General features: G+C 35.5%; 3 protein-coding genes and 1 pseudogene across 3 annotated transcripts; all 4 read right to left on the reverse strand.

The window, feature by feature from the left end:
• Window positions 1–8,201: 8,201 nt before the first annotated feature.
• Window positions 8,202–14,055, reverse strand: LOC125652920 (perlucin-like protein). Its single transcript, XM_048882406.2, has 4 exons — window positions 13,973–14,055; window positions 13,757–13,842; window positions 10,783–10,876; window positions 8,202–8,450 (listed from the first exon to the last, which is right to left on the reverse strand). Exons 1-4 carry the CDS (start codon window positions 14,022–14,024, stop codon window positions 8,218–8,220), a joined length of 465 nt encoding a protein of 154 aa, XP_048738363.1. The 5' UTR covers window positions 14,025–14,055; the 3' UTR covers window positions 8,202–8,217.
• A 10,580-nt stretch (window positions 14,056–24,635) lies between these two features.
• Window positions 24,636–29,634, reverse strand: LOC125651976 (perlucin-like protein). The gene is made up of 4 exons (XM_048880836.2): window positions 29,555–29,634; window positions 29,133–29,218; window positions 25,253–25,346; window positions 24,636–24,881 (listed from the first exon to the last, which is right to left on the reverse strand). The coding sequence occupies exons 1-4, from the start codon at window positions 29,598–29,600 to the stop codon at window positions 24,649–24,651; spliced, it is 459 nt and encodes a 152-aa protein (XP_048736793.2). The 5' UTR covers window positions 29,601–29,634; the 3' UTR covers window positions 24,636–24,648.
• Window positions 29,635–36,739: 7,105 nt separating this feature from the next.
• LOC125651973 (uncharacterized) lies at window positions 36,740–43,651 on the reverse strand (annotated as a pseudogene).
• A 6,660-nt stretch (window positions 43,652–50,311) lies between these two features.
• Window positions 50,312–55,838, reverse strand: LOC125651977 (type-2 ice-structuring protein-like). The gene is made up of 4 exons (XM_056165381.1): window positions 55,756–55,838; window positions 55,552–55,637; window positions 50,964–51,057; window positions 50,312–50,558 (listed from the first exon to the last, which is right to left on the reverse strand). Exons 1-4 carry the CDS (start codon window positions 55,805–55,807, stop codon window positions 50,326–50,328), a joined length of 465 nt encoding a protein of 154 aa, XP_056021356.1. The 5' UTR covers window positions 55,808–55,838; the 3' UTR covers window positions 50,312–50,325.
• Between the last annotated feature and the right edge of the window lie 7,847 nt (window positions 55,839–63,685).

A 63,685-nucleotide genomic window follows, 5' to 3' on the forward strand; every position in this document is an offset into this window, starting at 1 on the left:
TCCAAAACTTATGCAGCACATTAATATAACAAATTTTGATAGACTGTCAGTGTTTTCTTTTTTCTATCAAAGTTATAAAATGCCATTATGAATAGATATGATGTTTACAAATGACAACATATAGTTATATAACTTGAATTAAATCAAATCAAATATGCTACTCATTAAAATTGTTAATTTTTGTGGTGTCATTAGATAAATTGGACCTAACATGAACCGAATCGAAAATAACCGAACCGTGCTGTTCTGAATCGAAACCGAACCGAATCGAGCTAACCCTGAATCGTCCCAGCCCTACTGTCCGTGTGGCATTTTCTAAATGTTTAATGGTTGTACCTGTAAAAATACTTACAATCATTATTCTACTTACACATTTAAATAATTTAGATAAACAATCAACAGTTTGTTAGAGGTCATCTAGATCTTCCTCTGAAAAAAAAAATGATATAATTTCTTCTATGATTGGGCATTTCCTTCACTGAAAATAAGAACTTTTGAATTATTTGTACATGTAAATATAAAAACTAAGGAAATAATAATTAAAATGTGCTTCTATTTGATATAATAAAAAAGAGCACATTGGATGTCCCTTAGTTATTCTTCATTGGGATACTATTAAGTACCTTTGATATACTCACCATGATATAATTAAGGTGTACTCCCATGGCTCACAATCAATGCTGAATATAGCTGATAATCATCAAGATGTGTTCTGAGATGTACATCTAATCAACATATTCATTTTCTGAAAGTATACTAAGACTAAATTTAATAAATTCCAACACTTACTTTATGTCAAATTTATTTAAATTTTCAAAATTTGAAATGTAGGAATTTCAACAAAAAATTGGGGCTTTTTTTTTAGGATTCTAAAGCTCGAATAAGGAAAATAAGGGCTGTTGTAGAAAAATAAGGAAAATAAGAAAAATAAAAGCCCGCTTGAAAGCCTGGTAATTGTGTGAAAAAAATCTTAGTGTGTTCGCTTCCTAATGTGAACCATCGAGTTTTTCTAACACTCAGAAAGATTTGCACAGTAAGACATGATCAGTTATGACGGGAGGAGGGGGGGGGTATTCAATAATTATAGTTTTAAAATATGCTATTTCAGTTCATGTCACCTAATGCGATTTTTTTCTTTTAATGGTGTTTTACATTCTTTGATCATTGAGAATTTTTTCCGATCGATACAAAACATGATCAGGGGTTATATGCAACGCCAAACTGCAGATTGTTTCACTTTTTCGAGACGATAACTAGATAATGAAAACGGCAGACCTGCTCCCTCGATTACTTCTCATATAAATTTAATTGTTCTCAAATTTTGAAGAATTTAACAATACCTGTGCCACTTAATTCTTTTTGGAATTTTGTCACCCTGATCCAGTTCCTATGCACATTACGTCACGTGGCGTTGGAACACCTATTCTGGGATCCAAAATTTTATCGTATGAATGATATCCAGTGGATAATGGGGGTAAATATGTGGAAAAAAGACATTGCCGAGTCTTCAACCTATGATTCGTACTTAAATATTTTATTGAACAGAGATATCAACGACAAACTAACAACTCAAATTCATGACCAACCGGATGATATCAGCTTTTCCATCGCAAACTTTCCTATTTAATGTTGCAATATTCCATTATCACCTGCATATGTTTTATGCATCTCAATTGATTGGATACGCAACTGTTTGTTCTGCGTATGATAAGTTTTTGAGTCGGCTCGCGAAGCGAGATGCTCCTTGCTATCAACGGCGTGAGGATTCATCGCGTATCACAAACTCTCTGTTTATTCTTACACCGACAGCAAATAAATTCCGCACACAAAGATCTTCAAAAAATGTTCTTTTGCTTTTTGAACAGCTTTATTAAGTTTTGAAGACATATCATACATGTATGTTGACATTCTTATAACAATGTAATTTAAATGAGTCCCCTCAATACGTTTAAAGAAACTAAACATAGTGCGCATGAATATATAATGTAAGCAACAGGCGATTGTACGTGTGTATAAATATATCAACTACAAAAATAGATTCGTAAACATGAAACAAATAACTTATAAGTAAATATTTCTTAGTGAAGAAAGTAATATCTCTCTTTCTTAGGTTGGAAAAGCATAGTAAATATTTGAAAATGTACCACCGATCATACTCCCCGTCGAGGCCTCTTCGAAAGTGTGTCAAAGCCTGAACCATGTGACTATTTCTGCGGGAATCTACCGGGGTGAGACGAGGAACGCACGTCCAGTTTGTTATGTTTTCGTTCTACAGTCAGATATAGATAATCACATTTACGGTGATGTACCGTATTTGCCGAATATATTTTAATACGCATCCCCTTTTGTCAAGTTTTGGGGCCTGTAAATTGTGGAAATACCTTTGTTCGTGTGTACAATCGCATTTAGCGTCACGAGAAATCTTTGTAGAAATAATGCAGGTTCTCAAAAAAAGCATGCAATTGAATTTGTATGCAGTGCAACAAATTTGTTTTTTAAGAAAACGACAATCTTGTCCTTATACACACTACATAGCAGTATTTTCGGGGAAATAATGTTAATTTCAGAAAAGCACGAGAGTTCGTAGCAATACAGTTTTAACAGACTCGATATTTTCTTTGTTTAAAGTTCACACACACACACACACACACACACACACACACACACATATATATATATATATATATATATATATCAATTAAATAGCCGATGCGAGCGTTCAATGTTTTGTAATCAAAACATCACCCAAGCTTCGAAAATGACGTACCAAGGTGCGATATAACGACCCCCCTCGGTAATTATAAACATATCAATAATCAAAGCCAGTAATTTGATTAGCACTAAATGAAGAATTCAAACATAACCCTCTAAAATTTCGCCGCATTTAGATGGGTAAGTACATCAGTCGTTTACTGCAAAAGGAAAGTTAAAACTCAGAAGTAATCGCATATTCCCAGATCCATGAAAAACGTGCTACATGCAGAAATCTGACAAAATCAGGTGACAAAGGACGTGTACACAAAACATGTGCTAGTCACGGTATCATAATATCATGGCAGTTTTAAAAATTGTACGATGATAAATTTTAATTGGCTGTTTGAAGTGTTTCATAATGATTAGTTACAGGGTGTAAGATAATTTAAAAAAAACAACAATTTTACGCTTTTAGATAAGTAAACAACGCGGCGAAAAATTAGAAGTGCACATTGCATTGACTAAAACAAAATGAGTCAAAAACCTTTAGTGGTATGTATGATGTGTCCCTTCACATAATTTTTTTTTCAAAAGTGCGTATTATATTTGGTTAAATACGAGTGTAAATTAATCAGCATATTCCAATTGTAGTTTTCTCTAGAACTATGGAAGCCCATTAATGTCAATGTGATAGTCAGTATTTACGTTTTTCCGAAGTACGGAAACCCATTTCAGCCATATTTCTAAATTCATGTGACTATATATATGAGATTCTGTAAACAATTACTTATGCCCCCTTTCAAAGAAAAACAGGAGGGGGGATTGCTTTGCACTTGTCGGTCGGCAGACAACATGTTCGCTTAATATCTTGGGAAACATTCACTTGATCGTTATGATATTTCAAATGTTGGTTGGTTATGAGCAGAAGAGGACCCCTATTGATTTTTAGGTCAAAAGGTGAAAAGTCAGTCCACTCTGGACATAGGAATATACTGTCCATTCAATATCTTGAACACCCTTTGCTTGACAGACATCAAACTTGGTACACTGGTACATCCTAAGCTAAAGAGTAGATGACCCCCTATTGATTTTGAGGTCAAATGGTTAAAGATCAAGGGTCAAACTGGACATAGTAATATATTGTCTCGTATATTTCAAGAATCAGTAGCTTGATTGACACCAAACTTGGTACACTGGTACATCCTATGGAATAGATGACTCCTATATAGTTTAGGTCACATAGTCAAAGGCCAAGGGTCAGTCCATTCTGGACATAGGAAGATATTGTCCACTCAACATCTTGACTTGCATTGGTTTGGTACTATTATCAATTAAATGATGCATGTGTATAACCGTGTACAATTCTGCACCACTTTGGGAGTGGGGGCATTGTTGTATGTTTGTATTGTTTGACAAACGTTTCTTGTTTTCTTTATTGTTTTGATGGTAGCATTTTATGACTAGTTGATGAATAAACTCTCAAAATATGCACGGAGAGTCAGTACAGTAAAAACAGCGATGTTTCTTACAGATCTCAACTGCATAGTCATTGTTATATTGACTAAAGTTTAAGCTCAAGGAATTGATTTGCTAAACTTTTTTGTTGGATGGTATCTTCTTACAACCACTGTGGTGCTTATTTGAGGGTTTTCTGTTGTGATATAAAGTACTATATGACTACATAATGATTTTCCTCCAATTCTTAGCATTTGTACATCATGGATTGTTTAGCACAATCATAAGTTAGCAATGACTCTTTACATCCATGTTGGATATGTACATGTAATTTAAATGGTAGTGGTCATGACTTAGTCAAATTTAGTCACCATACACAGTTATGATGCATTAAAGTATAAATCCTGCTAAAAGAAGCGTGCATATGCAAATTCACACACACGATGTTCGTCATCCTTGATTACTACTATCTTGCTCCTTCAAGATTACCTATTCCAGTTGACAATGAAGAGCGAGTCGACTCTCAGGCCTTTAGGCCTTTGATTATATCGAAGCAGGCTACTGACACACATGTTTATGTACAAGGGTTTCAACAGACTCGTATAAAGTAAGCATTTCGCAAATTCTCTGGTTGTTATAGCGATCTAGTTTACCATTACTAACCATCATTGGGTCAAATGCTGTCTGATAATATCATATGTTTCATACCAATTGTTAGTCAGTTTTTTACGCACTGATTTTAACTACGGATTACTTCATCTATCTTATCAAGATATAGGGCTCACGGCAGGTGTGACCGGTCGACAGGGGATGTTTACTCCTCATATGTACCTGATCCCACCACTGGTATATCCAGGGGTTCGTGTTTGCCCAACTCTCTATTTTGTATTGCTTTGACTCCACTGTTTTGGCACACTGTTTTCCCCTATAATAGCTCTAAAACGTCATTGTTATTTCGGATTTCAAACATTTGGGTTGAGCATCACTGAAGAGACATTATTTGTCGAAATGCGCATCTGGTGCATCAAAATTGGTACCGTATAAGTTTTACATTATGACCCCTGGGTCGAGGCCTCCGCTGGTGGACTGTTAGTCCCCGAGGGTCTCTACAGCCCAGTAGCTAAGTACTTCGTTACTAGCTTGAAAATACGGATGTATATTTAATTGCTGTTATAAAATTTAGAAATTCATTTCAAAATTAAGGATTATCTCCCTCATGCATAGCTCTTATCCTTGGACGAATTTGGCTCCACTTTTTTGGCACGCTGTTTTTAGCTATATTTAGCTCTAAAACTTCATAGTTATTTCGGATTTCAAACATTTCGGTTGAGCATCACTGAAGAGACATTATTTGTCGAAATGCGCATCTGGTGCATCAAAATTGGTACCGTATAAGTTTTACATAAAGGATATCCTTACAGTTTACAATCCCACACGATCACTAAAATCCGAATCTCTGCATCTTCTCCAGGTACCTCGGACACGTACGAAAACATATGAGGATCGACGTTTGGATAAGGCCGCATTGAGTCTCTGGAACTCTCTACCTTTTTAACTCAGACAATGTACTTCACTGTCTAGTCTTAAAGCGGACCTCAAAAGGCATCGTTTTAGATTAACTTTTATTTTGTGATTTTTTAACATACTTAGTGCTTTTACATTACAGCTCTTACAGTGCTGTTACATTTTTATTTATTACAAAAACACCTTCAGTTGCTATTTGAACTGTAGTTTGTTATTATACTTATGTCCTTCCTATGTATTTGATTATTCCTAAGGGTTGTTTTAAATTGGTTTATATGTTATTAAGGTAATTATATCTTTACTCTAGGCACTATATATTAATAATGTATATCATGCATTTTATTTTTGACGCTATGAATATTCTATTCACATGTATGTGCACATCGATTTTATAGTATCTTTTCTCTCACATTTGTAAAGCGCTTTAGAGAACTAGTGTTGACAAGGCGCTATATAAATCTTTCAATTACAATTACGGTTGAAGTATAAGTACGATTACCAAAAGTGGAATTAATGCCAAGTTCGTTTAAAATACAGTTGTAATACTGAACCTTACAAACAAAGACAATGTTGTTACAAAATTTGTCAGCTGGAATCAAAACATATTCCTCATGTAACCTATTTAATTTAATTCTTTTATCACTTCTGGTTTACTAAACACTGAAGGATAGATGGTACGTACTTTTGTTTTAATATGTCCAATGCGGGATTTTAATATTCCTCTTATACTTTTAATCCATTCTGACAATGTATCAAGTTCTTCTTTTTGCTTTTAACAGTTGTAAAAAGGTTAAGAAAACTCGTAGTTTAAAGAGCGACCAATTTCTAAAAGAGTTCATCTGGGACAATAATCTCTTTCAATATGATTCAAAACCTCTTTGTTTTGAAAGATGGATAAAAATTAAAAAGCGGTATTCTTCATATCAAAGATATATTTCATGACGATGGAAACTTGTATAACATAGAATATTTTTATAACATCCACTGTATTGATAAAAAACAACCCAACATACTATGTGAATATATCATGCAGAAAAAGCACTTCACCATCAAAATGTGTATTTTAAGTGATTTACTATTTCAATGACAGAAACAAATTAGGTTCCTAAACTTTTGTTATTAATATTTGTGTTAGAAAACATATCCAGAGGCGCTGAATGAAGTAAAATTACATCTACATGAAAGGTGAAGATAACGAACAGTGATCAATTTCATAACTCCTATAAGCAATACAAAAGAGATAGTTGGGCAAACACGGACCCCTGGGCACACCAGAGGTAGGATCAGATAAGGTGCCTAGGAGGATTAACGTATTTAATGTCTTCTCGTACAAAAATTGATTTCTATATAATGCTATGTATTCAATAGATCCCAAAATCTTTATTTTGATAAAATCGCAATTCTTTTTTAATTTTATCAATGACTATGGTTAAAGTTACATATAAAACTGTCATAAAAGGATATTTTTACAACAAAATAAAATTTTCAGATTTAGAGCTAATATTATTTTCAATTTATGTCAAATAACTGTATCCCATTTCCATTCTCAATGACCATGTAGTGTGTATATGACTTGCCTATATGGTCGAGCGGTCTAGAGTGTTGGTCACAATTTGCTACAAAGCACTAAATTGAACAACGACACGAACAAGTCAATTTTTCGGGCTGACCTGTCCCTTCTTAAGGACAAACGAAAAAAATTACATAATGTGGCCAATATTAACAAAGAATAACAACAAAAACTACATATAATCACAGCCAATTATATCGCATGGCATCGAATTTACTATTAAAGAGTAATAGCAATATTACTCTTTAATAGTAAATTCGAACCCAGACGATATAATTCCTGTGCATATAAATACACCTAGCACTACAACTACACTAAATCTACAAACGTATTTACACCGCATACTGCATGTTTTTGGTTTTTAGGCTTGGCAAACAATGTTAAGGTGGCTCACTACATCCTGAAATAGTTTCTCAAATTAGTACGAATTGATTTAATCATAAAATATATGATGATATATAATAAGTATATATGCCAAGGCAGAAAATATGCAAATTTTTATAAAAACATGATTTTCAAAAAAAAAAAAAAAATTCAACACACATGAACAAAAGACTCTGGTGGATTTGAACTCGAGATCTGCAGTTGACCAGCTCAATGCTTTAACCACTAAGCTACGATGATAGACAAACGATTCGATCGATACAAATATTTTCCCAAATTCAAATCGCCATCTTGTGACGTAGTATCATAAAGAGTATAAGCTTTAGTGTAGTGAGCTACCTTAAGAGCGGAGCGAATTATGCCATGTCCTGTTCGTCCAAAGAGCTGATATACAATGCACGAAGTAGTAATGATATACTTTATTAATCTCAGGTGGAACGAGTTAACCATATTACGTTAATAGATAGTAAATATAGTTTTTAGATATCACTGTCTTGCATGACATGATTGAATAAAGATCAGTGCATTAACCTGCAGATCTTTATTCTTTGGACAAACCTGGCCACAATATAGCTAAAATTCAAAGATCTTTATTTTTCACATATGTATCGCGCAACAGAGGTACATCCAACGTCTACAAATTGATATTGATATTTAGCGTATAACCACAGACAGAGCTGTGGAGATTCTTTGGTACCTCCTGGTTCTCCTGGCCCAAATGCAAAGTAAGACATCTTAGAATTTCGACTGGCATTGACCCATCTCCAACCTCCACCATTCACCTGGCGATTAAAATCTCGTCCTCCGATGGAATAATGCTGGCCTTTAAAAGGAGAAGTATCATCAACGGATTTTTAACTGGTGCAAATTATCAAATATACAATGTATATTATAAGACAAAGGTATGCTATAAAGATCTAACATTTTCCATGCTTTCAAACAATGAGGACACGGAAGGAAAATTGCGGGACTTATTTATTACGAATTAGGAATAGAGAACATTGTAGAGTTCGGGAATGTTCACCGCTTTGGGCGCTTTGTAAGTGGGAAAGATCGACTGATAGTGGCACGGCTCCTCTATCATTGAGATTCGGTGAACGTCAAGGAAAGTGATTACAAACTGAAAGGTAAACCTTATGGAGTGCATGAGCAATACCCATCTGATATTGAGGATAAACAACGTGATCTGTACCCAATTCAGAAACAATTCAAACAATCAGGACACAGAACTAAGATGGCTAGGGATCTACCGGGGAAGGAACGACGTGGCAATGGACGACGCACTCAGTGTTCAGTCAGGTAGGGCATTCAGTAAAAAGTCATCCACGCCACAAACGCGTACCAGTGAACTCGTAGATTCACGCAGGGAGATAGTACACAAGTTGCGTGCCGATTAACATGTTGACTCTTGTTCATATCACAGTCGCGTAACTACCGATAGACGGCATCCACCATCCGATGTATAGGGTCACACGGAGAGTGACATTTCCATCATTTCATGGAGCCTTTGTAGGTCACTTGGTGACAAACTTAGTAACAATGAATTTGTTTCTTTTATATGTACATATGATGTAATATTTATGCTTCCCGAAAATATCTATCCGTCCGAGCTCATATCTCCTAAAATTTTCATCTTTTGGAAAGGTCAAGGTCACTTAGAACATATAAAAGTTCCTTATTTCAACAGGTTTTTTTTTTATAGAAAAGTACCCATCTCATAAACCTTTCATCAGATATTGATCAAAACTGATCACAAATATTCCTTGAGACAGGGACTTTTGGACCAAGGTCATTGTAGAAAGGTCAAGATCACAAAGAACATGCACCTTATATCAATAAAATGTTCTTTATTTCAAAAGGTATTGATCATACATTTACACAAATAACTAATAGGCAAATGACTCAGACAAATATCACTCAAGGTCATTTTGGTCAAGGTCACTCAGAACGTATATCTTTTACATAGAAAGAATGCTTTATTTTAACAGTATTTCAGCAAGTTCTTTTGTATTTTCTCTGACCATTTACCTGTATGTTTTGAAATAATTGTGCACTACGAGTCGACCGTGCGTGAAGATCGAAACCCTACAGGTAGAACACCTTGTAAATTAGTTAAATGGATCGAAGGAAATACTCAGATTATTTATGATGAGTTAAGAGATAACATTGATCAAATTCACGATTACCTTGATATTTCCTTGACCAGTGTTTGTGATGTCAGTATACGTATTGATAATTTTTGTGCAGTTATAAACAAATGTGTTTTCTCCCACTGTAGAATAAACGCGTATCACACAATATAGATAAGAGAACCTTGCCCAGAAAATGATAAGCCATGGTTTAATGAAAGTCATAAAAATGATTTGATGAATATAAAGATAGACTATTTCTTTTAATAAGTGGAAATCTATAGCAAATAGTCAGAAATTATGTCAAGCAGAGAGTGCATACAAGAAAACAGAATTAAAGTTAAGACGGCAGTACAAAGGATTTCAAGTCACTATGTTAAATTACGTACAAAAACATAATCCAAAACACTTCCGTAAATTGTTTAAATCAACAAAGACGAAAAATATACAGATCAGCTTAAGTAATATCGATCTTTACCTGCATTTTGAAAGTTTAGTTAAAACAAAACGAACAGGAATTAGTTGAAAATGTAATATCAATACAACTGCAACCTATGAGGAATTAGAGCTATTTCTATTGTAGAAAGTAAAACGGCTGTGGTTAAATTTAAATTGAATAAAAGCTGCAGCAAGAATTACATTTTGAATGAAGTTTTTATCAAATGTGGCGATATATTATTACCGATATTGCAAATGCTGTTTAATGATATATTTGTATTTTCATACAAGGGTTTATATTTTGTACAAAACCCAGTGTTTTCAAACTGATTAAATCACTTATTGTCAAAAATACTAAAGAATTGATACATTTTAAAAAATTTCTACAATATGCAACAAATCTACGAAATTCTCATGGTGTAATACTATTTGTTTAATTTCAATTGCACATCGTTATGATATTGTTGTCTACTCACTATACATAATGTCATTTTTGTTTGTATATATATATTAGCAATTGCATTTATGTATATATGTATATCCAATGAGCCTGTGGCTCACGGAATTAAATAATCAATCACAAATTACCATTTTTCATTCCTGCAAGCTTGTATCGCATAGTTAGGTATTCGTCTAGAGTTTCCAGGTTCGCCAAGTATCCGCCTTTATGAATACAATTTACCTGTATCAAGTATAGATTCTAATTAGTAAAACATGCTGCTATATTAAGGCTCAGCAACACATTGCGAATAAAATAGGATCAGGTCAATCTGTTACCAAAAAGTGATTGTTTGAATCACGACCTCGATGAACGTACCGTAAAGGTCGGCTGCTGTCAATACAATGTATTAATTGGATGCCATTTCAGAAGTTTTACGATTATTTTAACAACTTCAAAACAAAGCTTCACAGAGGATGTCCCCAGATCGATTGTCGTCTATATACAGGTTGTCCAAGTTCTATTTTTAACCGAAATATGATAAATCATTTGTAGCAAAGTCGGTTAATGAACATTTACTTCTGTCCACCATAAAAAATTGGAAAAACGTTGCGATGTTTATGAGGTCCAACATCGCTCCAATTATCCGTGGAATGAAGCCAATTTTTACGGATACATGTAACATAAATCGGGGCTCGAACCGCACAGAAATGTTTAGACACAAACGGCTCCCGTGTAGCAATGTTGAACAAGATTGCTATGCGTAGTCTTATGTCCCTCAAAATTTCAAAATAAATTGAAGCGCTAAATTCCAAAAAGTCCTGTAAAATTTGTAGAATCAAACTCGCGATGTAATATGATCAACTACATACATGTACATGTATTATGGCTAACAATCCTGCAAAATTTGAACAAAATTCGGACAGCGGTGTCCTGTCCGAGGAGTTGCATTCACAATGCGTTCCTATAGTGTAGCATGCACAAATTCAACAAATACTCATAACCCCTGTACAATTTGTTGAATCAAAATGGCGACGCAATATAATCAACTACACATGGTGACTAATAATCCTACAAAATTTGAACAAAATCCGCTCAGCAGTTTGGAGGATCTGCGTCCGTAAAGTGTTCCTATAGTGCAACATGTACAAATTCAACAAAGTCCCATAACTCCTGTAAAATTTGTTGAATCAAAATGGCGGCACAATATCATCAACTACATATGGTGAATAACAATCCTACAAAATTTAAACAAAATCCGTTAAGCGGTTTCCGAGGAGTTGCATCTACAAAGTCGAGTGTGACGGACAGACGGACATCGGTATTTCTATGTTTCCTTCCGCGTGAAAAACACGGTTTATTTACAAGTCAGGGGCAACCACAATACTAAAGTTTGATCCAAGTGACCACTCATTTGACTCATGACCTTGTGACTTGAAAAACAGTTAGTCATCCATTCTTTATGGTGTACCAGTGTACAATGTTTCACACCTCGAACAAAAGAGTTTTGCCTATACCAAATCACTTGGTACACCTCAAGTCCAATCTTCATGGTTCCGCCAATGTATTTATAATCATGAAACCAATCTGTATCTGTATTGGTACGTTGAATCACCACTTCTGGCATATGATCAACGGAAATGAGAGAGCGCAAGTAGATCTTATTCGCGCTGAAGGCTTGATTTAAAGCCTTCGACAGTCTTTGAACACACTTGATGGTCACTCAGTTCATTCCAGTGAATGAATGTGCGTACAAAGAATGAGTTTCTTCTTATAGGTGTGTTACACGATGGTATATTGAAACAACGGCTATTGTTGATACTATGGATGATGTTCCGTGTTTCAAAGTCAGTAAATTTCTTGGCCTTGATTCGCCACTTGTTAATGGCTGTTACCTAGTAAGTATCAGGCGGTATCGCTGGTGCTAGCCCCTCAACCACCTTGAACAGGAACGTTAGGCGTAATTCTTTCCTTCGTTCTTGTAAAGATGGAAGATCTAAGGTCTTAAGCATGTTGGTAATGCTCCCTGGTGTCCGGTTCTTATAGTCTCCAGTAATAAAACGAGCTGCTTTCCTTTGTATCTTCTCCATCTTAATGATGTCTGATTGAAGGAAGGGATCCCATATAACGGCCCCGTACTCTAGTGTAGCCGATAACCAATAGTTATTAAAGATTGGTAGTAATCAAAGACAGAGTGACATGCTCTCTGAACATGATATTTCTACTTATAAAGTAAGCATTGAATATCAAAAATAAAAACCACACATACATTAGTAAATGTTTGGGTGGTCTGGGCAATCATCAAAAACAGGAGATAAAATAATTATACTGATCGAGTAATGTACATCCATACTCGAAGTGGGATATTTATTCTCTCTCTCAGTCTCTGTTATGCCCCATCAGTAACATTTCATCGAAATAGCATAAAATGAGTACTCATCATCTTGTTTTCGAGCTTCACAAACCATTACTTCCAGAAATCTAACTCGTCATTACCGGTGAGAGACAGAGACAGTTTTATAGCGCATGTTTCTGTTGGTTGTTGTGGTCAAACTAACAGACCATTTTCAGAAATATTACCTAGAAAATACTTGTCATTTCTATCATGCCCGAAAATAAATCCTTACTAATGCCTAAAACTTTACTACTCGTAAGTTTTCAATATTCATACACAGTACAGTGTTGAAAAATGAGTTAATATTTTGAATGTTTAGAGAAAACCTAACTCTGCTTGAATACTACTCACCGTAGACCATCAATTGGCTGTTGAATATGGGTAAACTTCCTCCAGGGTACAAAATTGCACCAATCAAGATAAATTCTGATGATTTTGATTATAGGGAAAAATACAGAAGGGTTATGATAAGTTAAACAGAGACTACAAAAAGTTTAAATATTCGTGTGAAACATGTACTAAGTATGTTAAACTTTTCTCTCTCTCTACTTAATTCGATCCCTCGCTTTGCAAAACACCACATTTCTTGGTACTCGAGAAAAGTTTACCAACATACACTTACAACACCTTTCTATACACTGAATATTGAACGTTTCTTCCAGATTTTTACCTAGGTCACATGCATTAATAACAAGTATAATTACACAACAGTTAAGACCTGTTCTTACGTAAGCTTCGTCCCACGATGCTGTGTCAGTACTGAAATAGTAACACCTGGAGCCCAGCGCTGTGTATGGGTAGCTGCAACGTTTTGCTGATCATGAAAGAGTTTTACAGATACATTATATATTACATTAAAATTATCATTTAGAATTTCAAAAGTGATATTGATCTAAAAGGAAACAGGAATGAAAAGAAATGAAGCAGCATCCTATACACATTACCTGAGACAACAAAACAAAGGTACATAAAAATGGCTGCTTTCTCCATTCTCATGTTAGAGTTTCAGGGCTTTTGAATTCAATGGAATGATTCATTGTCGTTTTGGTCTTTATATGCACAATTTTTTTAAAATCAAACTATCAGCATATATGAATATGCTAACAGCTGGCTAATTCTCGAAGGGTTTACATGTCAAATTTATTTCTTTTTATGCATTTTTAACCAAAAGGCAACAGCTTGCTACGGATTTTCAATTAAGGATATTTGCTACATCAGAGAAATTTGATATGAATGAAAAGTTGAGGATATGTACAGCAATATTTTGAAATTAAAAACTTTCACTTTATTTAATCAAAAATGTGGTTTTAGTAGAAAGCAATCTAAGTAAATTGATAACCCCTCCTGGATTCGAACCCGCGATCTACAGTTCAGAGGTCGACGTGTTTACCTACTGAGCTACTCAGATATGCGATGATGTTTTAACTGAATAGGCAAATATTGGTGATAGTTATATTTCCACCCATGCTTTAAAAGGAAGTCATCCATTATGACGATACAGAGTACTTCGGTGTTTTTTTTGTTTTTGTCATTTGAGTTAGTACTCATCGAAACACAATAGTTGTAAATATGAATAACGAACCTTAATTTTTTTTATGCTTTTGCAAGTTGGTTTACAAGTGTATTTTTTGTAGTTTGAATTTAACGTCCATACATCAAGTTGAAAAATTGGACTTTTACATCTGGTGATTGGATTGGACTTAACGGCCGATTTGTGACAGGTTATATTCTTGTGTGTGAATTTAGCCCGGCGGGAATCCTGCATCGGACAGTGTTTTGGTGAACTTTAATTAGAGGTACTGTAAGTTAGTTATTTTTTATTACTGTTTTTCTGTAGATAATTGTAAACAAATTGTTAAATCTTTGAATTGTTTGTGATTGATTTCTGCTGGTCACGGGTTATTTTAACCCATAACATTGTGTATCCTAAATATACAAAGCTAAAATTAATATTTTTCTTTCAAAATAATACTTGGCTAAACAAAAATTCTAAATCCCAACATCAGTTTCTGATGCATGTAATATGGGATCATTGTTAGGGCAGTCACTTAAATGGGACCATTGCTAATGCAGTCACTTAAATGGGATCATTGTTAGGGCAGTCACTTAGATGGGATCATTGTTGGGCAGTCACTTAGATATTTTTCGAGTATCGGATTTCAATTTCATCATTCAGAATGTAAGTTTTGCAAGGACCGCTGTGTATTGTTAAAAATGTGCGACATGAGCATAGAAAATGCGGTTTTTTCTCTTCTTTTTAAACCTTTGCGATTAATATAGATATGTTCAAGTTTTTCAGTATCTTTGGACTGAAGTCAAAGACTTCCATGTATGACCCGGTCTGATTATAGGCTGCTACAAGGCATAATGTTCATCTACAAATACTTACATATCCAATCTTTTACTTTCGATATCTTTATCGATTAAAATGATAGCATCGTGAATGTGAGCAACGTACATATGAATCTTGATATATATATATATATATATATATATATATATATATATATATATATATATATATTGGTAGATAGGAAACACAATAATCTATTTTTTAGAAAAGAAAATTTATGCGAGCCGTGTGGTGCTAAAAAGTGTACTTTATGTCAATATGTCATTAAAAGCAATCAATTTGAGGACTGCAATGGTAACAAATATCATATCAAAAATTATATCAATTGTAAATCCAGCAATGTAGTTCATGGAGTGTTTTGCAAACAAATGCAACAAAATTGTATATGTGGGAGAAACTGGGGTAACTTTATACCAAAGGCATGCTTTGAATTTGTCATTTATTAGACGAGAAACTGATGACTCTGTTGCTATTCATTTCTATACGGATTCTCATAGTATTGACGATTATTCTATAATAGGAATTGAAAAACTTTACAAAGATGACATTTATCGTCGCTTTAGAGAAAATTTATGGAAGAAAAAATTAAATACTTATGTACCACACGAAATAAACAAAAGGGAACATTTTTGTCTTTAATAATTTAAAATGTCTTGTAAGACTTGTATGCAAAGAGTTGTTATAATAACTATCATAACAATATTGATGTATGCAAGGTGAAGATAACGAACAGTGATCAATCTCATAACTCCTACAAGCAATACAAAATAGATAGTTGGGCAAACACGGACCCCTGGACACACCAGAGGTGGGACCAGGTGCCCAGGAGGAGTAAGCATCCCCTGTCGACCGGTCACACCCGCCGTGAGCCCCATATCCCGATCAGGTAAACGGAGCCATCCGCAGTCAAATCAGTGCGCCAAGAACGGCCTAACAATCGGTATGAAACACGTCAGACAGCATTTGACCCAATGATAGGTTGTATTGACGAACTAGATCGTTATAACGACCATAGAATTTGCGAAATGCTGACTTCAATCGAGACTGTTGAAATCCTTGTACCATCAACTTGTATATATATATCGATCGATACAAACATCCTCTTAGTTATCAGTTTATGTACACATGAAAGGCGAAGAAAACAAACAGTGATAAATTTCATAACTCCTATAAGCAATAGTCGGGCAAACACGGCCCCTGGACACACCAGAGGTGGGATCAGGTGCCTAGAAGGAGTAAACATCCTTCACATCGCCGGTTATCTGTTATATTTGCGTGTCTACTCCATATCTTTACAGTCATGCAGAATTTGGTCTTTTACGTGCACATTTACTGATAACAAATTGAGTAGTATAGTTACATATGTCCTCTGAACATCATACCATGAGGCTCAATAGTTCGATTATCACAAGTTTTACCTTGTATGACTGATTACAATGCTTTGTTCTTTATTGATAAAAAACGTATTTATATGCAATAAGACTTGTGGGGAAATAAAAAGTGACGGCGACATAATATCATGTCGTATGCACCGAAAACCAATCGGTCAATTCAATAGGAGGGGATAACAGCTTCATGAATCGCCGTAGGATGTATGTATTGGAGATTTAAAAGAATATGTCTGCTTTCAGTTTGATCCAATATTGGGCGGACATTTAGTGCAGGCGGACATATTGTGCAGGCGGAAATATTGTGCAGGCGGACATATAAGGACTTAACAGTTCCCTACCGACGAAGTTGAAGGGGACTTTAGTATTGCGCTCCATCCGTCTGTCTGCCCGTCTGTCTGTCTATCCGTCAGTCCTGCAAGTCAGTTTTCCGGATTTTTTTAAGTGCTTGTTTGAAAGCTAGCTTTTCTAGTGATGTGCTAGAGGGTCACACCAGAGGTAGAATCAGGTGCCTAGGAGGAGTAAGCATCCCCTGTCCACCGGTCACACCCGCCGTGAGCCCTATATCCTAATCAGGTAAACGGAGTTATCCGTAGTCAAAATCAGTGTGCCAAGAGCGGCTTAACAATCGCTATGAAACACGTCAGGCAGCATTTGATCCAATGATAGGTTATATTGGCAAACTAAAAACGAACTTAATCGTTATAACAACCATAGAATTTGGGAAACATACGTTATTATTGTTAATAGACAAAACGTCGTTGATATATGTAAATGTCGAATTGACGGCCGCAGCAAGAGATTTTTTGTTCTCCTATTAGAAATTTTTTAATAAATTCTGCTTCATATGAATATAGAAACAGGTCAGCTTATAAAGGAGCACAATTCGTACCCATGGGAATTCCAAGAAACTGTTGGAAGACCTGATCACCAAAGACCACGAAGATATTGTCAATGAGGAACTCTAACATGATGATGAATGCTTTGCTATAGCAAGTTACAGATCGATTTTGAAGTTTTCCTGATCTTTGTACCTGAATAGTACCTGGTCTAGTCTTTGTACCTGAGTAGTACTTGATTTCTAACCACTCCTATCCTGGTTTCCCAATCTTCCCTTTACCATAACCTTAGTCTCATGTGGGGATCCGGGTTAGAATAGGTCCTCAGTGCCCCTTACTTGTCGTAATAGGCGACTAAATTGGGCGGTCCTTCGGATGAGACCGTAAAAACCGAGGCCCCATGCCACAGCAGGTGTGACACGATAAAGATCCCCCCCCCCCTGCTCAAAGGTAGTAAGCACCGAACAGAGGCCTAAATTTTGCAGCGATTCACCGGCAGTGGTGACGTCTCCGTATGAGTGAAATTTTCTCGAGAGGGACGTTAAACAATATACAATCAATCAATCATAATGAAGTTTGAATATTCTTGCTGTCCAATAATTTTTGCCTCCGGCAGGGAACTATGTATTCCTTATGCAATCCTGTCAGAATACGTGTTAAATTTCAATTTCAATCGTACAACTATTTAATGATACTCTCTGTGTCCAGTGTTGAGAACATTTTATATATACACTGTGATCATGATCTATTTATAAACTGTGACCTTGATCTCTGTGCGTAGTGATGGGAACATTTGATTATAGACTGTGACCTTGATCTCTGTATATAGTGATGGTAACATTTGATTATAGACTGTGACCTTGATCTCTGTCTGTAGTGATGGGAACATTTGATTATAGACTGTGACCTTGATCTCTGTATGTAGTGATGGGAACATTTGATTATAGACTGTGACCTTGATCTCTGTGCGTAGTGATGGGAACATTTGATTATAGACTGTGACCTTGATCTCTGTATATAGTGATGATAACATTTGATTATAGACTGTGACCTTGATCTCTGTGTAGTGATGGGAACATTTCATTATAGATTATGACCTTGATCTCTGTATGTAGTGATGGAAACATTTGATTGATTTAATTGATGTTGTTCAACGTCCCTCTTGAAGATATTTCACTCATATGGAGACGTCACCAATGCCGGTGAAGGGCTGCATAATGTAGGCCTATGCTCAACGCTTATGGCCATTGAGCAGGGAGGGATCTTTATTGTGCCACACCTGCTGTGACACGCGACCTTGGGTTTTTGCGGTCTCGTCTGAAGGACCGCTCCATTTATTCGCCTCTTACGACAAGCAAGGGGGTACTGAGGATCTATTCTAACCCGGATCCCCACGGGATTATAGACTGTGACCTTGATCTCTGTATGTAGTGATTAGAACATTTTATTATAGACTGTGGCCTTGATCTGTGTATGTAGTGATGCGAACATTTGATTATAGATGAAGACCTTGACCTATGTATATAATGATGAGAACATTTGATTATAGACCGTGACTTTGATCTCTGTGCGTAGTAAGGGGAACATTTGATTATATTTTATGACCTTGATCTCTGTATGTAGTCATGATAATATTTGATTATAGACTGTGACCTTGATCTGTGTATATAGTGATAGGAACATTTAATCATAGATTATGACCTTGATCTCTGTATGTAGTGATGGGAACAATTGATTATAGACTGTGACCTTGATCTCTGTATGTAGTGATGGGAACATTTGATTTTACATTATGACCTTGATCTCTGTATTTAGTGATGAGAACATTTTATTATAGACTGTGACCTTGATCTCTGTATGTAGTGATGGTAACATTGGACTATAGATTATGACTTTGATCTCTGTGTGTAGTGACGGGAACTTTTCATTATAGATTATGACCTTCTTGACTGTATGTAGTGATGGGAACATTTGATTATAGATTATGACCTTGATCTCTGTGGATAGTGATAGGAACATTTGATTATAGATTATGACATTGATCTCTGTATGTAGTGATGAGAATATTTTATTATAGACTGTACCTTGATCTGTGTATGTAGTGATGGGAACATTTAATTATAGATTACATGTATGACCTTGATATCTGTATGTAGTCATGAGAATATTTGATTATAGACTGTGACCTTGATATGTGTATGTAGTGATCGGAACATTTGATTATAGATTATGACCTTGATATCTGTATATAGTGATGAGAACATTTGAAGATAGACTGTGACCTTGATCTTTGTGCGTAGTAAGGGGAACATTTGATTATAGATTATGACCTTGATCTCTGTATGTAGTGATGAGTACATTTGATTATAGACTGTGACCTAAATCTCTGTATGTAGTCCTGGGAATATTTGATTATAGACTGTGACCTTGATCTCTGTGGATAGTGAAGGGAACATTTGATTATAGACTGTGACCTTGATCTCTGTATGTAGTGATGGGAACATTTGATTATTAACTGACCTTGATCTTTGTGTGTAGTGATGGAAACATTTATTATAGACTGTGACCTTGATCTCTGTGCGTAGTGATGGGGACATTTGAGTATAGACTGTGACCTTGATCTATGTATGTAGTGATGGGAACATTTGATTATAGATTATGACCTTGATCTCTTTATGTAGTGATTATAACATTTGATTATAGACTGTGACCTTGATCTTTGTATGTAGTGATGGTAAAATTTGATTATAGATTATGACCTTGATCTCTGTATGTAGTGATGGTAACATTTGATTATAGATTATGACCTTGATCTCTGTATGTAGTGATGGGAACATTTGATTATAGATTATGACCTTGATCTCTGTATATAGTGATGAGAACATTTGATTATAGACTCTGACCTTGATCTCTGTGCGCAGTGATGGGAACATTTCATTATAGATTATGACCTTGATCTCTGTATGTAGTGATGAAAACATTTGATTATAGACTCTGACCTTGATCTCTGTGTATGTAGTGATGGGAACATTTGATTATAGACTGTGATCTTGATCTCTGTGTATGTAGTGATGGGAACATTTGATTATACATTATGACCTTGATCTCTGTATGTATTGATGACAAAATTTGATTATAGACTGTGACCTTGATCTCTGTATGTAGTGATGGGAACATTTGATTATAGACTGTGACCTTGATCTATGTGCGTAGTGATGAGAACATTTGATTATACATTATGACCTTGATCTCTGTATGTAGTGATGACAAAATTTGATTATAGACTGTGACCTTGATCTCTGTATGTAATGATGGGAACATTTGATTATAGATTATGACCTTGATCTCTGTATGTAGTGATAAGAACATCTGATTATAGAGTGTGACCTTGATCTCTGTATGTAGTTATGGGAATATTTGATTATTAACTGTGACCTTGATATCTGTATTTAGTGATGATAATATTTGATTATTGACAGTGACCTTGATCTCTGTATGTAGTAATGGGAACATTTGATTATAGATTATGACCTTGATCTCTGTATGTAGTGATGAGAACATTTGATTATAGACTCTGACCTTGATCTCTGTATGTAGTTATGGGAATATTTGATTATTAACTGTGACCTTGATATCTGTATTTAGTGATGATAATATTTGATTATTGACAGTGACCTTGATCTCTGTATGTAGTGATGAGAACATTTGATTATAGACTCTGACCTTGATCTCTGTATGTAGTTATGGGAATATTTGATTATTAACTGTGACCTTGATATCTGTATTTAGTGATGATAATATTTGATTATTGACAGTGACCTTGATCTCTGTATGTAGTGATGAGAGCATTTGATTATAGATTGTGACCGTGATATCTGTGTCCAGTGATGAGAACATTTGATGATAGACTGACAAGTTGATGGTACAGAGGTTCCAACACTCTCGTTTAAAGTCAGCATTTCGCAAATTCTATCGTCGTTATAGCAATTTAGTTTGCCAATACAACCTATCATTGGGTCAAAAGCTGTCTGACGTGTTTCATACCGATTGTTAGATCATTATTGGCACACTGATTTTGACTATGGATAACTCCGTTTACCTAATCAAAATATAGGGATCACGGCGGGTGTGAGCAGTTGACAGGGAATGCTTACTCCTCCTAGGCACCTGATCCCACATCTGGTGTGTCCAGGGGTCCGTGTTTGCCTAAATATCTATTTTGTATTGCTTGTAGGGGTTATGAGATTGATCACGGTTTGTTATCTTGACCTTTTACAATTTTTGTCAGAATAACCATTGCGTGTGGGAATAAACAGTGTAGATAACAATAAAAGTATGAAATTGAGAATAAAAAAATGGGAATGCCAAGTGAAACAAATTACAAGGGTATTGGGTTAGGCAATTTTTACGGAACATGTATTGCTAAGGTTATATGTGCTTTTGTATATAACATAGCTTGAAAATACGGATGTATATTTAATTGCTGTTATAAAATTTAGAAATTCATTTCAAAATTAAGGATTATCTCCCTCATGCACAGCTCTTATCCTTGGACGAATTTGGCTCCACCTTTTTGGCACGCTGTTTTTGGCTATATTTAGCTCTAAAACTTCATAGTTATTTCGGATTTCAAACATTTCGGTTGAGCATCGCTGAAGAGACATTATTTGTCGAAATGCGCAACTGGTGCATCAAAATTGGTACCGTATAAGTTTTACATTATGACCCATGGGTCGAGGCCTCTGCTGGTGGACTGTTAGTCCCCGAAGGTCTCTACAGCCCAGTAGCTAAGTACTTCGTTACTAGCTTGAAAATACGGATGTATATTTAATTGCTGTTATAAAATTTAGAAATTCATTTCAAAATTAAGGATTATCTCCCTCATGCATAGCTCTTATCCTTGGACGAATTTGGCTCCACTTTTTTGGCACGCTGTTTTTGGCTATATTTAGCACTAAAACTTCATAGTTCGGATTTCAAATATTTCGGTTGAGCATCACTGAAGATATATCATTTGTCGAAATGCGCATCTGGTGCATCAAAATTGGTACCGTATAAGTTTTACATGTAACACGTGCGCTTATTTTGCAGGATTTTAATGTTTCTTCAATAAACGCTGTTTTCAACACACCTTGCGAAAATAGAGCGGGTAGACTCATAGTGAGAATATGTGTTACTATAGAGACGATGGTAAAAGATGTCATTGTTTTGTAAGACAAACCGACGTTCTTGACAAAATGAATTGAATTTTCCTGCGATTTCACCACAGGAATCGGCAATTATATCAATAAAAGAGTAAATAGAAGCCAAATTTCCCGACAATGAAATTCGCGAGCAACTAGTTATTTGTATTCTTTAAACTATTGATAAAATCATATTGACAAAAACGGAAATATTCATATTTAGTGATCAGTCATTCAAAAACTTACTTTGTTAAACACCACTCTGATTCCACACACAAGTACTCTGAAGTTGAAATAAAAAATATGCTAGAGTTCCTCATTGACAATATCTTCGTGGTCTTTGGTGATCAGGTCTTCCAACAGTCTGTTGGAATTCCCATGGGCACGAATTGTGCTCCTTTGTTAGCTGACCTGTTTCTATATTCATATGAAGCAGAATTTATTCAAAAACTTCTACGCGAAAAGAAAAAATCTCTCGCTGTGGCCTTCAATTCGACATTTAGATATATCGATGACGTTTGTCTATTAACAATAATAACTTTCATTCATATGTCGATTTGATATATCTCTGTTAGCTCGAAATAAAGGACACCACAGAGTCGTCCACTTCTGCTTCATACTTAGATATTTTATTGAAAGTAGACATTAACGGCAAACTGACAACTCAACTGTATGACAAACGGGATGATTTCAGTTTCTCCATCGTCAAATTCCCATATTTAAGTAGCAATATTCCATTATTATCTGCATATGGTGTTTATATATCTCAACTGATTCGATATGCAAGAGCTTGTTCTGCATATAGTCAGTTTTTAAATCGAGGTAAGCTACTGACAAACAAGTTGATGGTACAGGGGTTTCAACAGTCTCAATTGAAGTCAGCATTTCGCAAATTCTATGGTCGTTATAACGATCTAGTTCGTCAATACAACCTCGCATTGGGTCAAATGCTGTCTGGCGTGTTTCATACCGATTGTTAAGCCGTTCTTGGCACACTGATTTTGACTGTGGATAACTCCGTTTACCTGATCAGGATATAGGGCTCACGGCGGGTTGACCGGTCAACAGGGGATGCTTACTCTTCCTAGGCACCTGATCCCACCTCTGGTGTGTCCAGGGGTTCGTGTTTGCCCAACTATCTATTTTGTATTGCTTATAAGAGTTATGAGATTGATCACTGTTCGCTATCTTCACCTTGCATTGAATATATCTGATACGCGTTGAAAATGCGCTTTCCTCATATGAGCTCATATGACGGATATTTCTTATGTATTTACATTTTCAATGTTTTTGCCTTTTGTATTTTTATCACTTGCGATAGCCATATCCTTATTAATGTATTGCAGATGTGAACAATTCAATGTGCGTAAGAATCATGATCAATATAGTATGACATCTTAACGAAATACATATATGTGTAAAAGCAGAACAAATAATAAAAAGTAAATTTTGTTTGAAATGCATGAGGGCATGAACTGCAACGCTGTATGCTGGCAGGCAACGCCACAATTCATGCGCAAATGTATTTTCATAAATGAAATTCATTCGTTGTATAATTAATTGATTTTAAACACTATTTGATGAATCAGTTTATATTTATACATCTTCATACATTAAATAATTCTGCAATGAAAGAAATCTTTCATTCAATTGTTGCTTGATAATTCAATTGAAGATATTTTTAATTATTTGAGTGTACATATTTATTAATTTGCAATTCCGTGGTACATGTTAAATGCATAATTTTGCTATAGTGTTTAGAGATCAATGATTTAAAAATTAAATCTCTGCAGATGGTTTTTGTTCCTTGAGCAGACCTGACAACAATACACCTAAATCTGAGCTGCTCTTCAAATTTTATTCTTCACATATGTATCTCGCAACGGAGGTGCAATCAACGTCTATGAATTGATATTTATAACCCGCGTATAACCACATACAGAGCTGTGGATATCGTTTTCTACTTCCTGGTTCAGTTGGCCCAAATGCAAAGTAAGACATCTTAGAATTTCCACTGGCTTTGACCCATCTCCAGTTTCCTTCCTTCACCTGGCGATTAAAATCTCGTCCTCCGATGGAATAATGCTGGCCTTTAAAATAAAAAAGTGTGGAAATTATTATATCTACAATATACGCACTAGTATTATAGGACACACTTATAATATTTGCAAAATATTTTCTATACATGCAGATAGTTGTGATCACCATAAATGACGCGTCACTAATCCACTGCAGGTTCGTGTTGAGAGAAAAACAAAAGCATCACGGAAGAAAACCTACCAGAGATTTTATCAAAGAATATACGAGTATATCTAGAATTAACAGATGAGAAACATGTTTCTAGTACTTTTTGTAATACCATGAAGAAATGAATCAACTAAAACTAATATACGCTATCTTACCGACTCAAACTATTGAACAATTCACGCATCCTTTAGAAAACAAAACAAAGCAAAATTACCATTTTTCATTCCTGCAAGCTTGTATCGAATAATTAGGTATTCGTCGAGAGTTTCCAGGTTCGCTAAATATCCGCCTTTATGAATACAATTTACCTATATCAAGTACAAATTCTAATTAGTAAAACATGCTGCTATATAAAGGCTCAGCAACACACTGCGAATAAAATACGATCAGGTCAATCTGTTACCAAGACGTGGTTGTTTGAATAAAGGTCGGCTGCTATCAATATTAATCGAATTTCATTTTAAAAGTTTTACTATTATAAGATTCATGACAATTTTGTCTCCAACCCGCATAAAAATTAGCTTACAGTTAAATTCAAATTAACGCTAAATAAATGTTTAAGTTAATTGCAAGTTAGCTGTCAGTTAAAGTTAACTAACATTCCTGCAACTGAGTCCAGATCGATCGTATATATTTAGGAACACCTGACCCAAATTCTATTTTTAACGAAAATGTCATAAAATATATATTTGAAATGAACATTTACTTCCGGCAACCATGAAAATTTGAAAATGGTAGGAACCTTAGTGAGGTCCAAACTCGTTCCAATTTTTATGGAATCAAGCATATTTATTTTGCAATATAACATAAGTTAGGACAGTTTATAAGCTTTATGAATCGCATCTTTCGATGGATATTTTCAAATTATTTTTCATACATTTCTGAGGGTTTAGAATGAATCGCCTGATTACTCCTTGTTACATCTAACGCTATTGTGTACTAGATAGATGTTCTACAGAATTTGAAGACAATAAAATATGTTTTCATAAAATTTTGAAATTGGTCTCTGTAAATCTCGATTGTTGTAAGTTCCTAAAGCATGTGATGTAAGCACCAGTAGTCCATGAAACGTACGGGTTCACGACATTTTATTGCGTCGTCGTTAAATGTAACTGCTTTTTGAGAAATGTCGCGTCTGAATGAAAGGTGAAGATAACGAACAGTGATTAATCTCATAACTCCTATAAGTAAATGGACACACCAGAGGTGGGACCAGGTGCCTAGGAAGAGTAAACATCCCCTGAACGACTAGAAGCACGTGTGTCACAATTTACAGTTGTACAAAGCACTATATCTGACCTTTGGAGCAGATATCAACTGCACGGTTCAACATTCAAAACATGATCGTTATAGAGCAGATAGACCACGCAAGACAGACATCAGCAGCACAGGATCCTCATCCTCGTCAACGTTTTACAACAGTGTCATCTACAGCATCTGCTATTCCTGGGATTCGCAGAATATCATATCAGTCTGTTCGCAATCGACATGGGGAAGCTGGGAATAAAGTACACACACTTGTTCATGGCATTGTTTTGACTAAACGGAACCGAGTTCAATGGTCTCAGATTCATACAGTATGACCCCAGCAACGATGGCGGACAGTATGGTTCAGCGATGAATCTCGATTTTTCCTGCAGAATCCTAATGAAAGACTCAAGAGTTTATAGGCACTGAAAGGAACATTTTGCGCAAAGCATCCGGGAAACTGACCGGTATGGAGGGAGTAGTGTTATGATTAGAGCAGCAATATCATATACAGGCAGGACTGCATTGCCTCACATACAATATTATATACAGGCAGGACTGCATTGGCTCACATACAGGGTACTTTGATGGTTCAACGGTCTATTGGTGAAGTCGTGCAGGCCATATGGTTCCAATAATGCAACATCCCACAGCAGCATTTCAACATGACAACGTTAGATCACATACTGCTCGACTAACACGAGATGTTCTGCAGAGACATAATATCCAGGTTCTTCCTTGGCCATCAAAATCACCAGATTTGAACCCTATAGAACATACATTGGACAAAGTGGATAGGCGCATCCGCTAAAGACAATCGCAGCCTCAGGCTCTGGAACAACTGGCCCAACATTTGCAGTCAGATTGGAACAACATCCATTGACAGAGACTTCATTGCATCCATGAGAAGGCATTGTCAGGCAGTCATTGATGATCGGGGGGGGGGGGGGGCACACTAGATATAGAACTTGGTTGACATTGAATTGTTAATGACTAATTAACACCTGTGGTTGCAATACATTGAGCGACCGGTCGACAGGGGATGCTTACTCCTCCTAGGCACCTGATCCCATCCCTGGTATATCCAGGGATCCTTGTTTTCCCAACTCTTTATTTTGTATTGCTTATAGGAGTTATGAGATTGATCACTGTTTGTTATCTTCGCCTTTCTTTGATTAATAACCCAGAAATTGCATCACTTTTGTCCTACGAATAAATCAATTATTAAGTATTTCTCATGCCTTAAAATCAATGTGAAATTGTTTTTGATAAATATATATGTTCCCGTATGGCAATATTGAAAAGAATCAAATTTAGATTTAGAATTTCTGTAGTGACAGCGAAACTCGTGTGCTATTTACAAGCAAGAGACAACCGCAATGCTAATTTTAATAGCTTATGATACTGAGCAGACATTTCCAAATAAACAGTCATTTGATTCATGATATTTGACCCCGTGACTTAAAAAGCAATGCATTATTCAGTCTTTATGGAGTACCAGTGATCCACGTTTGATGGTTGTCATCGAAAAGTTAACAATATATTGAGCGGACAATAATTTTATGTCAAGAGAAGCTTAACCGTTGATCGACATTGTGACCTCCAAATCAATATACTCTTTAGGAAAACCAGTATAGGAAGTTTGATGTCTATCAAGCAAAGGGTTCTTGAGATACCGAGTGAATAACACTTGGTCTACCGACCGACAGACGTATGTTCCTTTAAAGTCAGCATTTCACAAATTCTATGGTCGTTATAACGATCTAGTTTGCCAATCCAACCTATCATTGGATCAAATGCTAACGTGTTTCATACCGATTGTTAGGCCGATCTTGGCACACTGATTTTACCTACGGATAACTCTGTTTACCCGATCAAAATATAGGGCTCACGGCGGATGTATCCGGTCGACAGGGGATGCTTACTCCTCCTAGACACCTGATTCCACTTTTGGTATATCTAGGGGTCCGTTTTGCCCAACTCTATTTTGCATTACTTATTTGAGTTATGAGCTTGATCACTGTTTCTTATTTTCACCATTCATGCAAGCTGATGTGCCCCCTTATAAGGAAGCACAATTATGTAAGTTCTATACAACTTCATTCAAGAAGACACACCTACAGGTTTTAGTTTATAAAGGTGAGAATAAACACCGAGGGACACAAAACACTTAAGTAACGCAAGGAGATTCACTTAACAGCTATCAAAGAAGCGTTGAACTATGAAGGAAGCAACAGTGAAAAATACATGTAGCAGGTAACTTATCGTGATCCAAAAGCTAAACAAACAACTTCCACTGAGCTGATTTTACACAACCAAACCAAACCAAAATAGTGTTGTTCAAATCGGCCATTATGTTCAATCCCCCAGTAATGTGATATCCAATGCAATTCTTTAGAGTGCTTATTACTAAATGTTTTATAGTCTATTCATACTAAACCAAACTTTCAGAGAAAAGGGGATGTTTACTCCTAGGCACCTGATCCCACCTCTGGTGTGTCCAGGGGTTCGTGTTTGCCCAACTATCTATTTTGTATTGCTTATAGGAGCTATGAGATTGATCACTATTCGTTATCTTCACCTTGCATTCTAGAATATGCACTGTGCCAATAAACAGGTACTGTTCCAATACATCACCTCTCTAAGATTAGAACGTCTTTTCTAGAGTTTTATCTAGGTCACACGCATCTACAAGCAATATCTAGTACAAATGCAAGGTGAAGATAACGAACAGTGATCAATCTCATAACTCCTACAAGCAATACAAAATAGATAGTTGGGCAAACACGGACCCTTGGACACACCAGAGGTGGGATGTATTACACAACAGTTAAAAGACTACTTACGAAAGCCTCGTCCCACGATGCTGTGTCAGTACTGAAATAGTAACATCTGGAGCCCAACGCTCTGTATGGGTAGCTGCAACGTTTTGCTGATCACGAGAGAAATTATGTTATTATTATTATTAGTAGTAGTAGTACTGTATATTTATATAGCGCTTTATCTAATCAAGGCAGTTACCCTAAATTTAAGCGATTTACAATGTAAAGGAAAAAAACTAGAACAAAGAACAATAAATACATAGAAAAGGCATGAAATGATAGTAAATCTGAGGTTAACATAGTAAATATGAGAAGACAAAAAGGTTTTTTTTATTATTAGATATTGCATTAAAATTATCATTCAGAATTTTAAAAGTGCTATTGATTTAAAAGCAAACAAAGATAGAAAAAAAGTGAAGCACGCATCCTACATGTATATAAATTACCTGATACTACAAAACAAAGGTACAGTAAAATGACTGCTTTCTTCATTATCGTGTTAGATTTTCAGGGCTTTACAATGGTATGAAATGATTGATAATCGTTTTGGTCTTTATATGCACACTTGTTCTAAATCAAACTATCAGCATATGTGACTATGCTATCACTCGAAGGGTGTACATGTTAAATTCAAAATTTATTATGTACTTGTAATACAATTGTAACCAAAACACAACAGCTTGCCACGGAATTTCTATTGGATGTCATAAATTCCAGTTTAAAAATCCTGTTGTTACATTTATTGAGCTAACCATATTTTATCATATTCAAGTTCTTGTAAATCACGTGGTTATCTCCATACGTACAATATATGATTGTCATAAAGTTGAAGGAGAAATATGCATACAAGTAATGAGATGAAAATACAAAGCTGAATTAAATAGGTGAACAAAATTTCCAGATTGTAGAAAACTGCATGAGACAAATTGCTTTATTGCTTGCTTCAAGAACTGGAGGTGCCTACATACTGCTATTTAAGCCCCCCCCCCCCCAAATTAAACAGTTCGCTTTCGATAATTTTTACAAAGATAACCTGATATGTAACCGTTTCCGTATGAGCTTAAAAGTCATGATCACGGTTCAGATGCGTAAAATTACTTTACTATTTAAGCATGCACCCTGAAATCCCGCTATAGTTCAGCATCTTTCTAATTAAGTATATTCTTGAATTTAAGCATGGTGCTACCTAGTCGTATTTTTATTAAGTATTTTGTTTAACATTATTAGTGGGGGAGGGGGAGCGGGTTTAGTACAATGAGAAATATGGGGGAAATGCTTGCTTTCCTTCAACAGTCTTAACAAACTGCACACAATTCATACAATACGATCAATCTCCACGGGGGAAATTCTTATCTTTCCAGCATTACACCAACGCGGGATTTCAGCGGGACAATGTATGTACCGCGTACTATGAACTATCGATCTAATCGTATTCATTTCTAATCTATCAAATGTCCATGTTGCATGCAAGTTTTATTCGAAATAAATACATTATCACCCGAAAAATCTTTCAGTGTGTCCACCAACTAATTTGGGATGGGCGAGGATTTGGGGTTTCTTATGCAATACCCTAAATAGTCAACTGTCATAAATCGTTGCCGGTGACGATTTGGGTATAACCTCACATCCCACATTGTCGCCCCCCCCCCCCCTTGCTGCAACTATTTGGAAGCATCATTTACATACAAACTGGTCCTGTTTGTTAACTCCTTGTTTCCTCTCTTTCTTCTTCTGTGGTTCAGAAATGAACGCAAAAGGTTCTCTTGACCCTATAAGCAAGACATTTTAATCTCCTTCTTCGTCTCTTACATTTTCTGTTGTATAATTTTAATTTTTTTTTATTTATGATCCCAGTATTTTTTATTGTTGTTTTGGTTGGTTGTGGTGTTGCCACTATTGAAAGGGTTGTGTTTGTTGGTAGTAGTGGTGTCATTGTCGTCTATATGATTTTTTTCGTCCAGTCCTCCAGAGAGAGAAAGAGAGAGAGAGATCCGCCAATAAATCCTTTTGCCTTTTGTTGTGGGGTAATTCTGCTGATCATGGGGTTGTTAGGTCTTGTGCGCTGCCGATTTGTTAGTGACCACAGATTATATTAGATTACGCCTGTTAGCCGCCGTTTGGACACTCCCGTCCTTTGGACACTCGTGAAAACCTCGAGAAACACCCATCCTTCCTTTTCATTTTTCAATATTTTCTTTTGGTTTCTTTAACTCGTTGCTCTCTCTCTCTCTCTCTCTCTCTCTCTCTATCAAATGAAACCTATGTGCTTAGTCCCATATAACCTAGATACAAAATTTCAGCTCAATCAGTTCACAAACACCAGAGTGACTGTCGAAAATAGTTCGATAAGATTACAGCTCTCGGCGCTTTGAGCTCGCGATCAAGAAAATTCATGTTAGAGGAAGCACATGCCAGGAACACATGTAATCCACATATCGGTTCACAAACAACAGAGATATGTCAGGGGTGCTGAAAACTGTACACAGGTCGTGGCGCTTCAAGCTCTCATTCCAGAATTTTCATTTTTGGGAAGGCATGTCAGAGAGTCACTTAAATGTAATCTACATACAAAATTTCAGCCCAATAGGTCGACAAACACCAGAGATATGAGTGCAGACAGACATACAAACAGATCAAGTGAAATTTATGTACTCCCATATAAGAGGGTATACAATAAAATAACTTGTGTAATATATCCTGAAAAACGTCAATAAAATATTGACGGGCGACGATTTGGGATGGGGCGACGATTTAGGGTGTAACAAGCGTTGCCCTGATATTTGGTCCTTGACATGCGGTACTACTTGCAGTATCAAACTTTCCCCGCTCGTCAGAATTGTGTTGAGGTGTTAGAGAAAACTAGAAAGTGTACAGTGGATATATTTGTTTCCATGTATTCCTAAAGTAAGTCTTTCTTTCATAATCAAATATATTAATTAATAAAGATGTAAAACTTATACGGTACCAATTTTGATGCACCAGATGCGCATTTCGACAAATAATGTCTCTTCAGTGATGCTCAACCGAAATATTTGAAATTCGAAATGACAATGAAGTTTAGAGCTATTATAGGGAAAAACAGTGTGCCAAAAAAGTGGAGTCAAATTCGCCTAAGGATAAGAGCTATGCGTGAGGGAGATAATCCTTAATTTTGAAATGAATTTCTAAATTTTTATAACAGCAGTTAAATATACATCCGTATTTTCAAGCTAGTAACAAAGTACTTAGCTACTGGGCTGTAGAGACCCTCGAGGACTATCAGTCCACCAGCAGTGGCCTCGACCCAGGGGTCATAATGTAAAACTTATACGGTACCAATTTTGATGCACCAGATGCGCATTTCGACAAATAATGTGTCTCTTCAGTGATGCTCAACCGAAACGTTTGAAATCCGAAATGACAATGAAGTTTTAGAACTATTATAGGGAAAAACAGTGTGCCAAAAAGATGTTATGCAAAATCGTACCACGACCGTCTATATTGTCACTTCGGTAGCTTACACTCCGGTCACAACTTAGCATACACCCCGCATGTTAGGGTATACTCGGTATACTATTACAATTGATAATTTTTCTGCCAAAGTGATATTTGACCAAACAAGCATCCTAACATTAGTTTCTCATAGTATGGGATCATTTTAGGGCAATCACTTAGATATTTTTCGAGTGTCAGGTATCATATTTTTATGTTTTGCAAGGACCACGATACTTATTAACAAATGCACAACATACGCATAGAAAAATCTCTGATTTTTTCTTCTTCCATTTCAAAAAATAATAGTTAACGCTACATATAGATAGGTTGAAGTTTTTCAGTATATTTGGTCAAAGACAATTTTATGCATAACCTGGTCCGAGAATAAGGTTATTACAAGGCAGTATGCTCATCTACAAATACTTACATATCCAATATCTTACTCTCGATAACTTTAACAATTGAAATGATAGCCTCGTGAATGTGAACAACATGCGTATGGATCTTGATATATAGACAGAGTGCAACTATATTAACGACTGGAAATCTCGACGGAAATAAAACTAAAATGTAATTTAAAATAAAATTTTGAAAAATACATGAGCGCATGAAAGACAACACTTCACACTAGCAAACTTTCCATAACACACTTCATGAAGTATGTTGGCATAAAGCATCTTGAATATACTATGTGTACAGTAAATATATTTGTATGTATATATCGATCGATACAAGCATTTTCTTAATTATCAGTTTATGTACACATCCTTCACATCGCCCTTTATCTGTGCTTGTCTACTCCATATCTTTACAAACATGCAGAATTTGGTCTTTTACGTGCATATTTTCTGATAACATATTGAGTAGCATAGTTACATATGTCCTCTGAACATCATACCATGAGGTTCAATAGTTCGATTGTCACAAGGTTTACCTTGTATGACTCTTTACAGTGCTTAAGTTCTTTACTGATAAAAACGTACTTATATCCAATAAAAATTGAGGAGTAAATAAAAAATAACAGTGATTTAGCTTGTCGTATGTTCCAAAATCGAAAGACCAATTCAATAGGAGGGGATAATGATATCGAAAACAAATACTCACTGAAAAAAGAGATATTGATTTAAAAAAAATAAACTACCCCAAAAAAAAAAAAATAATGATAAAACACAACAACAAAATAGAAAGAAAAGAAAAAACTGTTTTGATACTCGTTTAATATTTACCCCCTTTAAAGACTGTTCACAATACATTGACTATCAATGATATCTGTGGAACGCCGTTTCTGCCTTATAGTGTAATTCAGCCTTACGTTATGTCGATACATCTTTATGTTATGTGGTTACATCATTATATTATGTCGATACATCTTTATGTTATGTGGTTACATCATTACGTTATATGATTTCATCATTACGTCATGTCGATACATCATTACGTTATGAGGATATTTCTTTATGTTATGTGGTTATATCATTACGTGATGTGGTTACATCATTACTTTATGTCGATACATCATTACGTTATGTGGTTACATCATTACGTTATGTCAATACCGCTTTATGTTATGTGGTTACATCATACGTTATGTCGATACCTCTTTGTGTTATGTGGTTACATCATTACGTTATGTGGTTACATCATTACGTTATGTCGATACTTCTTTATACTATGTGGTTACATAATTACGTTATGTGGTTACATCATTACGTTATGTGGGAATATCATTATGTTATGTGGATGCTTCTTTACGTTATGTGGTTACATCATTATGTTATGTGGTTACATCATTATGTTATGTGCAAACATCATTATGTGAGGATAAACTTTCAAGTGATCGAGATTGATACGGATGCAAGCATCAAATTGATACTGGTTTAAACAAGAATTCAAAATGGAAGACATTTGGACGAAGTTGGGTATGGAATCAGTTATTCAGAAATTTAGAGATGAAAAAATAGTGCCAGAAATTGTATGCAGGTTATCTAAATTTGAACTACAATGCTTAGGATTGAATAGTTCCTCTGAGATGATGAAATTAAGGATTGAATGTATCAAGCATGGAAATTCAGACAGGGTGTTTGTTCACAGCGATACATTCCAAAGGCAGTATGATATAGGAAAGGAAGTTCTTGAGAATTTAATCGAGGCAGAATTTTCTGTTTCCAATATGAGTTAGTTACTTTCGGTATCAGAAAGATCTTTATATCGTCAAATGAACAAATATAATCTTGGGAAGCGAAATTTTTCTGACATAGATGACGATGCTTTGGACATGGGTTTAGAAAAGATCCTTGCAGAATTACCTCGATGCGGAGAACAAATGCTGAGACATCTTTTATCCAGCAGTGGAATAAAGATATGCATATTGATATGAACTAAATCATCAGAGGACCGCTGACTTCTCGTGCGAAATAAATGTATCGAAGAACTCACTGAATAATATATCCAATATCAAAGTAGTTCCATTCCCCTGTGACGTCATAAGATTTAGCAAAATTTCCAATATAAGAATTTATACTTATTATTTTTTTTTTTATTGTGTGAATCAATTTGGAGATAAAGATTGTTCCCGAGAAGTATGAAGTCAATCTGTTTGCCGTTTTTGATATTATCTATAAATCATCGCAATCTGGGACTCCGTTTATATTTCTTAGGATCAACTAGACTAATAAGGACGGATCCAGGAATTATGGTTAGGTGGCGTAACTTTATGATGCTGGGGGCCGTTTTAGTTATCATTTTTACTATTTTCTGTAATTTTTTAAAAGGTGAAATTAATAAAATGACACAAATTTTAAGGGTTTTAGGAAAGTAATGCAAATTCTCCAAATAAAAGTAAATTTTCAATGAATCAAAAGATTTTGTCATTTATTTCTCCGAGAGTGGAAATTATTGAATATGCAATGATACACTTGTTTGGATGTGGCCCCTAAGGGTTGTACCCCCATGACATTTGGTTAGAACCAACTAGACCAGGGGGGTGTCATTCTGAGTAAGTTTCATCAAAATGCAACCAGTTTGATAACGAAGAACAAAGTTACAGACGGACGATTCAGTATGACATATTCTACACTGGTTTTGCCAGCAGAGCTAAAACCCTGAAAAGACCCAAACCCTCAAGACATACCTACAAATTATTGTCTTACTTAAAGTAAAGTTTATATGAAATCCATTGAATGGCCAAGAGTTTTGTATACTGATATTCAATGTTATACCTGTATAACATTTTTTTCTTCTGCAGATCACAAGATCCCGTCTACGAGAGGCTCTACACAGAATTGACAGTGATGGAATAGAAGAGAGGAAAAGAAATAGACTTCACAGAAGAGTTTACAATGTAGCAGCCCCGAATCACTTATGGCATGTGAACACAAATCATAAACTTATAAGATGGAACTTCATTACAGCAGGCGGTATCGATGGATTCAGTCGCTTTGTTGTGTTTCTCAAATGTATAAACAACAATAACGCAGAAACAATTTTCACATGCTTCCGATCTAGAATACTTGAATATGGAACACCTCTTAGAGTGCGGTCAGACCAAGGTTTGGAAAACTTCAAAATAGCAGAGTTCATGGCTGAATCTAAAGGACTCGACAATTCAAGCATGATTGTTGGGAAGAGTACCCATAATCAGCGAATTGAAAGGTTATGGAGAGACGTGTTCGAGTGTGTTCTGTCATTTTTTATGACCTGTTCTACGTCATGGAAGATCAAGGCATTCTTAATCCACTCAGTGACCTTGACCTTTATGCACTTCATCATGTGTACACCCAGAAAATTAACAACAACTTGCAGATGTGGCGTAATGCATGGAATAAACACAGGATTAGAACAGTAAAAACATCACCTTCATGTTTATTCACAGCAGGCTAAGTTAACACTCCTGTACCTCCAGTGAATGATATAAATCTTGAAAATCCTGGAGAAGATATTGAGCAATATCAAGATCAACGACTAACTCTAAATGCCCCTCAGTTTGAATTGTCCGAGAGAGGTCATCAACAACTAGAATTGCAATGTCCTATCAACTGGTTTTCTACAGATTATGGTTTTGATGTTTATGAAAAAGCAATAGACATTTTAAAGAGTCCAGACTAAGGTTGTACCATTCTTTCCAATGGTCTGTCTGTCATGTCCAATTCAACATCAACTTCATGTACTGATAATGTTTAATATCAAGTACATTAGGAAAACACAGAGTTCTGATTAATAAAAAGCAAAGGAAACATTTTGTACCAAACTTTTAATTCATTCAACAGTAACAGTGAACCTTCAAATTTAATTCCTCAATTCTGTTACACAAAACAATAAAAGCTTCTTTCCACCAAATATGATACATGTCTAAAAGTGATTTCCATTTTTTGTCTATTGTGTAAACATTGTACTAAATGTCTACAAAATTTGATAGAAAAGTATCATTCAAAACTACAGAATTAATTAATGGGGTATTTCTTATCAACTTTCTGTGAAATAAAAAAGAATATATACATGTATATATATATATTACATGATTTGTGAAATCCTTGTTTAAATTTGGTAAATGTGAACATGGGGCCAAAATAGCTGACATGATTTGTATTAGAAATAAATTCATCCATTTTGTTTTATTGATTTTGCTATACAAACCTTTTTTAAAACTAACTTACGACAACCAATGTAGCCCAATCATTGGTCCAGGGGCCTTTAATTGAACCTACAATCCAAGGGTTGCCTCCATGTACATGTAACATGCTCACATGAGAAATCTATTCATCAATGTTCCTGTAATATGTCTATATACAAATGTTTGACCACCAGGATAGGTCTCACATACTTGATTCTACCAAGGAATGTTTCCAAGTGAAAATGAGTTTTTGAAGAAGACATTTGAAGAATGATATTCCTATGAAAATCTAATGTTTACAAATTTTGAACCACTAGGCGGCCCCAGTCTGAACTTGGGGTCTCCATTGGAACAAACATTATTTGAGGATGTATTTGTATCAGTTTGATGCATTCGGCCTAGGATTCTAGAAAAAAAACCCATTTTCAATTAATTTTGAACAAAATATATATCCCTGAAGTGGCCCCATCATGGATCAAGGAGCCTTCATTTGAACAAGCATGGGATCTTTCAGAAATGTTTTCATGTGAAAATGATTGTAATTACTTTAGTATGTCTCAAGGAGATTTTTAAATAAATTTCCTCAATTAGCATATGTAAATACTTTGGAACCCCATGGTGGCCCCATTCTAGTTAGTAAAATACATGTATGGCTCAGAAGTTTTGGAAAAGAAATAAGATAACGAAACTCATCCTATTTAGACTTAGATACAACACTATAGAGCTAAAATGATGCATCATAAAAAAAAATTACTTCAGTCCAAAATAGGTGTTGCTGAATGCAAAGTCAAATAAATTGTACAATAAGTTGACATCTGGAGCATCTTCACCTTGGGCGGGAATGGTCAAATTCAAATGATTGATGCAAGTGTTAGCTGTAGGCAAAAATGATGATGCCTCTACAATTGAAATGGAAGGATGGATGGTGAACCCAAGGATTGGTTCCTCGTCGGTTCCTGTTGCAAACCTTAAAATGCTGCTTAGATTGACTGCCCCTCTACGGCCACCTGTAAAGACGTACATAAAACTAGAATGCTGCAATATTAATCACACTTACAACAACTAGTATCCTACCCAAATCTATTTCTCTATAAAAACAAAAATACCGCAAACGATACATAATATGCCTGTGAAAATGCTTACATAGGGTGTTTTTCTGATGCCATAACTAATAGAACTTTGTTTAAAGTACATGCAGTATCAGCCATTATCAGGCTGTGGCACTTTCTGTGCAAAATATGAATAAAGAGTCTTAGCTTAAAACTATGACAGGAGGTAGATATACAAACCAAGAGTTCTGTGTGTAAAATATTTCCCCAATTTTGATCATGTTCAACAACCTGTAAATATTTAAAATGTCAAAGAAAATTGAAATTTGTGAAGAATCAAAATCCTTATACTATGCATCATCAAGTTATTCACAAATACCCTACCTTCTAAACTGTGAGAGGAGTTATACGGATAAACCATGTCATTCATTTAATATAATATTTCCTCAAAATGGATTAAGTTCAACAACCTGTAATTTTCTAAAAGAAAAAAGAAGGAAATTAAAATCCTTGCCACATACACATCTTCCATACCCATACAAATACCCTGTAAAATAAGGTCTTCACTTGCAAACTGTCGAAGGAAAAATAAAAGACAAATCATGTACTCTCTATGCAATATTTCCTCAAAACGGACAAAGTTCAACAACCTGTAGTTTTCTATAAAAAAAAAAAAAAAAAAATTAAGCAAATAAAAATCCTTGCCACATGCACATCTTTAATATTCATACAACACTCGGTAAAACAAGATGGTCCTCACTTGAAAATTGTAGGAGGGGTTTGCCAGACAAATGTACCCGCTATATAACAATAATTTTCAAGTAAAGGGGCAAACCTCCTGTAAGAGAGGTCGAAATGGATCAAAATTGTAACATGATCAAGAGTGATCCACAAAGAAGCAAATTGACAAGTTTCAGCTTGATATGTGACAGAAGAAATGAAATTAGAAACGGAAAAACCCGAACGAACGGACGGGCAATGTACAGACATCGCTGTACCATAAGATGTCCCATCTAAAGATGGGTGTATAAAAATAAAATGTCCATGATCTGATCTGATACTCTACTGGCAATAATGGATTAGTCGATTATTGAATTTCTCGCCAATAAAGTACTTCAGGATGATATCTATCCTATGTATTGATGTAACCTTGAAAATTTGTGGAATAGTTTTCCTGTATAACCTATATACAAAATTTGGACTACAGGGGTGGCCCCATCATAGACCTGGAGACTCTGTTTTGAGAAATCTAAATCTATTGCATGTAGGAAAATATGACTTATGTGTAAAATATGACTAAAATTGGTTCAGTAAATATTGACCAAGATGTAGGGGTGTGTGGGTGGGCTTTGTTTGAACAAATTTGAATCTATACTGTCTAATGATGCTTCCATGCAAGTTTGGATGCATTTGGTCGAGTGGTTCTGGAGTAGTTTTTTTTTACTGATTTTCCTATATAAGCATGAAATTATGAGCATGAACCACATAAAAAAGACTCTTAAAAAGCCATACAGGTTCAGTGGGGCACTGATTATTTAGACAGATTCTGTTCTATAGTCTTAAAATCAAATTCTGACACTTGTTTTAGGAATCTACCACAAGAAACAGAATGTACTTCATTGATGATTCTGAATGTGTACAATTATTTCCTTACACTGTCCTTGACCTTCAAAATCTATAGAGTTCATCCTCTCCTATATTTATATAAATCAACTTATGTATAAACTCAAAGAATCCTCCTTTAAACAAAATTGAATCCTATTTATTTAAGGATTCATGATTGCATGCAAAGATGGCAGCATATGTCCCAGTAGTTCTAGAAATGACGTATCTAATTTAAACACCTTGTCAATTATCTCTCCTTACCATAGAGCCCGGCCATTATTTTGTGCAAAATTCAAAGCCATTTACCCAAGGCTGTTTCTTGCCAGGTTTTTTACTATCAACAAAATCAAGTATGATGAGGACAGACAAATGTTGATCAGACTATTTCAATTTGAGCCTTCAGCTCAGGGGAGCTTAAACATGGGCCTTACTTGCTGCCTCTCGCATGTACTTCAAAAACAGAATACATAGCATATTCCTTCTTCTTCCTATTAGAACCATCAGAACTGAATTCTGGTTGCATAAGGTGGTTCAGCATTCTAAAATTAAGTGGTGTTTGAGGTCCTGGAGTAAATAAATGGAGGAGGACAGGTAGCTTTATAGTAAGCTGCAAGATAATGAAATATATATAAAGATTAGCTGTATGAATGAAAGACCTAGTGATAATACAATAAAAACTTCTCATTTTGCTATGTTGAATCATTTTTTCTAACAAGAGGCCCATGGGCCTTAACAGTCATCTGAGTATCACACATTGCGCAATATACAATGGGTTCCGGTTAATTCGACAGCTCATTTGTCAGGAAAAAATAATCACATGCATTAGCCAAATACTTGATTTGCCGATTGGCTATTTACATTCACAAAACTTTTTACATATCGATTTCTTCAAAGGTACATTTAGGGTTTAACACTTCACTAGAAAATGGTTCAGTGCAGTGATATCATATCAGATTGGCCGAAATATACGATTATGCGATATCTGATTTAGTGAAACCCTCTGTAATACTTTAAGGGAGAGAATAATGAATAAATATTAATATTTTAAATTCTATTCAATAAGATATTATGGTCAATATGATTTAATTCATATTCTACTGACCATGTTTAGTGTCATGTTTGTACCAATCAATATTTTCCAATGTGTTTTTGTTTTCTCAAATCCTCTACCCCAGGGATCATTAAATTTACAATTTTGGTAGAGATCTTCCTGCTCTACATCACTATGCATTTAGTTTTTCCTTACATACAGACATACGGTGTACAACAGGTGATCAGAAAAGCTAAATTGAGCTTAAAAGGGTATTATCTAAATATTTTAGACATATGCACTGTATATACGAAGTTTGGCCCGTCCCTGGAGTCAAATCCTCCACCCCAGGTATCATTGAATTTACAATTTTGGTAGAGGTCTTCCTGTTCTATATCACTATGCATTTAGTTTTTCTTACACATTTGTGGTTGTAGAGAAGATTTTTGAAAATTGGTCAATTTTTGGCAGTTTTTGCCATGCCTCTCAGTTCCCAAGGGTACAGGAGTTCTCAAATTTCCAAATTATGTCCTCCTTGTCCCAATGATGCTTCATACCAAATTTGAAAAGAATTGGAATAGTAATTATCAAAAGTTAAGAATGTTCAATTGTTAACGGACGATGATGAACGACGATGGACGAAAACCAATTGCAATAGGTCACATGAGTACACTCAGGTGACCTAGAAAAGATAAAGCATTAAACTAAGCACCTGGTATATGCCAAGAGCATCCAAACCCTTTCGTAGATCTTTCACAAATGTTCTTGGATTTTCACTTTTAAAAATTTCTTCTACAAGTTCTTCAGAAAAAATTCTTGGAAGTTTTCCATTTTGCAAAATATTCAGGGCTGTAAAATTTTAAAGTTTATTATACATGTTATACTATATAAACCTAGAGTATGCTTTTTTTTCTAATTTTTTAAATATCTAAATATTATCTGTCAATAACATAGCTTGTGCTGCATGATCATTTTTGATGCCCACAATTGGTGCTATTTTAATCAACATATTTCTGTCAACCTATTTTATGCCCCTGAAAATGGAGATCAGAGAGCATATTGCTTACAAGCCTTTCTGTCTTCAGCTTTAACCTTGGCCCTAATTTTTTAACTATAAGAGATAAACTTCACGAAGTACTGGCCATGTTGGTATCCTATATGAATTTTTTTTAATTACCAATTAATATATCTGATCTATAGTATTCTATAATACTCTGCATTTGTATCCAAATTATCATAGATTCTTCTTGCTTACCCATTATTTCCCCCAAAACTTCATAGTCAGATGACCATTCCCGTATTGGTTCAAAGTATTCCTCTTTTATTTGTCGAAGGACCATGGCAAAAAATTCTTTCCTTGGTCCTCCAAAGTCTACTGCAGTCTAAAAAATGACAAAGATTTATGACAATGAATTTTATGACCCATGATGTATTCAATGTTACTAACTGTGTAACAGAGACGTAAAAAAATTTGCTTTACAAGTGCATCATATTCATATGACTACTCAAGTATAGTAGATTGATTTTTTTTTAAATTTTCCAATCAAATCTTTTATATTGCTTTCTTTTAGTTTCCATAGCTTGGGGTTTTAGATATTGGACATTAAGATGATATTAAGTACATGTACATGTTGTTAACAGAAAAATCATATGATAGTTGAATGAGATATCTAGCTTACAGGTAATCAGGGGTTCCAATAAGTGCAGGTACCATGTACTTAGTTTTACCCAGCTGTGAGGAGAAAAGTATTGTCCTCAATGAAAAAAATCTTTAATGTTTGTCTTTACATATACTTTTAAAAGTAATGCCTACTTTTACAAAAGTACCTCCTTTAATTAAATTGCACTGAAAGCCCTGGGTAATACTTTCACCCGGCCATGTCATTTTCACCCATAAAGATCTGAGGAAAATCCGCCCAGTTTTATACATATGTAAACCCTTACATTTTGATAAATCCCATTAAGAGGTAAAATGATTGGAATCATTTCTTTTTTAAATTTGAGACATTTCTAAAACAATGTACTGTACAGTGTACGTACTTTGCTTCCTATGTCCCAAACTATGTACGAAAATGAAAGTAGAAGTGAAAGTTCCCTATGATCATGATTTATTAACTAGTCCAATTGACCAATGTTGCATAATGATTTAATAGTCAACAAATAAAGATATTGGGTCCCGGACATCTGAACATAGTTTAAAATTCTTACTTTCGGCAAGAATAATTGATGGATGCACTTGCACACGCACAATTCCTTTAGAAAATAATTTACAGAATTCCTAAATATAAAACTCAACTTTCAAACTTACCTCTCCATAGAACTGAACTTCAAGACATAACCGTAAATCTGCAATTGCATCAATTTCCGCCTTTGCTGATTGCAGCAAGTTATCTCTATCAATAAGGATGAAGTTGGTTTCTCCTTGAAGTACATCACTATCATCCACTATATCCAATGTTCTACCAGTGACAATTTTAGACTGACATAATTTTAGGATGTCAACAGGATCACTGATGTTCTTCTGCCTACATTCATAAACACACTGATCTATGATTTCTGCAATTTCTGAGTTTTGGTTTCTTCTGATTTCAAGCTGTGTAACAGTTTCTTCGTGTCCAGGCACATTACCAGATTCTGTGTTTTGAAGTTGATTCTGAATATGAGATGCAGGGATAATAGATTCTGAAATGTTAGCTAGAGGTTCAGGTATAATGCTCCTGTTTTCTGAGTTGTTGTCAGCTTGTCGAGGCTGTGGTAAAGGATTGATTCTTGGGAATTAAGCAGTTTCAGCTCCAGATTCTATAATTTGAGATTCATTTTCTGTTGTAATATCGTTTTCTAGTGTTGGTAATTCTTCCTCAGGTCCACAATGTGAAATATGCTGCCTCAGATCATTTAGAAGGTACTCCATATGGCACTTACTGCATTCACTCTTCAAAGAAGTTGTTACCTTGTCAGTTGAGGTCTGAAGTTTTAAATTTCTCTGGATTGGTCTGACATATATTTTCGCTTGACTGCCAATAATTTGCCGCAGACATTCTACATCCCGTTCACAAGTTAGGTGTTGAAGATCCCTACAATTACTTTGACAATGTAATAATTCAACCACCCCCCCCCACCCCCCGATTCTTGTAATTGCACAAATCCTTTTTCTCCAACAAGTGTACTAAATACCACTTCTTCAGCATCATTTATTTTGAACTCAATTTTTTCAGCCCTAATCCAGAAGCTTGGAGGGCAATTTTTTCAGAGGATGATGGAGATTTTGTAGCAGTAGTATCAGATAAGCAAAAGAAGTTTCCAGTCCATGTTCTAACATGTGTATCTCCTTTTCTTGGTCGTGATCGTGGTTCACTCCTTAATGGGCGAAACAACTGTGAAATTGAAATAGAATATATATGTCAGAAATATTTAAAAGTATTACATTAACATTCCATACAATATCATTAAACTGATTCTGCTCTGACTGTAGGAGAAATCAAGGTAGTTTCAGTCTAAGCTAAGGCAAATCTTTAGGTATAAACCTATAATTATCGAAAAACCTGCCTTGGACATTAACTGATTAAGGCGGTATCTGCATGTCTAAGCTTTATGGGTGAAATAAGTGTGATACTACTGTTCCATTCTAAAGGGTTAAACATCTTTATGGACTTAGAAAGTTTCCATCAGGGAAGTTTTAAACTTGAGCCAAATAAAAACAAGAGGCTCATGGGTCACATCGCTCACTTGAGTCACCTTGGCCAATATCTGAAGACTTTCAATATATATTTGCATGTAAAACCTTAGTCCCTATTGTGGCCCCAACCCACCCCTGGAGGTCATGATTTGAACAAACTCGAATCTGCAATATATCAGGAAGCTTTCATGTACATTTCAGCTTTTCTGGCCCAGTGGTTCTTGAGAAGATTTTTAAATGTCCCCAGCCTATTTTTGCATTTTTGTGATTATCCCGTAATTAAAATAATTAGATTGTTTAGAAAGTACCATAAACGTTTTAAATTCCAGAAAAGATTTCTCACAGCCTCAAACGTTTTGTGTTTGCTTGGTTTGAAAGAAGAAGAAAATTGCAGCTAATATGACGTCACAATGTAACTGTTTAAATCCACCGAATGATATTTCCCGCGTTAAATAAAGAGGCGGATAAAATGTCTATAAGTCTTGTTGCAAGATGTCACTAAGCTTCGCTCGTCTCAACGGTCACACCGTACAACATATTATTCATAATTCTGTTCAGTACGGTAAATTACAATTCATTTAAAAATATGTATTATTTATGAAATTCCCCTTGAGCTAAACGCCCAGTATCAAAGGGGGATATCTATGAGGATAATTACAGGATCCGCCCATTCCTTTAACGCGGAGAATATAGCACCAACCGACGTAAACCGTGCATAGTGACGTCAGATGTAGCCTCGACATTTTTCTCTTTCATATCAAACAATTATAAACAACAATACACCCCGTTTGCAATTTAAAGGACAGTTAAAACAAAACAAAATTAACCAATAAATTCGAAGTGGTAAAAAGTAAGCGTAAATATATCGTATATTTCTATTTAAAGAAACTCATGAACTCGTTCGTCTATTTAGTCGTATTATTGTTTTTCTATTTGATGATTGGATAAAGACTGTAACAATAATAATCATACCATTCATTTTTAACAGACTGGGTGTTTGAATTACAAATTGGACGTTAGTCTTCTATTTTTGGGCATTCAAAATTAAAACACGAATAACTGTAAAAGCAACTAATGAAGAAAGCATAATGGCGGCGCCCATATGGATCACAAAATTTTCAGTGAACGTATATAGACATTATTTGTATTTATTTGCAGATTTTCTGATTTTTTTATTTTACGTATACGTGTTACCTTTAGAGCCCTCGGTCAGTCTGATCTTCGCTCGGTATTATCACATAACGTAATGTTGTAACCACATAATGTAATTATGTAACCACATAGCATAAAGAGGTATCGACATAACATAACGGTGTAACCCCATAACACAATGATGTAACCACATAATGTAATTATGTAACCACATAACATAAAGCAGTATCGACATAACGTAATGATGTAACCACATAACATAAAGAGGTATCAACATAACGTAATGATGTAACCACATAACGTAATAATGTATCAACATAACGTAAATTTGTAACCACATAACATAATGGTGTAACCACACAAGAGGTACTGTGAGCAATGCACACTAAGAATACCCCCCGCTTACCCCAGTCTCCCAAAGGGTGTTGGTAATAGCTAAAACTTCAGTATTATGATCCAAAAGATATCTAGGAACACAGCATCTCCATGCGATGAAAAAAGCCGTTAAAGAATTTAAATGGAAACCATATTGCTACTTTGATGTCCAGTGCACGTGACCTTTGACCTTTTGACCCCAAAATCGATAGGGAACATCTTCATCCCATGGGTAGTCCATATGTATGATATGGTGGCTGTAGGTGGAAAGGATAACGCTTTAGAGCCCGGAAACCATATTGCTACTTCGATGTCCAGTGCGCTTGACCTTTGACCTTTTGACCCCAAAATCAGTAGGGAACATCTTCATCCCATGGGTAGTCCATATGTATGATATGGTGACGGTAGGTGGAAAGGATAATGCTTTAGAGCCCGGATACCATATTGCTACTTCGATGTCCAGTGCGCTTGATTGATCGTTATCTTCACCTTTGACCTTTTGACCCCAAGATCAATAGGGAACATCTTCATCCCATGGGTAGTCCATAAATATGATATGGTGACTGTAGGTGGAAAGGATAACGCTTTAGAGCCCGGAAACCATATTGCTACTTCGATGTCCAGTGCGCTTGACCTTTGACCTTTTGACCCCAAAATCGATAGGGAACATCTTCATCCCATGGGTAGTCCATATATATGATATGGTGACGGTAGGTGGAAAGGATAATGCTTTAGAGCCCGGAAACCATTGCGTATACAGACGGACGGACAGACAGACGGACAACCCGATTCCAGTATACCCCCCACAACTTGTTGCGGGGGGTATAATAACATAAAGAGATATTGACATAACGTAATGATGTAACCACATAACATAAAGAGGTATCGACATAACGTACTGATGTAACCACATAACATAAAGAGGTATCGACATAACGTAATGATGTAACCACATAACATAAAGAGGTATCGACATAACGTACTGATGTAACCACATAATGTATTGATGTAACCACATCACGTAATGATATAACCACATAACATAAAGAAGTATCGTCATAACGTAATGATGTAACCACATAATATAAAGATGTATCGACATAATGTAAGGCTGATATACAATATAAGGCAGTAACGGCGTTCCATAGATATCGATAATAAAACATACTTTGGCAATATTTTTCTCATTTGTAAGATTGTCTTCATGTGCTACTTGTTTGGTAGACTGTGCATATCGGTCAAGTTTGATTAGGTGGGGTTTTGTTGTTATTTTTTATGGAGGCGGGGTGTCCTGGTTGTTTTCTGCACCAGAGTGGTTTGTTTAAAGAATGTTTAATTACCAGTGTGTGTCAGAGTGTTTAATTACTCATGTGTGTCAGAGTGTTTAATTGTCCGTGTGTGTCAAGGTGTTTAATTACCCGTGTGTGTCAGAGTGTTTAATTGCCCGTGTGTGTCAGAATGTTTAACTGCCCGTGTGTCAGAGTGTTTAATTGCCCGTGTGTGTCAGCGTGTTTAATTGCCCGTGTGTCAGAGTGTTTAATTGCCCGTGTGTCAGAGTGTTTAATTGCCCGAGTGTGTCAGAGTGTTTAATTACATATACCATGCAGTATGCATCAGGGTGTTTAATTATCTGTGTGCGTCAGTGTTTAATATTGCCCATGTGTCAGGGTGTTTAATTGACCGTGTGTGTCAGAGGGTTTGGTTTTTTAGAGTGTTTAATTGACCCGTATGTAAATAAAAGTGCTCACTTGAGTGTGCATTGGTGAGGTGTTCACTTCATAAGCTAAAATCCAAGAAGCTAGGGTGAATAAAGCGATATATTTTATAAATGTTTTTAAGCACCATGTATTGAGTTTCTTACAAAAATATCAGGATATTTAAAAGTGTTCAGTTGTAGGTGGGAAGTTATAATGTGTTCATTTGGTACATGTTAAATGTATTATGTATCTGCGTGTACGAGAGAGAGAGAGAGAGAGAGAGAGAGAGAGAGAGAGAGAGAGAGAGAGAGAGAGAGAGAGAGAGAGGGTGCATGCCCCTTCCCCCCTATAAAAAAAGTATTGTTGTGAATATTAGTGAAAATGTAAAATTTAACCGATGAATGGAACTGAAAAATCAACCCTTGCCGCCTTCCTTCTTGAGCTTTGGATCATTTTTTTGTTTTGAAATTTACTTGTCAAGAAATTTTAGGCAATATCATGAAGTCAACTCCCCCTCCCCCTTATGATGCTACGTGCCAGATTGTATCACATGCTTTCATTGAGCTTTTAATTCTAGGTGTCTCTTGTTTTAAAAACATAATACTATTGAACTCCTCGGTATAAATTGCATAATTTGGACAGAAATAAAAGTCAAATACACCTACAACACCCCCTCCCCTTTGCCCAACTCTGCAATTTGACAAAGTGCATACTTTTAAAAGTTTTCTCAATAAATCGAAGAAATTAAACCTTGTTTTTGTCATAGATATAATACAACCTGTTAAAACTTGGTATACTATAGAATTTGGTAACGTAAGCTTTGCTATACACTATTTGTTTATACTATTTATCAGTCTCTACCCAGAGTTGTCGTTCCTTAGTGAGTGTAAGGAACGATAACTCTAGGTAGAGATTGACTATTTATGTGAAGCTTAGGACCGCAATCGTAAGCGCACCCCCAACTTCCAGTGTAAGGGGAGTAACTGCAAACATGTAGGCCATTATTTCGAGGCAAAATTTGAGACAGTATAATTAAAGTTTTGGGGGAGTAAGTTAGCAATATCAGCCAAAGTTGACTTAAAATATTTTTGAAGGCCTCTTAGCGTATTGTGTGCCTGACAAATTTTGTTGCCCCCACAATGAATAATGGTAATATTTGGAACCTCATTACGAGCCAACAAAAAACTCGATTGTGGGATATAACTGCTCCCAAACCATACGAATTCCATGCCATAAGATGACAGATGATTCACGACCAAGGTGATCTTGATACAAATTCCGTGCATATACACGAGCCCAGTGAATAATTGATGAACCTAGAATCTAAATGGAATCTAGACATAAAATTGAAATTGATAAGCAAGTAAATTTTTTTTTTAGCTTCTGCTCTGTTCGAATGACGAAATGAAAAGGAATAATCTATGACATGCGCGCAGCAATCAAAATAGGAATTTCGTACGAGGAACCCGATACATTTCCAATTTAATCATGATAAAGCTGCACGAAATAACCCGGTTTATCCATATTAGAAAAATCCCAGTATATCTATTTGAAATTCTATTCATAGCAGTATAAAGTTCCTAACAGCCAAAGTACTGGATTAATTGCCTGAATTCCCCCTGTAAAGTTTTCTAGATCTATCAAATTACACTAAAATCTCAATCTTATCACATCATTTTGATGTAGGTTTTAACTATCCATGTCTTTTATGACATGATTGAACAAGAAATGTTTTAGAAACACATATGCCCCCTGTGTGGCACTGCTGTAAAGGATAAACTTTAAATCTATAATGTATGTAACGATAGTGAGAAATATGAGTAATGTACTAATCAGCAGAACCCAAAATACCAACTCTGATTTCTCAAAATACTGAGGAGACTTTTCGAAAATGACCAGACATTTGAGTCATAACCTTGTGACTTCAAAACCAATTAGGGGCTACCAGTGTAAAGCAAAGGGTTCTCAATATTTTGAGCAATGATCACTAAGAATACCCCCCGCTTACCCCAATCTCCAAAAGGGTGTTGTTAATAGGTATAAATTACCTCTTTCCTGAGTGTGAAAATGAAAGGGCATGACAGAACCTTGGGTAGTCTCTTCTCTAGGAGTGCGCTTGACCTTTGACCTTTTGACCCCAAGATCAATAGGGAACATCTTCGTCCCATGGGTAATCCATATGTATGATATGGTGATTGTAGGTGGAAAGGGTAACGCTTTAGAGCCCGGAAACCATATTGCTACTTCGATGTCCAGTGCGCTTGACCTTTGACCTTTTGAACCCAAAATCGATAGGGAACATCTTCATCCCATGGGTAGTCCATATGTATGATATGGTGACTGTAGGTGGAAAGGATAACGCTTTAGAGCCCGGAAACCATTGCGTCTACAGACGGATGGACGGACGGACAGATGGACAATCTGATTCCAGTATTCCCCCGACAACTTTGTTGCGGGAGTATAATAAAGAGCAGTAGATTTACCTGCAGTTTTCTCTCATTGAACTGGTCTTACCACAATACACCTAAAACTGGGCTGCTTTTTCAAACTTTATTTTTCACATATGTATCGCGCGACAGTGGTACATGGAATGTCTATAAATTGATATTGGTAGCTAGCGTGTAACCATATACAGAGCTCTGGAGATCCTTTGGTACCAGTTGGTTCAGCTGGCCCAAATGCAAAGTATGCCATCTTAGAATTTTGACTAGCTTTTACCCATCTCCAGTCTCCGTCCTTCACCTGGCGATTAAAATCTCGTCCTCCGATGCTATAATTCTGGCCTTTAAAATCATAAGGGTGTTTAGAATTATTATATCTACAATGTACATACATGTATTAGTATTGTAATACAAAGCATTACTATTTACACATTATTTTCTATACATGAAGATCGCTGTGGTCACCATAGATGGCGTATCAGTAATTCATTGCAGGTTAGTGGATGGTTGGGTGGTGAGAGAGAGAACAAAAAACTCATCGCCACAGAAGAAAACATGGCAGAGAATTCATTAAGGAATATACGAGTATCTCTAGATTAATTTCCAGTAGTCCGCAATTGATTAACAGATGAAGAACGTTTCGAAATGTCATTAATAAATAAACTAATATCAAATAAATATAGCCTGTCTTACCGATCCAAACATACTTTTGAACAATGCACGCGTGCTTCAGAAAGAACAAATTACCATTTTTCATTCCTGCAAGCTTGTATCGCATAGTTAGGTATTCGTCTAGAGTTTCCAGGTTCGCCAAATATCCGCCTTTATGAATACAATTTACCTGTATGAAGTATAGATTCTAATTAGTAAAACGTGCTGCTATATAAAGGCTCAGCTACACGCTGTGAATAAAATACGATCAGGTCAATGTATTACCAAGACGTGGTTGGTTCAAACACAGCCATAATGAACTCACCTTATAGGTCTGCTGCTATCAACATTAACTGAATGTCATTTTGAATGTTTTACTATTACAAGATTCATGATAGTTACTTGTCTATATTTTTGGAACATATTGTCCAAGATCTGTTTTAACGAAAATGTGATGAAAACATTATTTGAAACAAAGTTGGTTAATGAACATTTACTTCCGGTCAACATGAAAATGGAAAAGAGGTAAGGACCTTAGTGAGACTCCAAAATCGTTCCAATTACATATGGAATGAACCCAATTTCCATTTTTTGCATACATGTTTAATTTACGATATAACATAACTTGGGACAGTTTATGCATTGTGAACCACAAACGTAGATAAAAATGAATGAATAAATAAATATTCATAATAGAAACATATACTGATCAAAAAAAAAAAACAAAAAAAAAAAACAAAAACAAAAAAAAAAACAAAAAAAAAAAAAAGAAAGAAAAAAAAGAAGAAAGAAACGCATAGTAGTATTTTTTCGATGAATATTTTCAAATAAATATTTCATACATTTTTGAGGGTCTAGAATGAATCGCCTGATCACTTCTTGTTATATCTCACGTTGCTGTGCACTGGATAGATATTCTACAGAATTTGAGGACAATAAAACCGGTTGTCATAAAATTCAAAAAGCGGTCTCTTTTAACTCTCGAGTGTAGTAAGTTTCTAATGCACGTGATTCAAGGACGTGTACAAAATGTACAGGCTCTCGATATTTGATAGCATTGGCTTTAAATATAACTGCTTTTTGAGAAATACCGCGTCTGAATGATGCTCAACGCAACAACGGCAATTGGACGACTGGAATTAGATGTGTGACAATTTGCAGTTGCAAGAAATGTCAATGTTGCACAAAACACTATATTTCGCCTTTGGAGCAGATATCAACAGCACGGTTCAATAAGTGATCGTACGCGTCATAGAGCAGATAGACCACGCGTGACGTCAGCAGCACATGATCGTTTCATCTGATTGCGTCATCCTCGTCAACAACAGCGTCATCTACAACATCTGCCATTCCTAGGATTCGCAGATTATCAGATTAGATTGTTTGCAATCGACTAGGGGATGATAAGATTAAAGCGGGTAGACCCGTTCCTGCCATTGTTCTGGTTTTGCGCAAAGTTGTATCCACAAGACTGACCAGTTTGGAGGGTGTAGTGTTATGGTGTGGGTAGCAATATCATATACAGGCAGGACAGCACAGGGTTACTTGATGACTCAACATTATATTGATGAAATCATACAGCCACACGTGGTTCTAATAATGTTGCATTCCAAATGCAGTATTCCGAGATGACAATGCCAGACCACATCCTGCTCGTCTAACACGTGATGTTCTGCAAAGACACAACATCCAGGTTCTTCCTTTAGCCATCCAAATCACCAGATTAGAACCCTATAGAACATGCATGGGACGAACTGCATAGGCGCATCCGCCAAAAACAACAAGACAGCAACAGCCTAATAATCTGCAACGACTGGCCCAAGCGCTACAGTTAAAGTGAAACAACATCCCTAGACAGTTTTTGGAGGCTTAAATACGTACTGGGGGGACTAGGTATTGAACTAGGGTGAACTGTTAATGACTGTAATTAGCATTAGTTTTTATACGCCCGTCGAAGACGGGACGTATTATGGTATGCCGTCGTCCGTCTGTCTGTCTGTCTGTCCGCACATTGTGGGCAGGATACAGACTGAACCATAAGCCCTAGGACTTTATACCTTGGTACATTTGATCACCATGATGAGAGGAAGAAGACTATTGTTTTTCAAGGTCAGAAGTCAAAGGTCAAGGTCGTAGTATCACTTATTAGGAAAACATTGTGGGCAGGATACAAACCGAACCATAAGCTCCAGGATATTATAACTTGGTATATTTGATCACCATGATGAGAGGAAGATGCCTATTGTTTTTCAAGGTCAAAGGTCAAGGTCGTAGTATCACTTATTAGGAAAACCTTGTGGGCAGGATACAAACCGAACCGTAAGTTCCATGATATTATAACTTGATATATTTGATCACCATGATGAGAGGAAGATGCCTATTGTTTTTCAAGGTCAAAGGTCAAGGTCGTAGTATCATTTATTAGGAATACCTTGTGGGAAGGATACAAACCGAACCGTAAGCTCCAGGATATTATAACTTGGTATATTTGATCATCATGATGAGATGAAGGTGCCTATTGTTTTTCAAGGTCAAAGGTCAAGGTCGTAGTATCACTTATTAGGAAAAACTTGTGGGTAGGGCACAAACCGAACCGTTAGCATATTTATGAAGTAGCGCATTCTAAGACTATCCCTCTTTATGTCTTGATATCCATTTCTACAAGCATAATAATGATTTAGCTCACAGAGGACAGTGCTAACTTCACTAAAATATGAATCCCACTAAAATGTTTTCCTTGAGCAAAATCTACGGGCGTATTATGCCAAGTTGGCGTTGCTCTTTTTGTAATACTTTGAACTCAGCATTTGCGTCATTTTTGTGTTATAAATAAATCAATTATTAAGTATTTCTCATGTCTTAAAATGAATACGAAATTGTACTATGCGTTATATTCTTTATTAGTGTATATGTCACCGTGTGGCAATCTTATAAAGGATCAACTTTAAATTTAGAATGTCTGTAATGATAATGAAACAATGGTTTATCTACACCAGGGGCAACCACGATACTAAATTTAATCTCTTAAAATACTGAGAAGACATTTTCAAAGAACCAGTCATTTGATTCTGGACATTTGACCTTGTGACTTGAAAACCAATGCATCATCCGCTCTTTATAGGGTACCAGTGTTCCAAGTTTGATGCCGATCATCAAAGGGTTAACAAGATATTGAGCGGATGATATTTTTATGTTAAGAGTAGTTTGACCGTTCACCTTGTGACATCAAAATCAATAGAAGTAATCCACTCTTTAGGAGAACCAAGAAGTGTGATGTCTATCAAGCAAAGGGTTCTTAAGATACTGAGCAGATAACAATTGATCTACCGACCGACTAACAGATGCAAACCGATGTGCCCCGCTTTTAAAGAGGGTATAATATATTCGTTCCATATGAATTAATCGAAGAAGATAAACATACAAGTTTTAGTTATAAAAATGAGAATAAATACCGATGAATACAAAACACTTCATAACGCAGTGAGATTCCATTTGCATCTCCCAAAGAAGTGTCGAACTATCAAAGCAGTCACACTGAAATATAGCAAGTGTCTGATCGCGATCCACATGTTAATGTGACGTCATATGGTAAAACGTGACACTTTTATGCTTTGAGAGTGGTATGGGTCAAAATAAATCCACGACCAGCAAAATTTACCCTATTATTTACAGAAAAGTATATCAATGAAAAAAAACTAACTTACGGTAATCAAAGTTCTCTAAACAGTGTTCGTCATTTCTTTTGCTTTATTGCTGAGCTGAATTTACACAGCTGTTTATAATGCTGTCGAAAACAGCCATCAAGTCCAGTTCCCAGTGATGTAATATCCAATGAAAGGTGAAGATAACGAACATTGATCAGTCTTATAACTCCTATAAGCAATACAAAATAGATAGTTGGACAAACACGGACACCTGGACACACCAGAGGTGAGATCAGGTGCCTAGGAGGAGTAAGCATCCCCTGTCGACCGGTCACACCCGCCACGAGCTATATATCCTGTGGCGTCGGTGGCCTAGTGGTTAGGCTGTCAGACTCTCATCCGAAAAAGGTCATGGGTTCGAGTCCTGGCCGCGGCAGGGCCGACGTTGTGTCCTTGGGAAAGACACTTTACATGAATTCCCTCACTCCACCCAAGTGTAAAATGGGTACCTGGCTATAGACAGTGAAAGATATTGTTAAAATGTTAGTACTCTAGCGCTTGTAATGGCAGCTTGCACTGTATGCTTCCTAGGAGGCTGAGAAAGTTCTAGATTGATATAAGGTCTGCCGGGATAATGATGCATTGTAAAGCGCTTTGAGCAGCATACATGTACGCTGGAAAAGGCGCTATATAAAACCAATCATTAATCATTATTATCATCAGGTAAACGGTTTTTTAGAGAGCTTATTACCATAATATGTACAATATATTTATACTAAAGCAAAGTTCTAGAAAATTCTATTTCTAGAATGTGTACAGTGTCATTGAACAGGTATTATTACATCACCTTTCTATTCAACTCCGCCAAACACCATTCTAAAATTAGTACGTCTTTTGTGGATTTTTATTTAGGTCACCTCTGGGGTATCCAGGGGTCCATGTTTGCCCAACTATCTATTTTGTTATCTTCACCTTTCATGCATCTATAAGCAATATCGAGTACAAATGTATTACAGAACAATTAATAGACCTGCTCTTACGTAAGCCTCGTCCCACGTTGCTGTGTCAGTACTGAAATAGTAACATCTGGAGCCCAGCGCTCTGTATGAGTAGCTGCAACGTTTTGCTGATCATGAAGGATATAGATCTTACGTTAAAAGTATCATTTAGAATTTTAAAGGTACTATTGATTTAAAAGCAAAAAAGGTTTGAAAGAAATGAAACATGTATCTTATATTAATTACCTGAGAAAACAATACAAAGGTATAGAAAAATGACTGCTTTCTCCATTCTCATGTTTCAGGAGTTTCAGGGCTTTTGAATGGTATGAAATAATTGATAATCGTTTGGTCTTTATATGCACACTTTTTCTAAATCAAACTATCAGCATATGTGGCTATGCTAATACTGGAAGGGTTTACATGTTAAATTCAAATTTATTTATGATGTACTTGTAATGTAGTTGTAACGAAATAAACAACAGCTTGCTACGGATTTTCGATAGAAAATCATAAAATCTTGTTGTTACGCTTACTGAATTGACCATATATTATCACACTACAATACAAATGGATAAAAAATAAGTTCTTGTAATACACATGGTCCTCTCCATAAGTACTATATGAAAAATTTCTTTCCCTTAAAAGTCTTAACACAATATATGCAATTCGTAGGGTAGGTCAATGTTATCTTTCCCGTGGATGTTAGCGGGGCAATGTTTGTACCGCGTACTCTGCATTATTGGTCTAATCATAATAATTTCTATCTATCAAATGTCCATGTTGCATACAAGTTTTATTCGAAATAAATATATTATCACCCAAAAAATATTTCAGTGTGTCCACCAACTAATGACACAAAAATTAATTGGCAATTCATTAGCTTTAGAATGTAAAACTGGTGTTACACACCGCATCCTTCTATTTTCTCTCGCAAAAATACCGAGAACTTCATGCACTTGAAATTCAATCGAATAGAATATTTTAAAATTATCAAACTGAATTCCTTTCATCGATACTGAGATCTCGTGTTTTCAAATTTTAAGATGTGCAAATAACTTAATTTTTTTTAGTCAATTACTATATTTGAAACCTCTTCGTTATTTTCAAAATGATCTGCTTTCGATCTCAACGAATATAGACAAAATCCATATATGTAAAAGACAATTAAAAATACATATAGTTTGTTTATCTCATAAATGTGGTGTATATTGCAAATGAGATAAAGACTAGCTTTATTACACACCTGTTTAATAAAGCATTTCTGGTCCGAACTATTTTTGATACTGTCCCAGCTTGGATGACATATTTTCTGTGTTAATGAATATCGACGCATGAAATAAAGTGTATAACTCGTTATTCTTTATTCAAGGAATGCATTTATTATTTTTTCGTTGGATGGAGGTATACCACGATAAAAAAGACGGAAAACTGCATCATTGCGCGTAGCGTATGATGCAAATGTTTTCCGTCTTCTTTTTTTTTTCGTGGTATACCTCCATCCAACGAAAAAATAATAAATTCATTCATTATCATTTAATATTTTAAAACATTGAGGTTATATGATAAAACATTATTTGATTGGGGCTGAATTAACGAGTTATTCTTGGACTACATTCTATGTCATTTCGAGATGGGCGTAGTGATTTGTGAATACACAACTTTAAAAAAAATCAAAGTACTGAAAGACGGTGTCAAATTATTCAATGCATAACTTTCAGAAATGGTGCAGTTATGCTAATAAGACAATTCATATGAAAACTCTCCAGACAAATACTTTAATCAGACATACATGTAGGTCTTGAATTGCAGATTTACGTACAACTTCCTATTCGTGTTTTTGATACAAGAAAAAAAGTGTTCAAAATCGAAATTTTCTTGAAGTCTGTTCCTTTTTTATGGTTTTGAGGCCAAAACGAATATATAAAGGAATGCTTGTATTATGACCTCCTAATCTTGTGGCCAGTTTTGTTTAATCAACATGATCCAGAACTCGATATTCTTGGTTATCATTTCGCCGAGATAGTTCCTTCCTTATTAAACCTCAATATTCTTGGTTTATATCTTATAGTGAGGGTCACCATTTTAACTTGTGCACTTAGCTCTTCAGCTATTCATAGCTAAATCAGGTGCTGAACTCTTGTGAAAAAGCATGAATGCTATAATAAAGTAAATGAAAAGAAATATAGATAAAGGTATGGAACAAAGTTTAATATGTCAACAGAACAGAAAGATAACATATGATAGGTTGACATATGACAGTATATGTTTAATAGCTTATTTTTATGGACCAACATAATGAAACCAAATGTTAAAGATAGAATTGAGAATGACATACTTTGGAATTGCACAATACAACCTGTCAATAATAACACATGAAAGGTTAAAATCAAGTGGATATGTAAACACTCCAATTCTTTCTTTAGTAAAGGAAATTTTCTAAACTACTAAAACTGTAAACAAGAACATGTAAATTGTAAACATTGTAACAAAATTGGTAACAGTAATTTCAAATTTTTTGACACACATTTGGGCTAGAAGTTTCCTATGCAGTGAAAAATATTTACATGTTATAGTCCAACATAAATAAACAAGTCCTCAGGCCAGACAACTGTCAGGCATTTTAGAATATTATGCATATGCCAGTATTTGGACAATTGACAATTGTAAAAGCATTACTGTTGAATAGTAATAACATCGATATAGAACAGTGAACTATGATTGTGTAAAGAATACAATACTGTTGCAATTTGAGATTTTGAGTTAATAATACAGACTGATGCCTGATCAGGGTTAAATAAATTGCAATACTGTGTTTCCATCGCTATTTTCAGTATCACAGAAAAAGTTATAATGAAATGGACATGTAAACACTCCAAACTTGTATAAAACAAGATGTGTTTGTGAAACACAAAATGCCCCCGATAATGGCCAATTCCGAAGATGGCCAAAGTCACAAAGACAAATATCTTGGTACCAGTAGAAAGATCTTGTCACAAGAAATGCTCAAGTACAAAAAGTATGAAAGCTCTAATATTTACCATTTAGAAGTTAAGACCAATGTCAATCTTTTTTTTAAAAATAGGTCAAATGCCAAAGTCAAAAGGTTTAGTACAAACGGAAAGGTCTTGTCCCAAGGAATACTCATATGAAATATCAAAGCTCTATCACTTACTGTTCAAAAGTTATTACCAAGGTTAAAAATTTTAAAAAGTAGGTCAAACTCCAAGGTCAAATGGTCAAAAATGTTGGTACCCACAAAAAGGTCTTGTCACAAAAAATACTCATATGAAATATCAAAGCTCTAGCTCTTTCTGCTCAAAAGTTATTGGCAAGGTTAAAGTTTTTAAAAAGTAGGTCAAACTCCAAGGTGGAGGTCACAGGGTTAAAAATGTTGATACCCATGGAAAGGTCTTGTCATAAGGAATACTCATGTGAAATATCAAAGTTCTATCACTTACTGTTCAAAAGTTATTAGCAAGGTTAAAGTTTCAGATAGAATTACAGAATGAAAGACAGGATAAAAACAATATGCCCCCTGATCTTCGATCTCGGGGGCATAGAAATAGTTTCAAAACTACTAGAACTGTAAATATGTACATGTAAATTGTAAACATTTTAACAAATTATTTACATAATTTCAAAATTTTTTGACACACATTAGGACTAGAAGTTTCCTGTGCAATGAAAGATATATACATGTGATAGTCAATCATAAATATACAAGTCCACAAGCCAGACATCTTTTTTAAAATAATATAATATAAAGATCTGTAAATTATGCAATTTCAAAATATTAAGCATCAAAGATGCGTATGACCGGGTTGCAGTTTGGAAAATTATGCACACTTGCATTCACGAAGTAAAAACATGCGTGTATTTTATATAGTTTATAAGTATGAACCTTTGAATAGCCGCAATAGGTATTTAGTGTGATAATGACCTTGACCTTTGGATTTCAAAAGCAACATGAATCTTGAATGTCATCAGGATTTGAAGTCTGATAAACATGCACCAGCAAGTACATGTATAAAAGTTAGAGGCAATCTCAAATCTACAGTATATAGTGAAAAAGAGACTTTGACCTTTTGACCTCAAAATAATTAAGAAAAACGTCCAAAAAACTCGCCTGTACAGTTGTCGGGGGGTAATATTGTTGGCCTGCATTAAAACTATTTTTTGCGTGCATAGAATAAATAACACAACAAACTCCGGATACATTCGCATATTCTCGGTTTCTTCCGTAAAAAAAAAAAAAAAAAAAATGCCGGATGTAAACAAAGTAAGAATATTTGCTCATGGAAACAACAATCGTTTCTGTTTGAAAGATAATTCAAATGCATCTAATAAATCAATGAAAAATAAAAAGATCGTTTTTCTTTTTTTTTTCAAAATATTGATCTTATATTTTTCAAATCTGTGTACAAAATGATCAGCGCAATTTATGCACTCTTTTCTTCCACGTAGATTCAATTCATGTGTTCTCCGCACGGCTTCCGTTTTGAGGTCTCGACTGACCCCGTCTAAAAACTAAATCCATAAGGCCTAATGACGACTTACACGAACTTTTGTTTACTATTGAGCAAACGGGTTTCTTGTGGACTGAAGAATGCAGTTTTAAAAGGATGAGTTCGAGATAAGTCCTGTTGAGAGAAAATTGCAAGAATTTTGTTGAGGGGAACTGGAATTAAGTGCAAAGTTCGATGTCGGTACTAATGGAAAGCGTAGGACACGTGCATAATCAAGATGTGGGATGCCAGGTAGGGTTCTCTTGAGGGTTGTCACGGCTTCCAGGTGGACAAGTGAGTGTTACTGAGGGTTTTTCGAGTTTTATCAGTGAATTCCTAAGGCTGATGTAACGTCGTACGGAAGCCTCGTTTCTGCGGTGTATCTGGTATTTGGGTTTGTGACATGAAAGAAGTTGTCACAAGGTGCAAACTGCATTATTGTCATCCCCGGTTGAATACCCTCACCCCGGCCAGGAATTGCAGAAGAAGACGTGGGGTTTTTTTTTTTTGGGGGGGGGGTATCCTCAAATAGCCATGTTTATTTCATTTTGCATAATTAATTATTATTTATATTTGATATTTGTTTGTTTTTGTTTAATAAATTTATATAGATCGATAGAACTGTTAAATGTTTCTTTTCAGGATTCCCTAACATATATATAAATACGAAGCATCCAGAGGAATCCCCAACATTCCAATAGAAAGCAGTTTCGGCCATTTATTTTTTTCCGTTGGATACGATATTCCAATAATTTTTCAACCAATGAAAAAACGTGTAACATGCAAAATTAAACGATTTATTTTTTCTTTTATAGCAAAATTAAAACGATATTGCCCCCACTGACATATAATGCAAGTTACCGGCCATAAAAATGTCAACTCGATCAATAACTATGTTGAACTAGGCCTACTAAAAAATTATGATAAGAAAACAAAGTGATGTCCACACTATAATCATCAAGGAATCAACCGCCTACTGAACAGGCCTAATCGAAAGTACCTCGACATCTTGCGGTTCCAACCATTCACAAGTACAGTCTCTTTTCTAGGGATCCATATTGAATGTAATAAATCTCAACAGCTTTACTTCCTAAAGTGTCTCAGGATTTCCTCTCGCCCTCAGATCCAAAGAAACCACGCGAATAAAATCCAAATACACTAACACTTCTACTTTTCATTGTAAACTGTTGAACATTCTAATAACACTGCATTAAAATATTATGTTCATTGCTTGTTGTTACATATGTTTATTTCAAAACGACGGCGACATCAAACTTTTATCAGAAGGTACTTATTATTTTGTTGAAATGGCAAAACCTTTATTAATTATAAACTACAATCCCTTCTATATCAATTTTCATCATGATTTCTTTTATAAAAATGCCCTTTGTAATATACATGATTCGATTATAAGCGCACTGTTTTTCCCGCGTAAGGAAGATTAATAAGTACGACGCCTGAGCCACGGATTCAAAACAAATTCAATCAGCTGTTTCTACCATACTGGGGATCATCTCAAAATTAAGCGAAAAAAAAGAGGTATGATATAAATAGAACATCTATAATTGCGTATTTTGATAATGTGGTTTATCCAGCTCGTTGATATGGTGTATGGCAAGCGAATAAATACACCATATCAACTCGTTGGATAAACCAAATATCAAAACACGCAATATAGATATCCTCCATCTATGTCCTAATTTCCAATATATAAAATGTAGAAATGTTCGTTATCGTCGCCTCTCATGTATAGTACAACTATTCTTACAGCTAAAAATTCCGACAGAAATGAAACTAAACGTAAATAAAAAGATTTCATTGTTGAAAAGTACAAGAGGTTATGACAGGCAACACTTCACATCAGCAAACTAGTTTGCTTTATGAAGTATGCTGGCGTAAAGCATCGCAGTTCATGCCCTTATGCTTGTTCAAAAATGAAATTTATTTCTTAAATATACAACGTAAACAGTGAATATATTTATATAAACTGAGCGATACAAATGTCTTTATTATCAGTTGGTGTACATATCCTTCACATCGCCCATAATGTGTGCTTGTCTACTCGATCCATACCTTTACATGCATGCAGAATTTTGGTCTTTTACGTGCATATTTACTGATAACATATTGAGTAGCATAGATGAATATGTCCTCGGCACATCATACCATGAGGCTCAATAGTTCGATTGTCACAAGTTTGACCTTGTATGACTGATTACAGTGCTTGGTTCTTTATTGATAAAAACTTATTTATAGACTTGAGAGGTAAATAAACAATAACGGTCACAAATTATCTTATCGTATGCACCAAAATCAATTTGATAGGAGGGGGTAACACAGCTTGATGAATCGCAGCAGGATGTATGTATTAGAGATTATAAAAGATGCGTTTCCCTTTCAAAAAGCCTCATTCTCATTTCATGGAAATGTTTTGAAATCAACAAAGAAGGTGATGTCGTTTTGATGTCACTGAATTGCTCAACAATACAAATTCTAAACAGAGTGGCGAATCTTGGAATTATAATACATTTTTAACTGTAAATGAATTTTACATTACTTAATCATATTTCAGTCTCGCTATGCATCGCAAAAACAGTTCCAAATCACAATATTGATACAAAACACATGTACCATTACCGTGATTACAGATGTGTATGACTCACAAAACACTACTTTATTTCTGAGTGAATTAAAACAAATATAGTTATCTATGCGTGGTGCATATACAGCAAATTACTTAAGATCAACCTCCAAAAATAATGGACCCTTATTCAGGATTCCGAATTTCAATTCAACCAATCCAATACTTTATCCACCTACCATTTTGAAATGTGAAGTGATGGTCATTACTACATTTTGTATGTGGTAATCCAAACATCGTTACATCCCATTATCCCATCCCAATATCGTCGTAGTCTTTGGTGATTAGGCTCCGGGATCATGAAACTGTCTTAAACTTTAAGATTGCACTTAAATCTTAAGACTAGTTTTAAAGTGGTTCACAGAAAATCACTTAGACTTAAGATTGGTAATTTATCTTAAATTTTAAAACTGTCTTAGAGGTGTCTTAACTTTATAAGATTGTCACTAAGTTCGTTCAAAATGGCCGTGCTGGTTGCATTTTTGAGACGAGGAAGGGAAAATGAGCGTGATATCCGTCGTTGAGGACGTCTGCCCCGACCAAGAAGCGAACAAGTCATTAGTTTAAGAACAAATAGACGGTACATCGAAAACACAGGATTTTGACGTTAAAAATCAAATATAATGGGGAAAAAAATGTCTTTCTGTAAGCAAACTATTTACGTAAAAAGTTTATTTACAGGAAAAGAAGTCAAGTCCCTGTAATTGAAAAGTAACACTGCTAGCCTGGAAATTTTTTAGAGCGGACGTATTCAAATACATAGTCATAAATATGACCTTATGTGATCAAAATATCGCAGGATTGATCGTCCGATTGTCCGTTTCAGTACCTGATCGTAGTTCCTAAAGTAGATGTAAACGTGAAAGTAGCATGCACACTTATAACCTTTTCACTAAAAGTTACGACTATAAAAGTACATGTATTTAACTGACTGAGTTTGTTGACAATGTGGAGGAACAAAAGAATCATTAGGCCTACTTGAATTGCAGTCTGCATTTGCACACGAATAATGTGCAATCCGAGCCCG

The sequence above is a fragment of the Ostrea edulis genome, chromosome 5 (assembly GCF_947568905.1).
Source record: "Ostrea edulis chromosome 5, xbOstEdul1.1, whole genome shotgun sequence".
Lineage (NCBI taxonomy): Eukaryota > Metazoa > Mollusca > Bivalvia > Ostreida > Ostreidae > Ostrea > Ostrea edulis.

Excerpts from the sequence above, each read along its gene's own strand:
- LOC125651977 (XM_056165381.1), bottom strand. The coding sequence starts at position 55,807 with ATGAGAATGGAGAAAGCAGTCATTTTTCTATACCTTTGTATTGTTTTC. Across the intron at positions 55,638-55,755 it reads CCTTTGTATTGTTTTCTCAG|CAAAACGTTGCAGCTACTCA; the intron begins GTAATTAATATA and ends CTTCATGATCAG. Across the intron at positions 50,559-50,963 it reads GCTTGCAGGAATGAAAAATG|GCCAGAATTATAGCATCGGA; the intron begins GTAATTTGTTCT and ends ATGATTTTAAAG.
- LOC125652920 (XM_048882406.2), bottom strand. The coding sequence starts at position 14,024 with ATGAGAATGGAGAAAGCAGCCATTTTTATGTACCTTTGTTTTGTTGTC. Across the intron at positions 13,843-13,972 it reads CCTTTGTTTTGTTGTCTCAG|CAAAACGTTGCAGCTACCCA; the intron begins GTAATGTGTATA and ends TTTCATGATCAG. Across the intron at positions 8,451-10,782 it reads GCTTGCAGGAATGAAAAATG|GCCAGCATTATTCCATCGGA; the intron begins GTAATTTGTGAT and ends CTCCTTTTAAAG.
- LOC125651976 (XM_048880836.2), bottom strand. The coding sequence starts at position 29,600 with ATGAAGAAAGCAGTCATTTTACTGTACCTTTGTTTTGTAGTATCAG. Across the intron at positions 29,219-29,554 it reads CCTTTGTTTTGTAGTATCAG|CAAAACGTTGCAGCTACCCA; the intron begins GTAATTTATATA and ends TCTCGTGATCAG. Across the intron at positions 25,347-29,132 it reads CATCGTGGGACGAGGCTTTC|GTAAATTGTATTCATAAAGG; the intron begins GTAAGTAGTCTT and ends TACTTGATATAG.